At 35.2% G+C, this 60,948-nt stretch overlaps 8 protein-coding genes across 10 annotated transcripts in view; 2 read left to right on the forward strand and 6 right to left on the reverse strand.

The window, feature by feature from the left end:
* LOC132036716 (formin-like protein 3) overlaps window positions 1–1,037 on the reverse strand; it is a 7,393-nt gene extending 6,356 nt beyond the window's left edge. The window contains exon 1 of the mRNA XM_059427096.1: window positions 198–1,037. Coding sequence (XP_059283079.1) covers window positions 198–392 — 195 coding nt within the window. The 5' untranslated portion in view covers window positions 393–1,037. The remainder of the gene's footprint in view (window positions 1–197) is intronic.
* Window positions 1,038–13,704: 12,667 nt separating this feature from the next.
* LOC132036677 (beta-amylase-like) lies at window positions 13,705–17,694 on the reverse strand. Of its 3 annotated transcripts, none has more exons than XM_059427056.1 (8): window positions 17,480–17,694; window positions 16,214–16,279; window positions 15,716–16,114; window positions 15,453–15,617; window positions 14,918–15,181; window positions 14,609–14,818; window positions 14,189–14,428; window positions 13,705–14,085 (listed from the first exon to the last, which is right to left on the reverse strand). In XM_059427056.1, the coding sequence occupies exons 1-8, from the start codon at window positions 17,675–17,677 to the stop codon at window positions 13,894–13,896; spliced, it is 1,734 nt and encodes a 577-aa protein (XP_059283039.1). In that variant the 5' UTR covers window positions 17,678–17,694; the 3' UTR covers window positions 13,705–13,893. The 3 variants fall into 3 exon arrangements, with proteins under 3 accessions (XP_059283039.1, XP_059283038.1, XP_059283040.1); XM_059427055.1 differs by having other exon boundaries at window positions 14,609–14,814; window positions 14,914–15,181; XM_059427057.1 differs by having other exon boundaries at window positions 15,716–16,098; window positions 17,480–17,495.
* A 15,444-nt stretch (window positions 17,695–33,138) lies between these two features.
* Window positions 33,139–33,558, forward strand: LOC132038393 (pollen-specific leucine-rich repeat extensin-like protein 3). The gene has a single exon (XM_059429067.1). It carries the CDS (start codon window positions 33,139–33,141, stop codon window positions 33,556–33,558), a length of 420 nt encoding a protein of 139 aa, XP_059285050.1.
* A 4,750-nt stretch (window positions 33,559–38,308) lies between these two features.
* Window positions 38,309–43,309, forward strand: LOC132036072 (transcription factor ILR3-like). Its single transcript, XM_059426299.1, has 5 exons — window positions 38,309–38,508; window positions 39,701–39,763; window positions 42,299–42,376; window positions 42,461–42,623; window positions 42,793–43,309. Exons 1-5 carry the CDS (start codon window positions 38,348–38,350, stop codon window positions 43,060–43,062), a joined length of 735 nt encoding a protein of 244 aa, XP_059282282.1. The 5' UTR covers window positions 38,309–38,347; the 3' UTR covers window positions 43,063–43,309.
* Window positions 43,310–43,840: 531 nt separating this feature from the next.
* On the reverse strand, window positions 43,841–45,218 carry LOC132036797 (uclacyanin 1-like). The gene is made up of 2 exons (XM_059427185.1): window positions 44,949–45,218; window positions 43,841–44,654 (listed from the first exon to the last, which is right to left on the reverse strand). Exons 1-2 carry the CDS (start codon window positions 45,112–45,114, stop codon window positions 43,948–43,950), a joined length of 873 nt encoding a protein of 290 aa, XP_059283168.1. The 5' UTR covers window positions 45,115–45,218; the 3' UTR covers window positions 43,841–43,947.
* Window positions 45,219–48,848: 3,630 nt separating this feature from the next.
* LOC132036628 (uncharacterized) lies at window positions 48,849–51,495 on the reverse strand. The gene is made up of 3 exons (XM_059427006.1): window positions 50,474–51,495; window positions 49,432–49,962; window positions 48,849–49,340 (listed from the first exon to the last, which is right to left on the reverse strand). The coding sequence occupies exons 1-3, from the start codon at window positions 51,263–51,265 to the stop codon at window positions 49,227–49,229; spliced, it is 1,437 nt and encodes a 478-aa protein (XP_059282989.1). The 5' UTR covers window positions 51,266–51,495; the 3' UTR covers window positions 48,849–49,226.
* A 1,097-nt stretch (window positions 51,496–52,592) lies between these two features.
* LOC132036674 (uncharacterized) lies at window positions 52,593–57,554 on the reverse strand. The gene is made up of 4 exons (XM_059427052.1): window positions 56,617–57,554; window positions 55,352–55,882; window positions 55,003–55,225; window positions 52,593–53,055 (listed from the first exon to the last, which is right to left on the reverse strand). Exons 1-3 carry the CDS (start codon window positions 57,418–57,420, stop codon window positions 55,115–55,117), a joined length of 1,446 nt encoding a protein of 481 aa, XP_059283035.1. The 5' UTR covers window positions 57,421–57,554; the 3' UTR covers window positions 52,593–53,055; window positions 55,003–55,114.
* Window positions 57,555–58,413: 859 nt separating this feature from the next.
* Window positions 58,414–60,563, reverse strand: LOC132038394 (uncharacterized). The gene is made up of 3 exons (XM_059429068.1): window positions 60,207–60,563; window positions 58,761–59,291; window positions 58,414–58,524 (listed from the first exon to the last, which is right to left on the reverse strand). Exons 1-3 carry the CDS (start codon window positions 60,561–60,563, stop codon window positions 58,414–58,416), a joined length of 999 nt encoding a protein of 332 aa, XP_059285051.1.
* Between the last annotated feature and the right edge of the window lie 385 nt (window positions 60,564–60,948).

The following is a 60,948-nucleotide window of genomic DNA, read 5'->3' on the forward strand; positions in this document are numbered from 1 at the left end:
ATCAGGAAATAATACTTAGGTATCAGCAAACAAAAGCATAGGCAAGTCTATCAGAATCACAATAAATAACCATAGTTGACATATACATTAAACAACACTTATCTAAATACATATACTGCACACATTTTTATGAATGCACATTACATGAGTGCAAATATTAAATCTCCATATAAATATGAGAGAAGTGAAATCCATACCGTATCTTCGTCTATCACAGGAACATGCCAAAGACCTGAAACATCTAAATTGCTTCCGGGAAACTTTCGTTTCCCTTCTGAATCTCTTGCTGAGCAAACACAAAGCAAAGCAACAAAACCAAATGCATAGGCTACCCTTCTCATTATAATATTGATCATCCCATAGTCTGGCCTTCTTTTAATTATATTTGGCATGTATTCAAGAACCTCTTTCAGGTAAATCAAGAAACACTCAATGCAATCCAAGAAACAACCAGAAAACCTTGGCCTTTGTAGCTCTATTTATTTCAATCCAATTCATGGAATTCCAAACATCTAAAAGGGAGAATTGAAATATACACAAATGTTTATATATATACAAATATATCAAATGTATATGTCTCAACTAGATATATGATCTCTTTAGCCTTCCAGGCTATTCAACGAGAAATCAGATGGATTATGGCCCCTATTTAGCATCCAACATCAAGAACTCCTAATGAACAATACAAGATTCAATTTTTACACCTAAAATGAATATGTATGCACATAAAAATTGTATCTTTAGCCTTCAAAATGCCATGCAGAACAAGAACCCACCACCCTTTGGTTCCTTTGCAACAAATACTTAAAAAAAAAAAAAAAAAAAGGAAAAAAAAGAATTTAGCAAAGGTTCAAGAAGGAGATGAATTATATATATGATCAAGAATTCTATTTTTAAAGGGTTCCCTCAACTTTTTTTAGAAAAAGCTCTCAGATTTTTGACATTTTGGGTCAGATTCTATGTTGGGATTTTTGTTTGTTGGAATATTTCATGTTTTTTCGGAGGCAAAAAAGAGTTGTGCGTGTGGCAAAATTTTATATTTATAGAAACGTGCAGAGAACAAAGTTTAGATGAGCACCTGAGTTCTATTTTGGCCTTTTAAAAAAAAAAAAAAAAAAATTTATCCTGAACTTAAAGAAAAGTTTTATTCTCAATCATCTGTGTTCTTTTGGAGAAAAATAAAAGGCCTCTTAATTATTTCAAAATAATTTATTAATGTCTTAGCTGGAGTTTATAGATAGACAACTACTAAAAACATGAATTTAGATTATATATGCTGATATGACACGATTAAATAACTTGTGATCCTAAGTTAATTATCACTTTTACAAGTTACTAATTAGAGTACTTCCTCCGTCCCAATTTATACGAGGTTTGGCCTATTTAGAAGTCAAACAGCTCTTTCTTTTACTACAATTTCAAACATAGATTCTTCGAATATTTTATAATAAATTTATATATTTGAAAGCTACATAAAAAATACTATAAGCTACATAATTAATAATTCACAATATATGAAATGAGTTAGAGAAAATCGTACTCAAACAAAAATTTGTTTAACTCCCCAAATAGGTCAACCCTCGTATAAATTGAGACAGAGAAAGTAATATTTATCATAAAATTTACATATAATTATTTCAAAATTGACTATTTTTACAAATCATCAACTACTAAGTTGGCCAACAATATTTTATTTCTTTCCGGTCTCTACTATCAATGTTGATCTCTCCATTTTTCACAATAGAAACGGAGTATGATGAGAGTATTATATTAAAGTACCGTTAGTTCAATTTGTCATAAAATTTCCTATATATGGCAGATATTTGATGTCAGGATCTGAAACTTAAAAATCATGTTTTTCAACAACTAATACTTTCATTGTACATGTACTCAAAACAACTTTGTTTTATTAACCTGCTTATATATATAAATGTAGATGCTTTTGAAGTAATTTTTTTTTTTTTTTGTGTATTTACCAAACACAAAAAAATATGTAAGAAAATCACTTATTTTCCAGAAATGAAACTTGTTTTCCTTACTTTTACTAGTGGAGTCTTGTTCTTCATTTTAAGGACTTATTTTTCTATAAATATTATTTTTCAAAATTTTTGACCAATTAAACATTAAAAAAAAAAAATTAAAAACATTTTTTGGAAAATATTTTCCTACACACCAAACACACCCTAAGAAATATTCTTTTTGTCCTGTATTTTCTGTCCGGTTTCTGCTGTAGGATTGTTAAGTTTTAACCAAGGGTCTATAGCTTCTAATTTTCAAGGTTCAGAAAATTAACAAAGAACTTTCGAAACTAGGAGGATACAAAAACTATTATCAAATTAAAAAGAAAACAAAACGAAATTGTTTTCTTCTCCAAACACCACCTATGATTGATGTCATAGAAGAACTCTAAAGTTGCTGTAATAGACATGAGCAACATTATTCATACTTTTGCTTGCTTGATAAGTGCAAGTTATTTACTAAGTTCTTAACACATACTAATATAACTCCTGCAGTAACAGACACAGGCAACATTATTCATACTTCTGCTTGCTTGATAAGTGCAAGTTATTTACTAAGTTCTTAACACATATACTAGTATAATATAACTCCTGCTGCATCTGTTCGACACCATAAGCTAATGCTGGGCCGAGATCCTGTCTGTTTCTAGCAACTTTCATCCCCTACTGGTTCCTACAGACAGAGAACCAGGAATCAGGACATTCGTCTGCGTAATCTAATTCAGCAGAGTAACATGTAAGTGTTTGAACCAAAAAAAAAAAAAAGGTCTGATATAGAGTTCACTGATCATAATTGAAAGGCAGAAGATATAAGTACTAATGTGGCCAAGACAAGATAGACACTGGCCAATGTCATACTCCCTCTGTCCCAATTTATGTTACACTTTCCATTTTAGTCTGTCCCAAATAGAATGATACATGTTTACATTTGTAAATAATTTAAGTTAAAACTTCCCTTTTTTACCTTTAATGAAATGATTTACAACTATACAAATATTCATGGCTTGTTTCAGACCGCAAGTCCCAATTTCTTTTTTTCTTAAACTCCGTGTCTAGTCAAACTATATCACATAAATTGAAACGGAGGGAGTAGTACATATTCATCAGGGGCAAACCTGCTGCTGCATCGAGTCTCTGAACGACAAAAATAGTGAGGACCATTTCATGCTAAATATCCCTTAATAAAATGCCTTTTGGCTACCCCAAGCTCACGTTATAAAAACCTCCTGAGACGCTTCATTAATTTTGGGCGAGAAAGAAAAACTTTTTTTCAAACATTTCATGCTTGCAATCTGAAAATAGCAACCTTTTGTTCTAAACAGAGATAAACAACTTGAGCAAATAGAACCGCAAAGCACTCAAAATACATGAGGTAAATGGGAAATTCAAACTTAGGTACCACGTAGGATTTGAAAATGCAGATTCGTTACCTGCAGTAGATGTATATTCTGTGTTGACAGAAGCCACCTAGAAATTATAATGCTAACAGTTACTTTCCATACAGAATATCGGTGAAACAGTTGCGTATCTTTCCAAATACGACACAACAAAAAAATTGCAATTTTGTTCAGCTTAAAATTTCTTTACCTCAGTATGTTCATTTGTCTTGATAAATTCATTGCCACCCAAGAATTTGGCCTGGTAAGAAGAATACGAAACATGATCACGCTGGTCCTAACTCCTCAATTCACTAGTTTTTTTTTTTTTTTTTTTTTTTTTTTGGAGGGGGCTGGTGGGAAGGGGTGAGTTTTTATTGAGCTTAATTCTACTTCAGGGTCTCCTCCCCCTAAAAAATAGAACTAAAAGACTGCATCAGGCTTGAGATATGCTCACTTTTGATTGTTGTATCCGTCCCAGAGCACTCAAAAGGAACTGCTCGCATACAGCAGCTTCTTGGACTGAGGTTATGTTCTCCACTTGCGGTTCGTAATGCCTGCCCCGTCCAAGGGAAAAAGTCAGTATTCCTTATAAAAAAGGGAAATCTTCTTCTCATAGATTAAAAGAGCTACATTCAGAGCATAAAATTATCCCACCCTTCCTAATAGAATAGCCAAAAAACGATGCAGGATGGAAAAGAAAAGACAGGAACGAAGACAGTGAGTAACTCCTCACCTTATTTTCTCTCGTGCTTCACTTAGTCTTTGATTGAGCTTATTGAGCTTCTCCTCAAGAGCCTAATATGGAAATACATAAAAAAATTATATCAAGTTATGAGCTTGCAGTAATAGCAAATACTATAAGTTTCTAACTATTGACTGAAGGTGACTCCCTTTCTAAATATTACCCTATCTGTAGATATATCATTGGATTTTAAAGTATGCACACACAATCAACCAAAAGCTCTAAGATATTTGGTTCGTAGCCTCGAGAAAGTTAAATCCTCGAAACCATTTAAAAATTAACCATTCCCAAAAATGATGCAAGAATTTACTACCCTCACTTCCTTTCTCCCTGCAGGTTTTAGCTAAGTTATATTCTCGTTTTCGCTGACTTATCTGTAATGCATAGTTAGTGGTTGCCATAACTGGTTAACTGACAGACTGTCAGATAGGAACACAGCGACAAAAGATAGGAACACAACGACAAAAAAGAACAATAATGTGGAAGCATCACATCTTACCTCGACACTGGCTCGTCCAATCATCAGCGTCGTAAAATATCCAGCAAAAAGACAAAAATTATTCAAAATCACGTAGAAAAAAACCAAGCAAAAAAGAAAAGAAAGAGAGAAGTCATGTATCCACTCTGATGAACTAAAATACTAATACATATAAATGGAGTGCAAAAGGAGAGTGGTATACATAGCTATCTTTTCCACCATTTCTCCTTCATGTTTTGACTTTATGAGCCTCTGTGTCAAGTGCTGCAATGAATAAGGCATGTTAAGGTCAGATGAAACTCCAAAGAGTTGCCAGAAAAGGCTAACAATCAGTAAAAGATGTGTAAAAAATTAGTACCTCTTCATTTGGAATGGGTCTTCAACAATCAAATGGAGTGGGACAACAAGAACCAAAAAAAAAAAATTGAGAAAGTTAGTTACACGGAATTGGCAAAGTCTAATTCATGGATTTGGCATATGAAATAAACATACCGCCTGTTCAGTTCACCAGGCCGGTTCACAATACGGAGCAGGATATCCTCAACACTATACAACCAAAGAAAATCGTATTACTTTCTGTTATTCAAAACAACCAAAAGGAAAACTAGATTATTCAAAGAAAAAAGGTCATTCTGGAAGTTCCATTCATAAGATTTAATTATTAGGATATTCACCTGCCTCTGCTAGAATAGCTGGTCACTTGACCGGTTGGAGAAAACATTAAAAGACCAACATCTGTGTCACATAAAACAGCCAACTCATTTGCCTTCTTAACAATACCATCCTTGCGCTTTGAATAGGTCTGTTGGCGGGATGTTGAATTTTCAATTTTCTTCATCACAAGCTTATTGCGACCCATGACAGGATGAAAACTAGAACTGGAAGTTAGATACAAGTTTGTTCTTCAATGAACCGAGAAATATATAGAACAACAGAAAAGAAAATAAAGCAAAAAGGTCAAAGCATTTAATGCGTTGACATTCTAGTCAAACATGGTTATTGTAGGATATGTTTCCAGATTTGATTGGTCAAAGCTAATAGAAAATCTAAATTCGAATCAGCAATAGAAAGATTTTGTGAAGAAAACAGGTTTCAGTGGTAATCCTGTTATTTATGCCAAATCCTAAGTCAACAGTAAACTTTTTGGGGTGCAGCTACACACATCCACACAATTAATGAACAGAAATCTATGGGTTGAAGCCTGCTGAGTGGAAAATAGGTACTTTGGTTTGTTCTTTTTCCTCTACTATTTATTTTTTCAGGAAAATGAATGCATGAAATAACATTCTCGTAATTTCCGGTGTTCCTTGTTCTCAATACTTATTTTCTCCGTGCTGTGAATCTGGAAAAAGAATATTTATTCTTAAATCGTTAAAGCCAGCATGCACGACTTAAGAAACTAACAGTAAATACCATTCATTCGGCTGCATGCTAGACGATTAATCATTAGAACAGCCATGACAAATGCTACATGGAAAATTTAAAGCCTACCTTTTGGAAACTCCAAGCTCTTTCTTTCAGGTAATATATTAGATAAGTCCAATATATTACCTCTCATAGCATTTCTAGCCTATATATATAAGTTCAACATATAGGAGAATTCATATTTTGATATCTCAAGAGAAGTATACGGTGTATGCTACATATCATTCACTAGACAGAAGTAAAATAATACATCATTGAAACAAATTATCGCATCTCACTATAGAGTAAACCTATTTCTTTTTAGTAAGCCTATAGCCTTGCACCACACAGAAACTAAGATGTGCACTCAGGCTGATCCGGGATTTTAAATTTATGGGTTTTGAATTAACGACTATGTTCCGAATAGATTATTTATACATATTAAGTGAATTTTTCAATGCAAATACAGAGTTTGGGCCAAAGCTACTAAGTAAACATGATACTTAATATTCTACAACAACAAAATAGTTATGAGAAACAATTGGTCATCTCAATTAGCTGATTGACTTCATTTCTTCTCATCTATCAGCTTTACCCTTGACCTAACAATAGAATTTATGTTCACAGCTCACAGGAGAAAAATTAATATCCAGATATTTAGTTCTTTTTCTTTGTAACTGAGCAATCTCCGAGGGTCGGTGGCGCACAGTTAGAAACTCGTTCGATAACGGGCCCGCCACTCTACTCTTCTCCATATAAATACCAGGATTGTGTTTACAACAAGGTTCGAACCCATGAAGTGTGCCTAACTCACACATCATATGTCACGCATTTACCACTAGACCAAAGCCCCGGAGGCTATCCATATGTTTAGTTCTTCATATACCTATTCAAATTATAGCTCAAAACTTTATCGTGGCACCCTTTGATCCTGATACTGTAAAATCAACTCATACTGAATGGTGAAACCCAAAAATTCATCTCTTTTATCTAGTCATGAGTGAAAGGACAAGCATAGATTCATTGAGTCCATAGATTGACTGAGCTCTAGATTATTGAATGTGAACTAAGAAAGTCATCAAAAGCCAGCAAACCTGAACCTCCACAAACTAAGCACATAACTGCCTGAAGTTGCAAGCATCTGTCATATTTGCCCAAATAATGCTATGTTAAATCCCTTTTTAAAAGCAATTATCTTTTGAATTGCAGTAAAACAAATTTGTCTTCCCACTGTATCATATATATGGTTGTTTGGCACTGTACCAGCTCCACTACTTGTTGCCAAAACTAGCATTTTCTCAGGCACCCGTGCAGTGTTGTCAAGCCATTTGGCTGTAGGAGTATGTCTTTCCTTTCACTCTTTCCATGTGGCTGTAAATGTTTCTACATGGAAATTCCATGTTCTTGCCAATAGTTAAAACACTTGATCTACCTGAAACACTTTCCTGACTTCTATGGAAGTTATATTTGTCTCGCGCATTGTCTTTCTTTTTTCTAAATATAAAAAAGAAAAACTTAATTTTTTGTACCTTTCCCAAAAAAAAAAAAAACAAAACAAAACAAAAACAAAAACAAAAAAACTATGTCAGTATCTCAGCACAATTGCCTGGTAAAGTTTTCTTTTTGAAATAGTAAGGTAATTTTATAAAGCCATAACTAAGAATGTGCTGTTGTATATTACATAATTACTGAGGCCCCAAAAACCAAAAATAATTCTTACATATATCTTTCCCTTTTTATTTTTATTTTTTAGAACTGTCTCTCTTTTTCACATTGTTCTTAGTCTATGAATTAAATATTTAAATTTCTCTAGATTCTTCCTAAGATATCAAAGAGCTTAACCATTTTACATTCTCAACCACAGGTTTCTTGTTAGACACACATATCAAATTGATTGCAAAACCCTATCAAACATATTGACATACATACATAAATAAATACATACATACGTACATGCATACATACATAAATACACACATACATACAACCATACATACAATTGACAATTTGCCTTGCCTGGTTTCTACCATAAAAGTCTAAAAACTACATAGATGGATGCACAAGGAAAGAATATATCTAGATTATGAAGAAGAATACAGTGAACAAAACAAAATACTTTAATAGCTAGTATTTACTACCATGACCAAGTATATTTATCGGAAGCTTCACCTTCTGCAGCACATAAAAAGAGACCATTCTGAGTTTGACAAAAGGAGACTGTTTGCGGAGCTCATATATACCAAAACATGCATTTGTGGTAAGCAAAAATCGGTCATATACCAGAAGGAATGTTGAGAACCAAGACTTCTTCATTTTTAATTGGCCGTATATGAAAAGACAAGCATAGAGTTTCATAGAGTCCATAGGTTGAGTTATTGAACTTTTGATTAGTGAATGCGAAGTGACGTCATATAAGCCAGAAAACGTCAACCTTCAAAACCTCACTACTCAGCTACCTGATGAGGCAGGCACCTAAAAGAAATATTTGGATCTTTGTTCTTATATGGATATGTAAACCCCTTATCAAAAGCAACGATAATTTGCATTGGAATAACTCAAATTTGTCTTTCGCGCCGTAGCATATTTGTCGTCGTGTGGCTTGGAACCAGATCCATTATTGGCCACCAAAGCCAGCATCTTCTCAAGTATTTGTGCACTGCTGTCAAGCCAGTCGGCTGCATGTCTTTCCTTTCCATCTTTTCCCACGTGGCAATAAATGCTTCGACAGGGTAACATTTCTTGTTAGTAGTTTAACAGTTACTCTACCTGAACATTCTCAAACCCTAGGAAGGTTTATACGTCTGGCACGTTGTTTTTCTTTTTCAAATTTTAAAAGGGAATCGAAAACTCTTTAAGTAAATTACAATTTCCTGCTAAAGTCAATACATCTCTCCTTTTGTCTTGATTCTCGTTCCTATATTTGTATTACTCCACGCATTAAATTTCCCCGGATACTTCCAAGGCTTAAAAGAACTCTCATCGCCTTCCGTTATCATCAACAAGTTTCTTGTTTGTTCTTTTTTTTCCCTCTTTTTCGCATTCGCTCCACACATTAAATTGCCCCGGATACTTCCCAAGCCTTTAAAGAGCTCTCATCACTTTCCGTTATCATCAGCAAATTTCTTGTTTGTTCTTTTTCTATCTTTTTTGCATTCGTTTCACTCCACACATTAAATTTCCCCGGATACTTCCCAAGGCTTTAAAGAGCTCCCATCACTTACCGTTATCATCAACAAGTTTCCTTTTTGTTCTTTTTCACATTCATTTTACTCCACGCATTAAATTGCCCCGGATACTTCCCAAAGGCTTCAAAGAGCTCTCATCACTTTCCGTTATCATCAACAAGTTTCTTGTTTGTTCTTTTTCTCTCGTTTTCCCATCCGTTTTACTCCACACATTAAATTTCCCCAAATACTTCACAACATTCAATGTTCACTTCCCATTATCGACAAATAGTTTCTTGTTTGTTCTTTTTCTCTCTTTTTTGCATTCGTTTTACTCCACACATTAAATTTCCCCGGATACTTCCCAAGGCTTGAAAGAGCTCCCATCACTTACCGTTATCATTGACAAGTTTCCTGTTTGTTCTTTTTCACATTCATTTTACTCCACACATTAGATTGCCCCGGATACTTCCCAAGGCTTCAAAGAGCTCTTATCACTTTCCGTTATCATCAGCAATTTGTTTGTTCTTTTTCTCTCTCTTTTCGCATTCATTTCACTCCACACATTAAATTGCCCCGGATACATCCCAGTTCCCAAGGCTTCAAAAGAGCTCTCATCACTTTCCGTTATCATCAACAAGTTTCTTGTTTGTTCTTTCTCTCTTTTTCGCATTCGTTTTACTCCGCACATTAAATTTCCCCGGATACTTCCCAAGGCTTCCAAGAGCTCCCATCACTTTCTGTTATCATCAAAAAGTTTCCTGTTTGTTCTTTTTCGCATTCGTTTTACTCCACACATTAAATTGCCCTGATACTTCCCAAGGCTTCAAAGAGCTCTCATCACTTTCCGTTATCATCAACAAGTTTCTTGTTTGTTCTTTTTCGCATTCGTTTCACTCCACACATTAAATTGCCCCAAATACTTCCTAACATTCCATGTTCACTTCCCATTATCATCAAGAAGTTTCTTGTTTCTTCTTTTTCTCTCTTCTTCGCATTCGTTTTACTCCACACATTAAATTTCCCCAGATATTTCCCAAGGCTGCAAAGAGCTCCCATCACTTTCTGTTATCATCAACAATTTTCTTCTTTGCTTTGATTCTCTCTTTCCCGCAATCGTCTTACTCCACACATTAAATACCCCCAAATACTTCACAACGTTCAATGTTCTCTTCCCATTATCATCAAGAAGTTTCTTGTTTGTTTTGATTCTTCCTTTTTGTTTTTGCCCTCTGTTCTCCGCACTCGCCTTACTCCATGCATTAAATTGCCCCAATACTTTCCGATGTTTCGAAGAGCTCCAATCACTTTCTATTATCATCGACAAGTTTCTTATTTGTTTTGATTCTTTCTTTTTGTTGTTTTCTCTCTTTTCTGCACTCATCATACTCCACACACTAAATTTCCCCGGGGTACTTCTCAAGATTTCAAACTCACTTCCCATTATCATCAAAAAATTTCTTGTTAGAGATACACACACAAATTTGACCCTAAAACCCCAACAAACATAGGTCAAATGCATCCATTCCCCTGTCTGTTTGTTGTCCGTTTTCTGTAATTGCACCCATCATAGACGGATGTACAAGGAAAGCATAAGTTATGAACAAGAACGACTGAGTCTCAAAAGACCTACAAACTCTTGGAATTCATGCTGACCTAGTGAAAGATAAGGCACAACGGAAAAACAAAGATCTAAATACGTGATTATCAATTAGTTGGGAACATGTTCTAGACATTTTAGTACGTTTGCTTTAGGTCCTATGCTTTCTAAGAGTCTTTTAGCCCTATTAAAAGATTTTTATGCCAGTAGAAAATGAAGATAACTTCTTCTACTTTTCATTTTTACTTTTCATTTTGTATAATGTCGGCTTGAGATGAATTTAAATAGAGAAACTTGATCAGTAAGGGTTGATATAGCCGGCCGCATCTTGTTTTGGTTTGAGGTATAGTTATTATTATATGAGAATAAGAGTGAATAGGACCAAAAACATTTCGTGGCTAGTATTCACCAGTAGGAGCCACATCAAATGAAGGAAGTTCAATTGAATCCCTTTCGTCAGAAATTATACTAAGCAAATAGGGCAAAAATAAATATTATTTGTATATATGAAAAAAAAAAATGAAAATCCCCTTGACCTAAGAGAACCTTTTACATTATCACTACAATGATGATTTACATTGTAAATTCAAACCCGTTTGTGGACTTCCTACAATTTTTTTAATCTCCCTATTAAAAATCCTGGCTCCACCACTGATGCTATTCACCAACATGACTTGGCATACTAATCAAAAGCCTCACTCTTTGCAGCATAAAAAAAGAGACCCTGCTGAATTTTTATACCAAACACATGCATTTGAATTTTGAGATAAGCAAATAATAGAACTAATTGATTTCAACCTTAAGTTTCTTTTCTTGCATGGGGATGAAAGGAGAAACAAAATTCAAGCAAGAAATTAGTTATGAACTATGCAAATAGCAATAAAAAGGAGGGGACGTTACAAAAGCGTACCTGGAAGCTGAGTTGATCAAGAATGGCGATGAATGTAACGTAAAAAATGAGGAATTATATAATCGATGAAACTCATAAAGAGTAAAGAGGCAGAGTTTGTCTTTCTTCGTTAGTTGCACTGCACGTGTGCGAGAGCTTCTGAAAATGCGTGAGCTAATCTACTACCTAAATCTGGCTAACAGTGGAGTAATTAATCTTTTTACGTGGCATATAATCTCTGTGTTCCAATTTGCTTCTGAAAATGCGTGAGCTAATCTACTACCTAAATCTGGCTATCAGTGGAGCAATTAATCTTTTTACGTGGCATATAATCTCTGTGTTCCAATTTGCTTATCTCTGGCTAAAAGATAAGCAAACTTTTTTTTTTTTTTATGACATGGGAATTCACAGTCACTATCCTTCGGGTGCACACAGGCAGAACCTGTCGCGTGCAATAGCTCGCAAACCACACAGAGAGAGATAACCCGCACTAGGTGCGAGCCCGGTGCGACGAGCTCGACCCGAAAGCAAATCCCCCTACTGAAAAGGCGGTGGGCTTCAACCTCGAGACCTCCATTATGAAAGCCCCATGCTCAACCAACTGAGCCACCCTTGCGGGTTTTTCATTGGAGATCTCTAGAGTAAGTTATTTATCTTATTGTATTATTACTAATTAAGAATTTTCTTATATTAGCTAGAACAATCTTACAAATTGCAAATTTCTACATTCTATTCTTTACTATATTGAGAGAGCGCCTAATGCATTTTAAAAAACATAAAAAGGAAAAAGTATCATGTCAATTTTCTACTTAAATTCTTTGATTAAGAAAACTGAAAAAGCAAGATAATGCGCATACGATTGTGACTTGTGATTGCTTAATACTTACAAGGAATTAATGAGCATAACATCCCCTTAAACTTACAAGTCGGACCATCTTAAATCTTAATCCTTAAAATAGCATATCAACAAACAAGATGTGTTAGCATAATATCCTCGTCCATTCTTACTAAGAAATTTAAAAGTCTAACTAATGCAAAATACATATGAATTAGTTCCATGAATGCAGCCAGAGTTTTGGGTAGAGACAGGTTATATTTTAATAGGTTTATTTAAATTCTAATTGTGAAGGAATCGGCGTGTGCGCTGGAGATCGATCATTATGAGCTATACTTGGACGTAAGGGGTATCCATTCCCTTGACTCACGTTGACAAGATATTGACTCCATGATTAGTTGAACAAAAGTTGTTGAATTAGCCTATTTTTTGCGTGTACCAATTGAATAATTTGTATTTTAAATATATCCCGAATTTGTGCCATTGTCTTTTCCAAGACATGCTAGAGAAAAGTTTGGCTTCTAGGAGTGCTGTGTTGCAGGAATGCTCCCTTAGAGAAGCTGTTTTATGTTGGCATACCAAATATTATCTCTTAATTAGCATAAGAATGAATGGAATTATGTATTTACATTGGTGACAAAAGTATATCATCATTTTATTCTGAAAGTAGTATTTTTCTTTATCTCTTTTCGTCTCTTTTGTAACATTCAATTAGTCATTACACAGACCAGAACTAATTTTTGGTTTCCCATCCGGTGTCCGGTACTCGCATTGGGGTCCGACTAAATCTGGATTCGTGTCGATTTGTCCCACATTGAGGGGGCAAGACACCAAAGGTGACTCCGTACCCAAGGGGTTTCAAACCCGAGACCTAACTAATTACAAGTACACTTCATCTCAGGAGAAACACGATGGGGAAGAGCTAATTCAAACCCCTCCGGTAAAATAACAACCCCCACATCCCACGTTCAATCCCCTCCCCCCAACACCCACCCCCCCCCCCCCCCCGGCTTTTTTTTTACACTATTAGCAAGAACTTGTTTCACGCCAAAGCTAATTACAAGTATAGCTTTCTAGCATTTCCAACAACGTACCCAGTGAAATCCCACAACTTTTCATTGATGATTTCTTTTCAACATTACTACACCGATTTGGCAAGGCATAGTTGCATCCTTGTATTAATATAAGACAGACATTTAGATTCTCATACTAACATGTATGAGTTTTATTCTATCTGAGATTTAATGTGAAGTACATAAAGAGTATATTATAGACACAAAAGTCCCCTATATATCTTTACATTCAGATTTACATATAAATGCAGATGCATAATATGACTTCCCCGCAAGTCAAGAATGATGAGTCTTCTATGGCAAAGTAGGTGTCAGTTAGAGAGAAAGAACTTGTTAAGCAGCCTATCCCAGTATTCAGCCAATATACCGCCAACTCTTGCATCTGTCTGTTCATCCCATGGGAATGGTTCTGTTCGTTTGGTTGCTTCAAGATAATCATCCATTGAAATCTCCCCTTTTGATCTGCTCATTGGAGCTGGTTTTTCATATTCTGAACAGTAATCCTGTACAAGACACCAATCACAGGAATTAGATACTCGAGGCATTCTAACACCGACCCCCACCACCTCATCATTTTTCCCACGAAAAGTTAAAGAGGCTACTTACCAGATCGGCATGCATTTTCTTGACAAATGTTTTGAAAGTCTTGAAGTTCCTGCTCTGAAGGAGTTTTTCTGATAATCGAAGGTAAGTCAACCCAGCCATCTTTAGTTTTGGTGGACCGTTTTTGTTGATACCATTTGGCCTAGCATTTAGAAGGATTTGGTTGTAGGCATAGCCGTCATATCTTGAAAGTGCATTCTCACCTGCTACGTCAATGTTCTCTTTCCAGCCAACACTCAAAACCTGTACATAATCAGGTAAAGTCCTGGTCAATTACAGTCCTAGTTGGCGAAAAAAACGTTTAGTCTTTCCTATGCAAAATTTGGTCTCTGAGAAACTGTTATAAGGTCAAGTCATAGTTTCCAAGATCTACTCTGGATGCGAAAATTGCAAAAAAACATTCAGCTCTCTTTCTAATCTAACCTGCTGAACTAGCTCTTGTGCACCACACTTAGCATAAGCTGGATGTTCTGAATTCCTCATCTCAAGGCAAGTGAAATTAAAGGTACCATAGTGCCTCGATAACATCCTCGCTATCGGTCGATAGCCATCTCGATTATCCAAATTATAATATCCTGCTGTTAGCTCTGCAGCATGGCTGGCATCTTTGTACCACCAGTGAATTCCTGCTACCTACATGAGCAAAATTGACAGAAGGGAAAATTCTCTTAGCTAGTGCTGTCAAAAGGGATCAGCAAAGATTATAGAATTTCCAGGTGGATGAAGACTTGCTTTCGCTGATAGCTTCACTTTGCATCCCAGGAAAGCTTTGTTTGCTTCATCAAGGATCTGATCTCCGTGAAGCAATAGCTTGCTAGAGTACCAATTCAAGAAGAACTTCCCTTTCTCTGTAAGGTATGTACCACTTGGTCCAAAGAATCCTGTTTCGGCAGGTATATTATTATATGTTCCTGCATCATCTGGAAGATCCCACTCCGAGTGGCCTGCCTTTGTGGCTGCTTCCTTGAAATCTGTCCTCATATACTTGTCGTAACACTGCAACATTTAATTAGAAAAATGAATAAGAAGAAACAAATCTTGAGTCACAAAGTGGTTGATCTTTATTTAGCATAAGAATTTGGGATAATACATTTTGGACCGCTCAAAAGAATAATATACATATTATATATACAAAATATACATAGAATATACACAAAGTGTAGAGATTTTGTATGTTCTGGATAGCGCCTGTGATTAATTTCGGCCGACAGGTCAAAATTGAAAAGAGCCCTAAGGATTTCCTATAGCAGTTTGCACCAAGTCTGACCTGAAATTCTCCAATGCCAGGGAATTTCCATCCTTGAGACTGAGTATACGAGGGATATCTAAGCTCACCAGCAGGACCAAGTCCGACCTCTATGTCTACTATGCCTCCAGCTTCCAAGAAGTCAGACATGTTCTCTCTAAAGCTCCTCATGTAGTCACTGTAAATCTAAATGCATCAGGAATTTTAAGTAGAGCCTAAGCTCAAAAGCAATACGTCTATCGGGATCTGAGCGTGAGAGTTGGATCGATCCTTCTGATAATTACCTGGACAGCAGTTCGACCCTCAAACAGAGTTTGGTGATCGACAGCAAGTGAGAGGCATTCCTTGTTCCTTGTACCAGCCCGATTAGTATAGAAAATATCAGGGTTGTTTTCTCCGATTGCTAGTACCCATTTGGGTATAGGAATGAAAACATCATCTCCAATATTGCCACCACATTGGTGGAATGACATAATAGCTTGTATTTTTAGGCCACTCTTTTGAACAAGTTGGAACAAGCTCCTGTAGGCAGACCAATTATATTGCCTGGGGCCGTTGGCCTCTACAATTCCCCACCAGACATCCACCATGATCCCGTCAACTCCGGCTGCTCTCAGCTCCTTGAACTGCTTTTCACACTTATCTTGGTCTCGAAAAACATTGTCCACTGAAATAACATCTAACTGTTTGTCACCAGCAGAAAAGAAGAAACGGAAAATGTTAAAACTAGCATTTGCATCAGTGTTGTGGTTTCACGCTCTATGACAAGGTTTATGACTTACTGGAAGCATTACATAAACAGGCACATAGTTGGCTAAAGGGACACCGCTAGATGTTGGACTCGTTGCCTGCATAACAAAAGAAACCAAGAGATGTTTTTCAGTTGAATTCTTAGGAAAAGACAATGTAGATGCTGCAGCTTGGCATTCTATCTCCATTCTGTTTTGTGACTATATGCATAATTGTTTCTCTACCTCATTAGATTTCTCCCGAAAGTTGCATAATCTTAGACTCACAAAAGATTAGCCTAGTCGAAATATCAAACTTCTCACCATGGAATATCAAGGAATTACTATCAAACAGAATTTACTTATGGTAAAGATTAGATCAAGAAAAATATGACTATAGACCCCTTTTAACCAACTGTGAGATGGGCTGAGAACCATGAAGTCTCAGGTTCAATTCCTAGCTAAGGCAAATAGCAATATTACTCCTGGGTGATTTCTTCCAATCTGTCCAAGCATTTGTGGACAAAGTTACCGGGTACCTGTGCTGGTGAGAGGTAGCATGTGCCCCGTGGAATCAGTCCCCGGGCACCAACGTTAAAAAAAATAAACTATTGACTCCTTGACGATGACAGAAAACTTTCAACCTGCTGAGCCACCATCAACAAGCCTACAGTTACTATATTGATAAATCAACAACAACAACATACCCAGTGTAATCCCACAAGTGAGGTCTAGGGAGGGTGGAGTGTACGCAGCCTTACCCCTACATTGATAAATCCTACTCCTAAATTGCTAAAAGCTGCTACTTTATCCAACCACTGCCGAGGGTCTTACAGAAACAGCCTCTCTACCTCTCAAGGTGGGGGTAAGGTCAGACGCTAATCCAGAATTTCTAGAACATGGGTGCCCCACCGAAAAAAGAAGGCAAAAATGTATTAAGTGGGAATTGATCCCTAGTCATCTAGATAAATAACTCAATCTTCAACCAAGTGCATTATTTAGCCTTTTTGTAGCATGGATTCCAATGCGGTAAGGTCTGCGTACACTCTACCCTCCCCGAGCCCCCCACTTTGTGGGATTACACTGGGTATGTTATTGTTGTTGCTACTTTATCCAACCACGTAAGAGTATCATTTTCTTACAGAACTACCACAGACACATCATATACATTGGTAAACTACCAGAGCCAAAAATCATCCAAAATGCACTATCACCTCTAAATTTACAGTCTCTTCACAAAACAGGTAGACAAAAGACACAAAATTTAAGCTATTCAAATTCCTTTATAAGAGAACAGAACAGAGAGGAATACGTTTTGACCTTCACTGCTTCTGGCGCAACGGCTCGAGTAATTCCAGTCTTTCGATTACAAGAAAATGTGAGATTCTGCCGGAAAAGTTGTTTTCTTGCCAGCTTCAATTTCTTAATCATGACAATGGACAATTCTTGGTGTGGAAATCCCATTACCTCTGGCAAAACACTAATTGAAATTCCAATACTTGCCATGCTAATATTCATCTAATATCAACTAATTTCCCCCCTCTGTCTAGCTAAAAAATTTAACAATATTGAGCACAGATACTATGTGAATTTACGAAATGTTAAAAATATCTTAGGGTAAAGACATTCATCGAATATAAGCACACCCTTATGGAACAAATTTTTGTGGCCTGCAATGTTTTTATATGTGTGGATCCTAAAATTTGATTTTGACGAAATGGAATATTCTAGCTATTACCTGTACTTGAAAACAAGAATATCAGTTGTAGTTGTCGCATAGAGTTTCATGTATGTACGTACATACATCTTTGGCATCAATTAAGTGTTCTCTTTGGTTTGTGTCGTTTTCCTGGTTGCCCTTTTTCAGCTTTTGCATCAATTATGTTCACATCATCACATGAATGCAAAATGAACAAATTTCATGCCCTAAGGAGTGTGTATTTTGAAAAATAAATATATTTCTCCGATTAAATTGTTTACTTGAAAAAAGCAAATACAAAAGTGGATTTCCAATTTTACCGTGCCTAGAAATTGCCGTACTCTATTACCATATATTGACGACACGTGCTAGCATTATAAGCAAAACCATCATACAAGCAATGAAAACACATGTACTTATTGACTCAAACTCAAGCTATATACTTCTTCGCTGTAGAGAGAAAATACAAAGGTTTGTTTCCCTCTGAGTAGGCGTCTGGCCATGAAATCAAATATTTTTCACTTTTTTGAAATTTTGAAGTTGGAGTTGTTTTGGTTATAATTTTTATAAAAAATATTTGGTTGTTTGAATTTGGTGAAACTGAAAATAAGATTTTAGGTATTTTTCAAATTTCAAATATAACTTCAAGCTGTATTTGAAATTTTCATTGTCAATTTTCTGTAGTAAGAAAAGTAATAATATCCAGTCTAACCATAGGTGAGATAGGGGTCTTGTGTAATTCATTGCCTAGAGATATATCCATCTTTTTTATCATTCTTCAATATTTTCATATTATTAACATGGTTTTCTATTTTATTACTGGTAAAGAAATAGGTCAAATCAATTTGCAAAAAAATTATCTTTTGTTTGGACTAAAGTGTATTTAAATATTAATAGTATATTTTAATAAACCCATTTTACTGTCAATGAGCAATAAACAAAATACCCAATATCTAGACTATACTTTTGGCATAATAGATGTGAGGGATTCTCCTATATAACCAACTAATTTAAGGGAGGGGAAGCCCGGCTATTCGATTCCGGCCAGTTATTGGAGAAGATGTAATGAATGCAGTATTATAAAATTCCTTGAGAAAGGCAAACTGCTGAATGGAGTAAATTGTAGGCAAACTTACGTAAATATACCCTTTAGCCAACTAATTTACCAACGTGGCTGAAGTATACACTATACACTTATATATTGTGTATAAGTATGTATAGTGTATGTATATTACATGTATAGTATATGTATATCTGATATAAAATATACACTACCTATATATTGTGTACATATTTTGTAAAATAGATGATCAAATAGTATTTGACTGTAATTTTCCTAAATTATACTATCGTTACGTTGATTGCCAAGATCCCCAACCCAACTTATTTGAAGGAATTTGGGCCTATTGCACGTTGCTCTACAATGTAGAAGATTGTTGCCAAATTTTTCACAACGAGGTTGAAGATAGTAGTTGGCAATTCAGTGGCTCCTTCTCAATCTGTCTTTATAAAGGAAAAAAAAAAAATACCGGGATAATGTTATTATGGCCCATGAATTCATCAAATGATATAAAGAAATATCAGTATCTCCTAGATGCATGACCAAAGTCGACATTAGGAAAGCTTACGATTCTGTTGAATGAAGCTTTTTGAGGGTGTTGCTACTAAGAGTTTGGGATCCTAATTAAAATGGTGAATCAAATCATCGAGTGTGTCAGCACTGTAAGTTACACTCTATTAATTAATATGGTGGATTGACTCTAGATTTCATGCAAAGAAAAAAGGTTAAGGCAGGGCTATGTCACCCAAGCTATCTATTTACTAGTGAATGTATCCGCGCTTCGCGCGGTCATAAAAGATATCAATATTTTATTAAATATAATATAGATAAAAAGGTATTTATAATATACATCTATGTCTATATTATTTGTATAAATTTACTAAATCAAATATATAAATCACTTTTAATTTTCATACTTCAAGCAATATTATATATTAGAAGTTGTCCTTCAATGCATACAGGTGGCCTGACTTTTATTAATGGACTATATTTGTAAAGTTAATATGTATTTGTCAATCAATTATCTCCTTGATTTCTTGAAATGTTGAAGTTTGAAGGTCATTATCTAATAGTATTTATTTAATATATGGGTATCTAAGTTGGACTTTTTAATACTTTTCGAGAGTTATTTGATCCTTACATAAAAAATGTAAAATAAGAAAAAAAAATTACACTCACTTGATCGTTTTTATATAAATACTTAGACGTACAATTGATTCCCTAGAGGAACGCATTTGGTTAGCAGACTTCCAACTAAGTCACAAGTTACTGTTCTGAACCAAAAGAGATTATAGACTTACGACATTAGAAATTCATATAAAGATAAAACTAAAAAGAAATCATAGAGAGAACATATGAAAAAATAAATAAAGAAGAAAAATAATATAATACATACATCATTCTTATGACCTTAATCATTAAAAAGAAGGAAAAAATACGAAATCAATGCATAATTTTCCGAGCTCTTATCGACATCTACTACCACAAGCTGATTGCCATTCAAGAGTCTTCTTCATCTTCAAGCCAAACTAAAATATGAATATACTATTGTAGTAAATATAACAATATTACAATTTTAAATATGAAATGAAAGGATAACATTGGGTAGGGTCTCACGAACCGAAAAATATGAATTTACAATATCTGATGCTCGAGAAGAGTGACGTTCTTGACTAATGTGATCATTCTTTTTTGCAATAAAGTCTTACAATGTCTCTATTTATAGGACTACAATATGCAATACCAAATAATGTCATGAACATGACTATTAATTATTTAGATGTTACTATAATTATAAGTTGTAGGAGTAATGAAAACAAAGAGTATGAATGAATGGTTAATTGACGTATTGTATAGAAAGAAAAAAAAAAGTAGGGAAAATTATTATTTTTTAAAAAAGATAAATAGGATATTTGACCAAAGATATGTGTTGACGCCACTCTTCTTTTGCTTAACTTCTCTTCTTCCTTTGATGCGTTTTAATTTGTATTTTGTTTCTAAATGTTAATTATTGGCATTTATGTTTCATATGATAGACTTTTTCTCATTTCTTTCTAACAAAATTTTCAGAAATTTAAAATGGAAAGAAATTAAAGAAACAAAAATAAAAAAGATAATCAAATATCTCTTAAAACTCACATATACGCTCCCTTTGAAGACCCATAGAAATTGCCTCCGGTTACTTGTTATACACAATTTACTAAGTATCTTTTTTCTCAGTTTCGCCAAACTTTTATAAAGGGATAATCTGATCCATAAAGTGGCAAGAATTCAGTTTCTTCAAAATACCAAAGTAAAAAAGTATCACTGAAATCACCATCATTTGATAAAATACCGAAGAAATCATCATCTATTCAAATTTCTATACATGCAAACAAATTTAGTACCAAAACTTAGCATCTACAATATGTTGGAGGAGAAAAAAAAAATCAAACGGATATCACTTAAAATTCACCGTGACAACAAATAAGTAAATGATAAGTAAATATATAAAGAAAACTCAATAAAAGAGTCATCTTTCAAACTTCTCCTTTACATATGTAACATCTAAATTGAAATTCCATAACCTGCCAGAGAAGAAAAACATACTCATCATAGACCCAAATAATTTATTTATTTAACTCCTATGTTGTCTTATACTACGGATTCAGTATTCACAACATGCTCTAAAGGAAAAGAACTTATCTAACGGATATCAATCAAAATTTTCTAATATTACTAAGTACAAGAAAAGATATTACGTACATAAGTCCCTATATCTGCACACACTAACCATTTTTTCTCCCAAATGCATTGATCGATACTATGTGAGAAACAATGCCCAAACTTTGCATCACTAACCAACCGAACATGAGAAAATAAAAGAACAAATTTACTTATTTTTCAAAAACATAACTTTCAGAAAAACATTTTCCGTTGTGTCGAACACACCTTCCGTGAAAATTTGCACATGATGACTCTTTCTCCATTACTTATCTTTTTGTGCTCTCACAAAGATGTACTACTAAATATATATTAAAAGGGAATAAAGTGTTGGGAATAAAATAGACCCGCAAAATAATATTCACGGTATTAGTGATAAACGCGGAACACTAAGTTATGGTTAAATCAACAAGAATAAAATGCAAGAATAATGACACCAAGATTTTACGTGGAAACCCTTCGAATAAGGGAAAACCACGGCCAAGAGGAGTAAATTTGATATCACTATAGTAAGGAATTTTACACTGTGTAGTAACGAGTATAAATACTCCTAAGACCACTACACCCACAAAAGAAAAACACTCTTTTGATTTTCCCACCTTACTACAGTATCACTCACACTCTATTTTTCTTCACAGACTTTTTTCTTTCAGTCTATGGAATACCTCACTTTGCTCTCACTTTGGTGTATAGCAAATGATTTTGGTGTTTGGTGTGTCTTTCAAATGAACCATAAGCTGCCTATTTATAGGAATGAATTTCCTATGATGAGGTAAGCGCTTACATCACAACTATGATGAGGGTAAGCGCTTACATCACGTATGTGAACAAAAGAAAATTGGGGACAACTAGACTCCCACAAATCTCCCCCTCCCGGCCCCGTTCACCTCGAAGGAGGGTATACGGCTTCTAATTTGAGTGCGTGCCGACAAGTTCTTTGCACGGGTTCGAACTTGTCTCTCGATACCACCTCGTCGAACATATCTGCAGGATTTTCACTCGTGTGAATCTTCTTGACTCGGAAAATTCGTTCTCTTGCTCACGAATCCAATGATATCGACGTCGATGTGTTTGTTCTCGCATGGTACATGGAGTTCTTGCTCAAGTCTATTGCACTCGATGACACAATAGACAACATACTCCATTTCTTTGCAACCAAGTTCTTGAAGGAATCTCTTGAGCCATATCATTTCTTTGCCGGCTTCGTGCCGCAATATACTCCGCTTGATTGTAGACGATTTAACACACTTCGCAACTTCGACCGCCATGATATAGCTCCCCCGAAAAAGTAAACAAATATCCAAAGTGGATTTTCCGTCATCAGGTCACCCGCCATATCGAATCAGATAGCCCTTCAAAATTGGATTTGATCCTCCAAAACACAAGCATTCATCCGAGCTTCCTCTTAGATACCTCGAGTATCCACTTCGACTTCCCAATGCTCTTTCCCCGGATTTTCGAGAAATCTCGCTAACAACACCGATCGCATGAGCAATATCTCGGTCGAGTGCATACCATTGCATACATTAAACTTCCGACCAGAGGAATAAGGAATCTTGGCCATTCTCTCTTTTTCCTCTGTTGTTGTAGGACACATCTTTTTGCTCAATTTCAAATGACCAGGAAGAGGTGTGCTAACCCTCTTAGCATTCTTCATGTTGAAGCGCTCCAGTACACGTTCTATGTACTTTTTCTGTGACAAATAAAGCTTCTTTTCATCTCTTGAACGAGTAATATTCATGCCCAAAATCTGCTTAGCATGACCCAAGTCTTTCATGGCAAAAGACTTATTCAACTGTTTCTTCAACTCGTCAATCCTGGAAGCATTCTTGCCTACAATCAACATATCATCCACATATAGCAGAAGGATGATAAAGTCATCATCAGAAAATCTTTGTACAAACACACAAAGTGATGCGAAGAAGTCTTCTTGTAGCCTTGCTCCCCATCACGACTCAAACTTCTTGTACCACCGTCCGGGAGCTTGCTTCAATCCATATAGACTCTTCTTAAGTTTGCATACAAAATTTTCTTTACCTTTTGCCCCGAAGCCCTCGAAAGTTGTTCCATATAAATCTCCTCTTCTAAGTCACCGTGAAGAAAGGCGCTTCACATCCATCTCGCTCAATCTCCAAATCAAGACTAGCAACCAAACCAAGAACTGTCCGAATGAAGGACATTTTCACGACAGAGAAAATATTTCGTCAAAGTCAATACCTTTCCTTTGACCAAATCCCTTAACAACCAATCTAGCTTTGTATCCTGGCTTCAATTTTGTGTTCTTCGGCTTTAACTTTGAACACCCATTTGTTCTTCAAAGCTCTCATGCCCTTAGGCAATTTCACCAACTCATAAGTATGGTTCTCATGCGTAGATTTCATCTCATCTTGCATGGCTTCGATCCATTGATCCTTGTGCTCATCTTCCATGGCCTCCTCATAACATTCGTGTTCTCCCCCATCAAAGAGTAATACATACTCATTAGGTGAATAACGGGAAGAAGGAACATCTGTCTAGTAGACCTTCTAAGTGGAATATCCGGCTCATCCACGACTTCATAAGTAGAAGCATCTACTTCATCAATAGCAAAGATCGTTATCATCATCAACATCTGATCCGGAACATCATTCTGGGCATCACCATCGTCATCGAGCCCACCAACTTCATCAACATTTGTTTGAGGAACTTGATCAAGATTAACTAAGCCTTCAGAACCTGAAGATTTTTTCTTCTCCGCTTTGTTAATATCTTCAATGGTTTGATCCTCCACGAAGATAACATCACGAAGCTTCTCACGACCTTCTTCTCAATTGGATCATATAGCCCGTAACCAAACTCATCAAGGCCATAACCAATGAAGATGCACCGCCTTGTCTTAGCGTTAATTTTGACCTCTCATCTTTAGGCACATGTACAAAAGCTTTGCAACCAAACACTTTCAAGTGGTCATAGGAGACATCCTTCCCATACCAAACTCTGTTTGGAACATCACTTTGCAAAGCAACCGCAGGGGATAGATTAATAACATGTGCGGCGGTCAACAATGCCTCACCCCAAAAGGAATTCGGCAACTTTGCTTCGTAAAGCAAACATCTAACTCTTTCCATCAAGGTCCCGTTCATCCTCTCGCTAAACCATTAAGCCGAGGAGTCTTGGAGGAGTCTTCTCAAAACCGATACCCCGTTGCTTGCGTATTCGTCAAACGGTCCACAATATTCACCACCGTTATCTGGTACGAATACACTTCAGCCTTCTTTCCGCTTCTCTTTCAATCGAGGCCCGAAACTCGCTTAAAGACACCCAACACTTGGTCTTTAGTCTTTAAGACGTAGACCCAAAGTTTCTTTGAGCAATCATCAATAAAGGTAGCGAAGTAAAGTGCACCACCCAAAGTCCTTGTCTTCATTGGACCACATAAATCTGAATGCACCAACTCAAGCAACTCTGTCTTTCTTGAAGGAGGATGAGACTTGAAAGAAACTCTATTTTGTTTTCCAAAAGCAAAGTTGCTCACACTTTTCTAATTTAGCACTTTCGAAATTTGATAATAATTTCTTTTTGGCCAGAACATTTAGTCCTTTCTCGCTAATGTGGCTAAGTCTCTTATGCCATAACGTTGAAGAGCTATTGCTCTCAACTGCATTTACCATATCAACACAGTAGAGGCCGTAGTCCAAGATAGACCACGACGTTTTTCGCCACGAGCCACAATCATGGAACCTTTAGTAAGCTTCCACTTTCCAAGACTATTGTACCGACATATCCCTCATCATCCAAAACACCAACAGAGATCAAGTGCAAACGAACATCGGGTGCATGCTTTACATTGTTTAAAACTAGTTTAGTTCCAATACTAGTTTTCAAACAAATCGTTCCAACACCAACCACCCTAGATACAAGCCTCATTACCCATACTCAAAGTTCCAAAGTCACCCGAGTATAGGATGAGAAAAATTCTTCCGTGATGTCACACGAGATGCGCGCACCACTGTCCACAACCCAACACTCATCACAAGCAATATTTATCGATCCGCATCAAGGATAGTAACAAGATCTTCGTAGTGACAACCGCAACACGATTGCCATCTTCTTTGTTTTCCTCCTTATCTCTATTCTCCTTTTCAAAATCCGGCAGTAACTTCTTTGTGTGCCCTTTTTTCCCCGCAAAGGATAGCACTCAATATCTTTAAGTCTCGCTTCCGGATTTGCTTCTATGATGCTCTCTATTTTGAGAACCACGATTCTTGCCTCTCCCCAGTGTCGATACCAAGACATCGATGAGGAGGAACCTTGAGATTTTCTTCTCATCTCTTCATTTAAAAGATCGCTTCTTGGCAAGATCCATAGAGATCACACCATTCGGAGCAGAATTTGATAATGAAGTTCTAATAATTTCCCAAGAATCTGGTAGGGAACCAAGTAGAAATAAGCCTTGAATTTCTTCATCAAAATTAATACTCATAGCGGATAACTGGTTCATGATCCCCTGAAAAATATTCAGATGATCTGTCATTGCGAACCATCGTGGTATTTTAAACCAAAGATTTGCTTTATCAAAAACATCTTGTTGTTACCGCTTTTCCGAGCATACAAATTTTCAAGATGCTCCCATAGGTCCGATACGTGTGTCTCCCCGTAAATATGGTTCAACACATTATCGTCAACCCACCGTCTAATAAAGCCGCAAACCCGCCGATGCAACAAATTCCACTCTTCATCCGATTTATTATCGCTTTTTATTAGCAAAGACAGGTTCATGAAAATTCTTGACATAGAGCAAATCTTCCATTTTGCCCTTCCAAATGGCATAATTTACGCCACTCAAAGTAACCATTCTACTAGTGTTGGCTTCCATCGTTTATCACAAATACAAATACTATTTTATTCGAAGACCAAAGTAATTCTTTTTCGATGTGGAAGTTCGACCGTGCCGCAACTACGAGCATACTCGCACGTAACCTTGGCTCTGATACCACTTGTTGGGAATAAAATAGACCCGCAAAATAATATTCACGGTATTAGTGATAAACGCGGAACACTAAGTTATGGTTAAATCAACAAGAATAAAATGCAGCAATAATGACACCAAGATTTTACGTGGAAACCCTTCTGAATAAGGAAAAACCACGGCCAAGAGGAGCAGCTGATATCACTATAGTAAGGAATTTTACACTGTGTAGTAACGAGTATAAATACTCCTAAGACCACTACACCCACAAAAGAAAAACACTCTTTTGATTTTCCCACCTTACTACAAAGATCACTCACACTCTATTTTTCTTCACGTACTTTTTCTTTCGCCTATGGAATACCTCACTTTGCTCTCACTTTGGTGTATAGCAAATGATTTTGGTGTTTGGTGTGTCTTTCAAATGAACCATAAGTCGCTCATTTATAGGAATGAATTTCCTATGATGAGGTAAGCGCTTACATCACAACTATGATGAGGTAAGCGCTTACATCACGTATGTGAACAAAAGAAAATTGGGGACTGGACCCCACATAAAGAACATATGCAAAGTAAAATGTAAAGATCATATAATTCAGGCACAAACTTTAATTGCAAGATTTATTGGTGTCTTTGCAAAATTTTAACGTTATTAGATTTTCATAGGTATTGAATTATTACTTTAACACAATATTAATTTTGATTAACTTTCACTTATCATATTATAGTTAAAGCTTGCTAGTGGGAGAGAGGAAAAGATGAAAATATTACTATATGCATTAACTATCATGCACGTTGAAATTTGAGGGAGTTTTAGTCTCCTCAAATCCCACATTAAAGAATACAATTGAATGGTATATTGACATAATTAAGAGAGTTAAAGGAATAACTTTTTAGCTTTTTAAAATAGCAAATAAATGAAAAATAATGAAAGAAAAGGCAAAAAAAAGAGAAAAAAGATAAATAGGAATGGTGGTCATACAGAGGTGTCACATCACCTTGTCTATGCCTAGCTTTATATTATATATAGACTTTGGCTATTGAAGGAAAATACAATCCATCGAAAACACATAATTCTCCCAAGATTCATATATTTGTTTCACTAGTCCATAGTATAACCACATGTATAAAACACGAATTATACCATAAAGCTCACAATCTAAGTCATAACTCGTACCTGAATTACAGAGAAGAAGAATGCTTCAACGAAAAATGAGGAATCTTCCACAGAAGTTCTTCACAGAAAAGAAGATAGTATTATTTTTATGAGAGGTTTATCTTTTTAGCTGTCAAGAGAAGGAAAACAGAGAAGTTGGAAGATTGAAGTTCTTACGTTTAGGACTTCTTTTTATTTTCCTGTGACACAACAACTATTCAGGAAGTTTTTTCTCAATAGTTGTTCTCAATAGTTGTGTCCTTTATCCTTTTCTTTATTATTAATATATTGCACATATATATATTAATTTATTTGGTTATGGATCCGGATTGACCCACATTGGTAATCCAAATCCAATTCCCAACAGCTATAAAATATTTGAGCAGCACTGAAGCAGCTCAGCTTGAATCTTGACTAAGTGTTTTATTTTACAGATGATTTGCTAATGTATTGCGGGGCAGATAGTATGTCTATTAAGCTTATCATAATGAGCTGCCTTTGACCATTTCTCTACTACCTCATGGCTTAAGGCAAACATGAAAAAACGCTCATTATATATTATAGGGGTATCATCTCAATTTAGGGAGCAAATATTAAATGAGTTGCATTTAATACTGATACCTTGTAGTGTCACTTTTATATGATTATGGATAAAAGGTAAATTTAATAGGATTTTATTGGTTATCGATTAACCGATAATAAAACTTAAAAAATCGGTAACCTAACCAATAGATCAATTTAAAAAATTCAAAACAGTTTGAAAATCATTAAACTAATAACCCAACACCAATGGACTAATGACATTTTTACTAATTCGATGTATCCATTAAATCGAGATTTGCACACTTCTTGGTGAGCAGGTGATAGATAGTGTAGCATAGGATGACTTAAAAGTTTTAATTTTGATTATTTTTTAGAGATTTTATTTCTAGAGTCCAATGAACATGTGGTGTACATGGTTACTTTTGATTGAATGAGATTTTTGTCCAAAAAAGCAAATCGGAGCGAGATTATACATGGCGTCTCTAATACCAACTTATGACATTACAAATTAATACCTAGATAACATTGTTGCTATTTACTCTTTATTTGACGATAAACAAACAGAAAAAGTACTAAAGTAGTACTAATCGAGAAACAGGTGAGCTGGTGCCACGTTGCAACTGTGATGTGGCAAACTGCAGCAGGAGTCCCGTGACTCGAATCAGCTCGAAAACGGAAAATCACAAGGTGAAAACTAAAAGTCAAAAGAGAAGAAGGGGGAAAAAGAGAAATAGAGAAGATTGGGGGCCATAGTTGTTAATTTAGTCAATATCAAGGACGTTAATATGTCAAGAGGTGAATGAAGAAAAGAACCGAAAAGCACTGACATTGCCAACTTCATTTAAGGGTGACATGGCAGACAATACTGCCAGGCTCGCTTCCCCAAATATCCCACCTCAACAGCTCAACATTTTTTTCCCCTGATTCATCGAGGAAAATTGCATAACCATGCCAAAAAATTATGGTGATGGATATTTCTGTTTTATTTAAATGTTTTGGGTTTAAGTTATGCGAATGAATTTTTTTTTCTTTAACGAGTATTGTGCTACAAATGTGAATTAACCAGAATTGTAAAGCGAATATGAGAAATAAAATAAAAAAGAATGGGAACTTGATCATAAGTAAACAAGAAAAAAGTGAGTAAGGGAAGAAATCATTTGTCGCTCCATAATATTAACATTGGGTTAGGTACAAATTGCATTTCAATGGTAATGGTTAATATCATAAATCCACTGTGAATTGGCGTAGCTAGTAAGGGCCATGGGGATTCATCCGAACCCCCCTTCAGCGAAAAATTACATTATATATAAGGTAAAAATTAGTATTTTTATGTTTATATAGTAGATATTGAACCCCCTTGGCTTCTTCGTTTGTCTATTTCTTTATAAATTTGAACCACTTTGGTTAAAATCTTGGCTCCACTACAATAAAAAATTAACAAATAAAATGAAAACCCAATGAACAACTGAGGGTACAAAATGTTATAATTAATGAGAAACGCCATTTAAGAGATTGAATCCCAGTCATATATTGGTTTTTAATATTCCTCTATAAATTATCAAACAAATGTTAAAAGTTGAGATATCAAAAATTGTTCACTAGTTAGCTATAAATAAAATTTCATAATTATTCTTTTTCGAACTCATTTATTTCTAGTACTAGTACTAGTATAGGTCCAAGTTACTCATATTAGTTGGTCTCTTTTTGTAAGAACTAAAATATGGGAAATAACGGTCTACTTTTGGGGTATGGGCATTGCTAGACTTAAATAGGAGTAGAGCCTATGGAAGAGGCTGAGTTTTAAGGCTGTCCACAATGGGTGAGTTTTTTTAATAGTTGAGGGTTGAAAAGTGTGAAAAGCATCTTTAGCCAATTTGTAAATTTCGTTGAAAAGCTGTGAGAGCATGAGGAAGATATGGGATACATTTTCTATTAGGTTGATGTGAAGTTCCATCTTAATCTAATTAAGGTCATTTAAATTGTAAATAATACAAGAACTAAAGGGATATGTGCTCCCTAGCTAATTACAGGTGGTGAAACCATCTCTACAAAAGGTGAAATTGTAATTGTCACTTGTAAAAAGAAATATACAGGTCACTATCTTCAATCCAAATTAAGAAATATATAGTAATAGTGAATTAAACCATTTTTATCTCTATTCCAAATCAAATTAGAGATCCTCCCCCTTTCTCCTTAACAAGATATGCAACAAACAACTAGATACTACTCCCTCCGAATAAAAAAAAAAAGTGTCCACTTAGCTTTTTTTTCTTGAGTCAAAAAAAGTGTACACTTATCAAATCAAGAAAGAATTAACATTGTTTTTCCAGATTTTCCCCTATTAAATGTTATATGATCAAATCCCAATCCTTATTTAATTAGGGGCAGTTTAGTCAACTTAATTATTTTTGTCTAGAAGTTAGTATTTTCTTAAGGGGTGTGCAAATGGCTAAGTAGACTCTTTTTTTGATCTGGAGGGAGTACTATATATAAGGGAGAATCCCTTTTTTTGTACTCCTCACGTGAATTTATTATCCTTTTTTTATCCTTACTTGAAATTTTTATGACTTTATAAATTGTCGCACATTTTGATAAATTTTTAGAAAATTTAGGGCTTTTTTTGTGCCACTAAAAAGATGATGTCATGGAAAATGTTATAGAGGGCCTCACAAAGCATACTTATACATATTTGAGTTTTTTTTATGTAAAAATATTATTAAACTTGTTAAAGTGTATCATTGTTAAATACTTTTAAAATTTATCAAAAATGTAAATAGTGGCCCTCCCGTCTCAGCTGAAAAATGAATTCCGAAGTATAGTAGTTAATTAATCAAATTTTACATGCGCGCACTTTTAACATAATTATCTAATAAATTACTATATTAAAAGAGGAACTATGAGATATTATATATATATATATATATATATATATATATATATATATATATATATATATATATATATATATATATTCTAAAAATGTTTGAAAATATTGTATTTAAAGAAATATATTTGATCTCGATATAGTAATAATACTAGACAATTGCAAAAAGTATATTTTTACTTTTTTGCTATTAAAATATTTTGTAAAAAACAGGACAATATATTTTATATAATTTAGGAGTAATAATTTTTTTCATATTAAACTTAACTATTTTGTCCTAAATTATATAACATATTAGTCATCCAAAGATTTTGCAAAATGTTTTTTGGTAAAAAATAAGTTAGCCAATATGAGTTCAATTCAAAAAACTCAAATGAAATTAATTTAACATATGAAAAGCTCAATTTGAATTATCGGGGACTTAATCTCAAAAGTATAAAAAATTAGAAGAGCTTTCAATTATTGATTTTTTTCCTAAGAAAATTTAATATATAAACTAAGAATTTTTGTAGAATTTTTTGCCTTTAACATACGTTTTTATACTTTAATATTTTAGAAGTCTCTCGAAAATATCAAACTGATGTTACAAGAATAAAGAACTAAGAGCAGAAAATTTTTAAAAATATCTACAAATTGAATTTTTATTGTCGGTAAGCCCGGGACAAGTGACACTAGTATATGAATAGGATGAAATGTTCATTTATGACCACTTACAATTTAATAGTTATCATTTCAGATCTCTTTTGTGTTAATTTCAAATTTTTTACCTGTAAAAGTAAGAATTTCTTATATAAAAAATATAAAACTAAAAATGAATTTATAAAAGATTACAAGATCAATCGATAATAATGTGGTATTGCGTGAATGTATGTAAGAAAAGTCAGTCTGATCATAATCATAATTCAAGATAATTTTGTCCTTAAGCCTGTTAATGAAGACAAATTAATGTTTTCGAATTGACCAAACAAAGACCAACCCTACCTTTTTCCCATCGGTATCCGATTATTCTCATACCAACTAACTTCCACTTCATTGGGCTAACAAATAATTAAGCGAAAGGTCACAGCGAAAACAAAACTTTAGCAGAATCAACATTAAATATGATTTCTCCCCTAACTGGTATCACATGACATACGACCACCTTTTAATCTTATAATCAACGCAACGAGTGAAAGCAGAATCAAAATTTTAATCTTTATAGTTTTCATCATTAGATTTAGTGTAATTTTAAAATTATGGATTACAAATCTATGTTGCTCGAACTCTTCAAATATTATGTTGCACCCAAGTACGACCTTCTTAAAATGCACCATTTTCAGAGGATTTGACACTTATCAATGACCCTCTTAAAAGGGTCCGAACAAAGATAAGTCCAAATATTGTATTTATCGAAATTTTGATGATGTTTTTATGGGTGGATGAATCAACTGAAATGCATCTAGTATAATCACGAGAAGCGACATGTGCTTTGGCTAACATGGGGGACAGACATCCGGTAAACTCAGCCAAAAATATGAGATTTGAAGGGCCTGAGCGCACACAATCCTATCATATCTGAGTTCAAAATTACCCTTTGCACTTACAAATTTATAGTTTGCGATAAAAATACTAGATTCGAATGAATCGATATCAAGGTTATCCAGCTCAAAATTCCCATCTTCTCCTCCATCCTTGCCCATTTGCTGCATCCCAAGTGCTCATACAAACATGTATTCCACATCAGTCCCAACTCCCAAAAAACCATGACAAGAAAAGAAAAAGAAGATTAGTATAACAACATACAAAAAGTGAAAAAAGCCAAAGGAACAGCCTCTCTGTTTTCACCTGCCAACAGATACAAAAAAACAGAAACAAAAGAAAACTACTACTAACAGCCTAGCTAGCTCATATATACACAAATAAGAGTACCACTCAGTTACTACTCATCATTTTCTTAGCCAAAATTCTGAACCAACCCAGAAAGTGAAAGGCAAAAAAAGAAAAAAGATGTGCTATGTGGGGAAAGCAACGAAGATCTTCATCTTCATAGTCACAGTTCTAATTGTTACTGGTCTGATCTTGGGATTTGGATTACTTAGACATCGCAATCAGAAGAATAGTAACAAATGCTCCGATGATTCTTGTAACCAAAATCAGTATGAAAGCCCCATAGTTGCCAATTTCAGTAATAACCCAGTCTCACCATTACCAATTCCTAATTTACCCCCACCCCCACCACCACCCACACCTACAGATAATCCTAGCCCTGAAACGCCTGATTTAGCGCCACCGCCACCGCCACTGTCGCCGCCTTTGGTCTCATTGCCGCCGCCGCCACTGCCGCCACCAGCGGTTACATTAGCTCCGCCGCCTGCATTGAGTCCTCCAAGTCCCGTGACAGTGACGCCAGGTCCAGTTCATTCTTAGGTTTTTTTTTTTTCTGATCTTATGATCTTTTTGCCCTTAGGTGAATTTCAATTGACATTTTAGTGTTTGTATAGAAAAATTGGCATATCGCTAGCTGCTACTTGATTTTGGGAGCAGATTTTTTTCTTCAGTTAAAGTTTTGATGTAATTCCACTGCAATTTTAGTCTCGTGGATCTAATTGTTATGTGTCAGTTGTCACTCGTCGGTTAAAAAAAGAAATATTAATAGATTTAAATGAATTGTTCAACCTGTAGTCTTTTGGATTGGACACTCCAATTTAGTCTATAACATTAGTATCGGATCAAATTGCGATTATGATGTGGCAATTGTCAAGAAAGAAATGCTAATGAATTTTATAGGCTAAATGGCTCTGCCATCGATCAGACAAGTCTTTTGGATTGGGCTCTCCCTATCTATAACATGTCTGATTCTTGATTTTTCTACTGAGCCATGATTCAACTCTCACTATACCTGCATTGGGAAAGAAAAAAGAAAAGGAATAGAGGGACTTGAAGAACATTGAACATTTTTCTTACTATGATTATCATTTTTCTTATAAAAGAGAGAATTTGGGGGGATTCAGTCCCACAGGCTGACCAGGCCATGACAATTTTTATTGTGTTTTTATAAATTGAAATTGGGGTTAGCTTTGGTTCTTCTTCATTGGTTTGACTTGACAAAATGATAGTGGAAATTCCGTGGGAACTATATTTCTATACTCTAGTAATTTTGTGTGGATGTATCTTTTTTTGGACTAATAATAATAGTATAATATATATATAATTTAAAAGAAGAAGAAGAAAAAGAAGAAGTCAATCTGATTAATCGTCAAATTAATTAGAGGAGCAAAGGGATTGTAATGTATGAGATGGTTCATGCCTTCATGGATAATTGTACTCCAAGAAATTAAAAATAATAATAAAAGGGTGGAAGATGAGGATGTATTTCCCACAGAAATGTTGGACCGAAAAAGAAAAATGATTCAGAAAGAAATAAAACAAGGGGGAAAATCAAAATGGGATGCGTTGGTTGATGGTCCTTTAATTGGATTCAAGTACAAACAGTTGAAAGCAAAGTTGAGAATCCAATGAAACTGTCTTCTATTTGGTGGATCAATTTTTTCCTTGTCACAAGGCTCTTGCATTTCGAAGATTTTGTTTCATCACTATCCCCTGCTATTTTTACTTTGTAAAATTTGTGCACGTAATAATAAAAATTATTTACTTTCAACGTCTCATAATTATTAGTGCAAGATTATGCAAAATGAGACCCTATAACCTTCCACAAAATTGCGGATAAAGAAGGTTTACGTGCCACACATGACCCACAGAGGAAGTATTTTCCTAGGTATGCTTATAGGACCAGGACCAAACCAGTCATGTGTGTCCAAACTCCCCTTCCCCACCCCCCACTCCACCCCCCACCCCACAGACGTGATTCAACATTTAGACATTCGAATTATTGCAGGTTAAAACTTTTGTGTGAATTCTAAGCGCCCATTAGGTAGTTAACCACTAAGAATATGTCAAATTCTTTAATTATAGGCATTAGGCTCAATAAAACTGTAAAACCTCATGCATGTTCAAAATGATGTTGATATGCATAATTAGGGAGAAGACATATGTTTATGCCATTAACGTATTTATTTATGTAATGGACTCTTGTGATTGTGAACATGCATAAAAACTTTTCCAAAATATGAATCCGAACTTTCAAATAGGAACCCTTTATCTTGTGTTCGATGCTCAATCAGAACAAGTCGTAATTCGAGTATTTAAATAAAATTTACTAACAATTTTAAGAGGCTATCAATATATTCATCCTTCTATATAATAGCTCAAAAAAAAAAAAAAATAGCCCGGTGCATTAAACTCCCTCTATGTGCGGGCATATAATAGCTACAAATAGAACTTAAGTTCTATTTTACACATTGTTGAAACTTAAAGATAAATCAAATTTTACTACTATCTTAAGAACTAAGGAGGATTGAAGAATTATATGTTTATAAGAGATAGAATTTTGGTCCCAAATGATGGGTTATTCCTTCCAAAAAAATATGAGGTGAAGAAGAATGAGCATGGTGCTCATAAAAGTGTTCACGAAAAACTAAAAATTCAAACCAAACCAAAAATTAAAGTGAATTGACTAAATCAACATGTATTTGGTTTGTATTAGTTTTGGTTTTGTACTGAAAAAAATCAAACCAAGCCGAGATATACAAATATTTGCTGGGGGCAATTTCAGAGATTCCTTTTCAATTTGGTTTCGTAAAACTAATTTTCCTTATAGTTTACGATATTACATTTTCCTTGGTTATGTTAGTTTTTTATAACAATTGTTTAAACCTATTTATCATTAATGAAAATAATTATGAGCATGACCATTTAACCTTATAACATTACACTCTTTTTATTAATTAATTTTATGAGTGTTTTCTTTAATTACATTAACTAGTGTTGATGTTTGCTGAAACAGTGAATTATTCTTAGCAAGTATCAACTTGGTCTTCTTTCTTCTTCTTCTCTCTCTCTCTCTTTTTTTTTTTTTTTTTTTTTTTGCCATGGCAATTTCCTAATACTTTATCATTCACGCCGTTGGTCTTTTCTGATTGTCTTACGTCTCTCATTTTCTTTCTTTTTCTCTCTGTATCGGAAATTATTTGTTCAATTCCTTGAAAATAATGAACCCAATTAAAGGAAATCAAAGAGAAGCAAGACTATAATTATTTTATTAATGATAAATATGTTAAAAAAGAGCTACAAAAACGTTATATTGCAAACTACAAAGGAAGAAAGTGTTTTTTAGTTTCCCATCCAGGTGTCCTCACATATTGGACCGTATATGTCCCATTATTTTGCGTAGGGTCCCATTTCGGGGGGAAACGCTTCCTACCAAGGATTTTTTCATATCCAGGGCTCGAACTCGAGACTTTTGGTTAAGGGAGGAGCAAAGAAAGATAGTGTTACAAAGAAAGATAGTGTTATGAAGCTAAACCAGAAGAGAGTCTCTGTATCCCTAAATATTTTTATAAATAATTTATAACTTCTTATGGGTTTTCTTAAAAATTAGTTTAGACATATTCGTGATCCTTGCTTTATACATAATATTTTAATATGACTATATGAAGTATGGTCAATTACTTAATTAGCAAGTGTTGTTTAAATACTGCAATCTCATTGTTCTTTCATTTTCAGAAGCTAATATATTTATTAAATTCATGTATCTTTTCCGACTTTGACATATTTTTATTGACATTTCTTAAAAATAATTAAACATATCTTTGTATAGGTTTCATAATGAATTTTACACTTATATTGAAAAAGTATGGAATCATTTGTTTATTCTTATTAAAAATTAAACTTTGACAAAGATTGAACATATATATGAGCAGAATTTAGATTAATGAAAGCATATAATTATCATGAGTTGATATTTCATGTGTCAAGAAAAAAGAACTAAAATAAACTTATAAAATCAAACCAACTCAAATTGAAAAATAAAAAATAATTAATTTATTTTTGATTTCGATGAAAATCGAACCAAATCAAAACCCTGAAAAGGTCGAAATATGGGTCAATTGTCCTTCCAAAAAATTTAGTGACCCAATGGAAACGTTCTCTTAATTTATAGCTCATGATCGATAAAGGAAAGACTGCAATTTCACCCAAGTATCATTAAATTTTTTTATAACTAAGATTCTTAAACTTTTTTACTGAAATGTAACAAAAACTCAGGAAGAAATAAATGAGTCATATTGACAGTAGACATAATTTTATTTTTTTGGAAAAAAGTAGACATAATTTTATCTTTATTGATTTTGAGCAAAATAAAATAATTTTCTTGTTACAAGAAATTGTTAAGTTAATTTCTATGATACTCCATCCGTCCATATTTACTTACTTGTCCATGTTTGATTGACACACCTGTCAGGAAACAATAAATAAAATGATAATTTATTATATCACCCTGATAATATAAGTCATCTCACTCATTGGGAAATGAACTGAAAATAAGTAGTACTAAAAAAAGTGTAAAATAATAAATTATTTTTTGAGTTTTCAAACTAGACAATTAAAAGTGTAATATATTTTTTTGCATAGTAATCAAGTAAAAATGAAGAAAGAGTATGAAAAGCTTGGGTTAGTTTAACAGATGCTTGCTTAGTTTTAATTTTGAGGTTATTATACTAATTTAAAAATAAAAAATCACTCAACTTTATCTGTAATATATTTTCTTTTATTCGGATTATTGTGCCATATAAGATCATCTCCTCTTAACTTTATTCGCCCAACGTTTTATAAGTCAGAGCACCTATCTTTTATGAGCAGATTAATAATTCACATACTATATGTACCTAAATATTAAATGTAAGGTAGGTAGTTGCAGTTTAGGTTTATTATTAAGACGTTTGAGAAACTCCAAACATAAGCTTACAGTAGCAGTTCCACTCTAGTTGCAGCAAAAAATAGTAGGATAATCCAATGAAAAGGATGATTGATGAATGTGACACATGAATGATAGCTACTTGTTAAGTAAAAGCAGCACCATGCATGCCTCTTTTCGCTGTCCATCCAAAATAGCGTTTACTTTTTATGAGTTAGAAAAATCCATTGATGACGATATGCATTTTGTTATTCTCTCCCGTCCATATCCACGAAAAAGCCATTTCTTTTTATATATGATGTTGCTGTTTCAACTGCTACTACTATTAATTCTCTACTGGATTCTTTATACTTGTTGTTTATAGTGTAGTGTGCAGAGCAAGGAAGTGAAGAACAGAATTAGGAAATGGAGAGTGATTCGAGTGGCAATCCCAATTGGTTATTTGATTATGAGTTGATGACGGATATTACTTCTGCTGCCTCTGTTACTGTTGCTGATTTCCAGACTCCAGCGAGTATTGACTTCAGTTGGCCTGCTCAAACAATTTATGCTTCTTCTAATCTCATGTGGGTCTGCTCTTCAACATTTCCCTTCTTTTTTTTTCTTTTTTCAAGCACTTAGTTGAATGGGCTACCTACTTGTTTCTTTCATTTCGTTTATCTTCTTGCTGCTGTTACTGCCTTTTATTACTGCTGCCTTTTCATCTTTCCTTGAGCCGAGGGTATATCAGAAACATCCTCTCTACCTTTATTAGGTAGGAGTAGGGTTTGCGTACACTCTACCCTCCCAGACCCCACTTAGTGGGATTATACTGGGTATGTTGTTGTTGTTGTTAAGCACTTAGTTGAAAGATTATAAGTCTGTATTCTATTGTCAGTTGCCGTAGAATTACTCTCATGATCATTTCCTTTTCGAATTTAAAGAGCCTATAAAAAGGATTTTATGATTTTGCTCTAAATTAGAAATATTGCTGCATATATTACTGCATTACTAGCTCAAGGAAGAGGAACTTGGAGTAAAGAAAATGAGATTAGATGATACTTGCGTATACCTCTCTATGCTAATTTATTACTCCAAACATGTGTGCTTTGCAAATTATATCTTGTTGTAATTGAGATAAAGGAGGAAGGTTGTGGTCAGTTGACACCTAGTGTCAAAATACTCTAATTATGGGGTAGCAACTAGCTTCAAAGTGAATACAAGATTTGAAGTTTATGGGTCCTAGGGCAATCTCAAGTTAATATACAATAATAACTGAGTACGCAATCAAATAATTAGTAGATATTTAGTGGATATCTAATTTATATACAAGGTGTGGGCAAGAGCTACTTGGTTCACGTGAAACCGTAGCTCATAAGCTAGCTCCACACATGGGTTCAACAACGAATTGTCACTTCGGCTAGCTTTAGCTTGAAAAGTTGTTACTTTCGAACATGAGGAACTTGCCTATCACTTTGTGTTGAGTTATAGATTTTTTCTATAGATTACATTGCTTTAAGTTATAGAAAGACTTAAATTTTGATAATATATTGATTAGGATGACTTAAAGTTTGATAATATATTGATTAGGATTTTATACCATCAGCTAATCCACCATGGATATTGTAAGTAACAGAAAGATGTATGTCTAATCTTATGGGCACATACATGTTTAATGTCTCGAAAGGATGTCACGGAGTGGTGGGAGATCAGCATTCTATTGAAGCTGTTCTTTGTTTTTACCATCTCCATATTCTGATGTTCACCTATCTCGTTCAGTGCAGAAACAGATTACACATTTGAGGATTCAGAAGTCAGTAAGGAGGCAAGCTCACGAAAGCGGTAAGTGAATTATCCAATTCTCTTCTTTTTTAGCACGGTTTGTGAGGTTGGGTGAACTCTTGTTTATTACATTCTTCTTCTTTTAGAGATCTAGATCTGTTTATATCCTATGTTCCAAATGACAGGGCATGTGCCAATTACATGCATTTTGCAGTTTCTTATGCAGTCTGGATCTGTTTAAATCCTATGTGCTAGTAAGGAGAAAGTCTATTTGACTATGGTTGCTCCACTCTTAAATGTAGTCATTTTAGATTCTCTCTTTTTAAATATGTGTTATCTACAACCATATCATAAGCTAAGGCGAACTCTAGAATGGCCTTTCCTTCATTATTCCTACTACCATAACCATATCCCCCATATATTTGGTCAAAACTGTTGCTATCCTTACCTGCATGACCATTTAGATCTCCCCTAATAAAAATCTGTTGGTCGCCTGGAATATCTTGAACCAAGGTGTTCATATCTTCGAATTTTAGTTTTTGTTTCCACATCTAATCCTATTGAGGGAGTATAGGCACTAATGATATTGATTGTTTCATTTTTGCATTCAAGACTTAATGAGATAATCCTATCCTCAACTCGCTTTACCTCTACAACCTTGTCCTTAGCTCCTGGTTCTGCAATTCCAACTCATTCCTATTTTTATCATTCCCACAAAACTATAATTTCTTACCCCTGTTGCTTATCTCTTTAATCTTTTGCTTTGGCCTGTCCATTTAGTTTCCTGTGGATATGCAATATCAAATTTCCTCATTTTTAATTCCATCAATTTCTCCGTCAAAGAGCTTTTATTCTAGTTACCTACCCGAATTTGACTCTCTTGTACTAGCTTCTTTATCCTCATCCGTTCATGTGGGAATCCTTTCCTATTTTGCACAGCATCCGGGCACATGGAGAGACTAACTTCTTCATCCACACTCGTTCATGATGTGGGGACCTTTTCCTATTTTGCACTTCATCCGGGTGCTTATGTGGCATGATAACTTCTTTACTCATATCCATCCATGATGTGAGAACCTATCTCATACACCCTCACATTCTAGCGATGATGTGAAGGTTACCCTAGCCTATTTTACATCACATCCGGGTGTGGATGTAACAACACATGCCTAGGAAAGCATGTTCTAATGATATATGTATTGTGAGGATTCATGAATTGGCTAGTTTTATTCTAGCTGCCAGCCTACTGCAACCCTCCTCCTTTATATACGTTTGGGACCTGCAGTATGAGCAAGCTCACACAGATAGATTTAAAGGCTCTTCCTCCCAATCACTACTTAAAGTTTATGGTTGTATTTCACTGAGAGAAGTTTGTTGATTACTTGAGAAACCTATTTTCCTTGGGAGGTTCTTGGTTGTAGTCCAGTAAAACTTTATCAGCATAATGATAATTGATATATCAGACAAACACAGCTGTCTAGATTCTTTATTCTTCTTCCTTTTTTTCTTTTTGCACGAAAACTATTGTCTTCTTGTTGCTGAGAGTAGGAAATTTTATTGGTGATATCAGTATTGACTGTTAGAACAATAGGGTTTCTATGCAGTATCTTTCGTCCTGGTTCTCAACCTTTCCTCTTGCTAATCTCTCTACTGAACTCGGGCGTAATATCACATACTGTGCGAGATATCAAGAAAAATTTTACATTCAGTTTCAGCAAGCTTTTTCCTATTTTGTGGAGAATCCATTTAGAGTACCAATCTGGTGTGCATTGGTGTTTTTGTGTTTCAAGGCTGTAGAAGGTTTTACTATTATAATTGATAATTTCCATAAGGACTATCATTTCAAGTTTGAACTGTCTATGTAGAAATCTCTGTTTCATGCTTCATTGTCCAATTAATGTGATTGCTCATAGATAAACGTGAACGTTTGACAGAGCTTTATAGATATCATCAATCAATATGCATCTCCTTTCCAATAGTCAGTTATGAAATTTAGCTTCAATACATTGCATCCTATCTTTTGGGATACTGACATCATACCTTTTTTCAGCCATCTTGTTTTGTTGGCGCTTTTTAAGATGGACGCAGCTTATTAAGTTTCCAGAATAAAATTCCTTCCTTTATTTAGGGTAGTAAATGAATTATAGGCCGTGGGTGGCTAGCTTTTAGCAACTTTAGAATGACTGCACATGTGATTCTTGTCCTTCGATACCTATATAGACCATCAAAATGAGAAATTAATGAAATCGTAATGTTGACCTGAACATAATTATCTTAAATTCAAAGTTGTGTAGCACATAAATTTCTCATACGGTTCCGATTGGTCATGGCTGTGCTCTTGATAGCCGTCCTTGTTTATATCCTTGTCCAGTGTCACTAGTTCCAAGGAAAGTACCCTTCAAAAGGTTGACCATTAAAGTGAGTTGCTAATAGCCCTCTCCGACATCCCCAAGAAACAAGAAAATGAAATAGAAAAGGAAAGTTTCTATGTGTTGAAACCGGTTGTTTCAGATAGCATTTTCTATGCAAAGAAAATGCCATTAAACTGGTATCCTTCATTTCCTTGCTTGCATATCTACTTAACTATATGTACAGGTTAAAAAGTGAATGTTGCAGCTCTCCGAGATCTAAGGCATGCCGAGAGAAATTGCGGAGGGACAGACTGAATGAGAGGCATGATCTCTCCCTCTGGACCTCTTTCTCGTGATATTTTCGCTTGCTTTATGGTTTCTCACATTCAATTTTGACATCATCTAGGTTCCTTGAATTGAGCTCTGTCCTTGATCCTGGAAGGCCACCAAAGACTGAGAAAGTTGCAATTCTGAGTGATGCTCAAAGGATTCTGATTGATCTGCGAACTGAAACTCAGAAGCTAAAAGAGTCAAATGAAGAGCTGCAAGAGAAGATAAAAGAACTTAAGGTTTTGTTTTAATTCTAGTGGTACTGAATGTCAGTTGTACTCTCTACTTTCATCCATGCTAGTTTTCAGTTGTCTTGATTCTAGTAATAAAAATGAGGCCGGTGAACGGGATTCTTGTCTTTAGCTCTCTGTTCAGGCCCTTATAAAAGAAAAACTTATGTCTATTCAGGCAGAGAAGAATGAGCTCCGTGATGAAAAGCTAAGGCTAAAGGAAGAGAAGGAGAATTTGGAGCAGCAGGTTAAAAGCTTAGCTTCAAAACCAGGTTTTCTCTCCCATCCTTCTGCCATGGGAGCTGCATTTACTGCACAAGGACAAGTCGCTGCAGGCAACAAATTGATGCCTTTCATTGGTTATCCCAGTGTTGCGATGTGGCAATTCATGCAACCTGCTGTTGTTGACACATCTCAAGATCATGTGCTCCGTCCTCCAGTTGCTTAAGCTGGATTTACCAGGTGACTTGCTACTGGAGCTTTATTCTTTTTGTTGCTCCTGTGCGTGTTAAAGGTGACAGACAACTGAGACAATTTGCTGGTTGTATTTATGTGTCTAACTTTAATGTATGGGTCAGTCCTGGCGGTTTGCTAAATCGTGTATATGGCGGGTATATACTCACCCGAAAAACAGTTATGTATTATAATTCCCTAGATGGGATTCCTTCTGAAATAAATAAACATGGTTTTATGCACATTATAAGCTGTTTTAGCTAAGCATGCCTCTGCACTCTGTAATATATTCTCTTCTGGATTGACTCTGAAGACTTTGCTTGTTTTGCTTGAGAGGCCATTTTGGTTACTTTCCGCACTCACTACCAGAATTCATTTCCTTGCTGTAGGATTTACTATTTTGTATTTTCTTGATACCCTGGTGCTTGTACTAGATTATACTTTGTTTGCTCTATTCTGCTTATTAGGAAAGAGGCCAACCTATGTTTGATCTAAGTGGTTCCGATAATTCACATCTATGACTTCTAAACTTGGTGAAGCACAGATTTTCAGACTATTTGCACTTATAGACAATATATTAAGGAAATTTGACAGTTTATTTCTTTAAACCTTTTGTTAGACATCAGCATAGATTGACTCCACATTTATTGCCTCTGGCTGATTCTACTTAATCAAGAAAGTATCCATAGCTGAAAGAATTCTATGGCAATGCTTTAGGTAGAAAATCTCAATGTTGAAGTCCATTATATATCGTCAATAAATGCACATTCATAAGATGAATGTTGAACAAACAATCAGGACTGAGGAAAATCAGTTACAAATAGAATTGAATCAACACAAAACGAAAAATGACAACATCCTCAAAATATTGTTTGAAGGCTTAAAGGAGGAACATCTGCATAACAACAAAGCCAAATCCCACAGTAGAACCAGCAATGACACTGATTTTATCAGCTGATGACGGGGCGGATGGCGTAGGTGCAGGAGCATCAGAAGGGGGTAATCCCACAGACTCAACAGAAGGTGGCAATCCCGGGGCCTCATCAGTCGGGGATGTTGGAACGCCAGTAGGAGGCATTGCAGGGCTTTGAGCAAGGGAGGACTTGGAAGGTGACAGTGCAGGGGAAATTTTATGTGCGTGTTTTGGTGAGGGTGCTGGTGAAGACTTGGGAGATAGTGATGAAGTGGGAGGGGAAGCAACTGGGGTGGTGGAAGGTGCTGATGCTGGTGGAATTGTGGGCTTTGATGGCGGTGAAGTTGTGGGGCTCGATGGTGGTGGAGTTTTGGGAGTTGGTGGTGGACTTGAGGGAGTTGATGGTGGTGGAGCTTTGGGGGTTGTTTTTGGTGGAGTAGCCGGTTTGGCTGGTGGGGGTGGAAAAGTCTTGGGAAGCGTGTTAATTTCGAGTTTCATTCCTCCTACGGTACAATGTCCACCAGTTCCACATATGAAGTATCTCTTGCCTACAGATGCTAGAGTGATGGTTGTCATGCCTCCAGTATAAATTGCAATAGGAGATGTTATCTCGCAGGAGTCGAAAGCAGCCTTTGTGACTTCAAGAACAGAATGGCTTGGAGCATATGTAAAAACTGTCAAGAAAACACACCAAAAAAGGCATTAGTTCAAACATCAAACGAAAAAAAAATATCAGACTCCATAGGGGAAGATAGAAGCCATCAATTTGCCAAGTCAAGATCAGCAGAAACATCTGTCTTAGATCAAAATGCCAGTTTTGAGTTTAAGAGTCAGACTTTAAGACTCGACAAAGGCTTCTCATTCTTTTGTGCCAACTCAACAGTATGAGAAACATTGTTCTTATGAAAGAGAGGGTCATTATAATCCATTTTACAAGTGCTAAAAGGATAGTTTTCTAGTTGGCTTACTTAGATTATCTCCGACGAAGAAGGTTTTTGATGCAGCCCATGCTTGAAGGTCACTAGTTGGGTCCCATCCACCATTAGGACCTCCCACTGTGTAATCTGTAGCCATGGCTAAACCAAGCAGCATGGCTATGGCAGCCAAGCTCATCAATATTCTTAGCATTGCCATTTTTTCAACCAGCAGGGAATTAGCTAATTTGGCTGTATTAACTGCTGCCAAATAAGCTAATTTTGTATTACTATCTTAGAGTTGTATCTTGGCTCTTGCAAGATCTAGCTATTTAATGCAACTCTACTATAGACCAAAGACAAAACAACGTTGAATAAGGAGAAGGTATTATTTTAATGTCAAGAGGCACTGACAGCTTGTTCCTTTAAAAAAGGCCTCTTTCAGTTTTAATTTTTCTTTTTATTTTTGGGTTTTGCTTGAATGCTACTCCGAGGTAGTCAAATATTAACACAAGAACATGCTAAATGGTGGAGCATTACAACAATTCATTCAGCAAAAGAATCAGAAATTTATTTCCGGTTTCCATCGAAGGGTTTAAGTTCTATGCACTAAAAGGTAATTGCAAGTAAATTCATTTTAAATAAGCATGATAGGTTACCAGTAATAGATAACATGTTAAATCACATTGATGGTATAAAAATTCTGATGCTATCCGTATGTAACTTAAACTCTTCTTCGAATTATATCTGCATATTTTTTCAGGATAACCCCGTATAAATGTAGTGTGCTTTAAGTTTGTTGCATTCTCTGAAAAAGTGCACAAAGTTTCCTTTCGTTTTATCTGTTATTTTTCCCTAAAAGCTCAAAGAAGCAACTCTCAATAAAAATTTAGAACAATCCTTCCACTGCTGTTACAAAATTTATTTTATTTTTTTAATATGCTTTTATTTGACTTTTGTCCCACCCTGCGTGAAAAATTAAGAAAAATTAATGAAAATTAAGGAAATTATTCCAATTGTTTTAACTATTGAGTTTATATGGTCGTTTTCTATGGTTGATATTTGTCTGTTGACATAGAAACAACGAGACATGGAGACCATGCCTAAAGAGAAGACTTATTCCTAATTCTGGAGGAGGCGATAATCATACAACTTATAAGCCACCACTATGACAATCTCATTTCATAAGGAAATGATTAAAAACATCAACAAGAGAATAATTTTGGAGCCTGTCATATAACCGGATGCACGTTCCACGGTTCCACCTCCATACTTGTGCTATTTATAAATCACACTAGTTAATGGAGATACTCAAAATTTTAAATTCATATACAATTCCCCTTTCTCTCTCTCTCAAACGTGATAGCTGGATGTTGATCAGGCCAAGTCAATTCACAATGGTCAACTAGCTAATCAAATCTTAAAAGAATTATACTTAGAGAAAGAACAAGTTGTAGTTTTTTATGAGGAGAACAATTAGAAAGCAAATAAATCTCGGTTAATTTTGTAGTGTAAGCCTACTTTGCACAACGTCATTTAAGGCAAAATAATTTTTGTTAATTTTTTTGCATCTGTACTAGTTAAGGATCTTCGTTGTTGTTATGCTTGTTTAGACATCTATTAACTTTCATATTTGATATCAGAAAGCATGTTGGTCGCCAATTTTGTACAAAAGAAACATACCAAACAATCCTTTTTGAAAAATGATAAGACATGCAATCCATCTTCTTCTGTAATAGTAAGCTTAGGACTTGATAGAAAAAACTTTTACAGGCTAGCAAGTATGCAACTTCATATTTGTCAAAATTGATGTGACACAATCCGAATATGCTTTTTTAGATGAAGATCCACTCCATGAGATGCCTGAATTTCATGCATTGTATCAGTCTCTCAATTTTTCCTTGTCAATAACCTACTCAACTTACAGATAAAAACTTTGGAAGTTTGTTATAAAAACTTTGGAAGTTTGTTTCCTTTCAAATTATCTGAAGTTAGATTTTGGCAAGCTAAACTTCAGACTTGCACATATGAAATTGTTAAAGTGACTACGTTTGCAATAGTTTAGAAATTTTGGCTATGCCTTAAATGGTGTCCTGAAATCACCTATCTGCGTTCTTCCCCCTAGCTAGTGTCAATCTCATTTGGATGGATGTTTTTCTACTTTTCCTTGGAAACTTTTCCCAAATATATATTTGGAAGTACCAATTCGCACTCCGAAGTTATGTAGAGCTAAGTTTGATGAAGGATGGTTAGCTTCTTAAGCCGTAACAATACCCACCATCTATCTTTATATTCTTTGTAGGGATCTACCTTGGCAGTTATACAATCAAAGAGGTATACAGCATGATTTTTTTTTTTCTGTTTCCAAAGCAGCTAGAAACAGATGTATAGAAGCAAGTTCGCGTATTATGAATTTACCCGATAGGCACCATTTTGGGAACATCCGGTGCCAAAGTTACTGAACGGGTAAGTAATTGATCCCCGGAGTTATGTAATGTATTTATCTGTTGGGTTACGAGCAGACATTTTCCAGGGGTTTCTAATATCATGCTCTCTCTTTCCTCCTCCTGATATAACTAAACATCTTCTTTAGAAAAAGTTCCATAGATAGTCTAGAAGAAAATATCATCAACTTTCGTCAAGGATCTCAATCACCATTGCCAGCAAATTAACCGAATCTACTACCTCCAAAGGATGTGGTGCAGCGGATGGGGCTGCTCCTCCCTCAATCAGAAGTCTCGGGTTCGAGCCCTGGGTATGAAAAAATCCTTGGTAGGGAGCGCTTCCCCTGAATGGGCCCTACGCGGCGCGAATACGGATATAGTCGGGCTCCAATCTGGGTACCAGACACCTGGTGAGAACCAAAAAGAAAAAACTGAATCTGCTGCAACTATGTGCTACTTTTCTTGATTAAGAATCGCGATCGAAATGTGTGCTTACAAATACTAACTAATAGTAACATTTCTATAACGTTAATGCAACCTACCATAGGGTGTAATATAAACTTTACATGTTCAAATGTTTATGTTATTTGCGAACTGCTAAGTAGAAATTTGCAGCTGCACCTTGTCAAAGACTAAATGGAGATATCCTGTATATATTTGTAACTCAGCAGCAACTAGCAAGGCTGTCGTGCTTTAGCTTCACGATGCTCTGAAGGTTTTGATTAACTGCTGGTAGTATTCTACTTGCTTGTCGTTGTCGGATACAGATGGAGTAATTTTCTCCATAGCCTGTTTGAAATGCGACTCCTTCATAGTCCACGATGGGTCACGAGGACTTGTATCTGCTGCTATCAATTTATCTACAAGTGCAGCAATTGCAGCTTCATTCATCAGTGCTGATAGGTCAACTCCACTTACACTTTTACAAGCATCATCTCTTCCAATTCTCATCAAGTCGACACTAGTATCTATAGGTTTCTTACTGGCAAGAGCTTTTAAAATTAGTCCATGCTCATCCGGACTAGGTAGAGGGACATGTAGCGGTTTCCCTAACCTTACAGGTCGAGAGGGGAAATCTCATTCATTAAAAAAGTGAACCTGGTAAATATTGTTTTCAGACCTAAAATGTTACTCCCTCTGTCCCAATTTATGTGATCCTTTTCACTTTCGAGATTCAGACTATGTAAACTTTGACCAATTTATTAAAATGGTTTTTTTTTAATCATATTGACATGAGGTGAAGATGCGATCAAGGCAATGGAGTTTCTACTCCTCGCAGGTCTAAGCAATATAGCTTATGAAATTTTTTTAGTACTTTGTTTAGTTTTTACCGATGTACCAAAAAAAATAAAAATAGCAAAGGGTCATAGCTCAAGAAAGTCCATAATAAGTCTCAGATTGTTGCTTCATTTACGGCAAAATGGGCGTAATGGCATGCAAGAGAAAAGGTCAAAATTCCTTAAGACATCAAGAAAGAAAATCTTGAACAAGTTTCAGACAAAATTGTGACTTATTTTTTCGGGTTGACTCACAAGTCTCAAAGTTTTTTCTGTATGTTGCTAATTTGTTAATGTGTCTAGTTTCCGGCGGTATACATCTAATCCAAGTACAAACGTACAGAACTGATTTTTCAAACCAAAAAGCTTCCCCCATATGTCTGGCTCTGAATCCTCTTTGCTCATTGAACTTAGTTCTCACGAAACAAATGACTCTGCCATGAAAATACTGTTGGCATTTTCCTAGGCTTGGTGTTAGACTTCCTTATGCACAAATTCTTTTTTCTTCCAGGAGCAATGAATCATCAAAATGGAGATTGCGCGATCGGATCAGGCAAGACCATCAAATGGTGGTAGCTATGCTTGTGGAATGTCTCTAATAATATATTGTACTAATGCTGCAAGTAAATTAGTTCATCTTCCTTGCATTCTCTTATCGCTATTTCCATGACATTGCCCCATGTAGAAGTTAACACATCACAGCAATGCCTTCTTGGAGCTAGCAACTGGATATGACATTAGACCAAAAGATTCAAAAATTAGATACTAGACAACTTTATAATTAACAGAATTTAGAGATTAAGAATCTCAAGATACCTGTTGCTTGTCAAGGACTAACTTGCTTGATAACACTCTGATTTCTTCTAGTCTTCTAGGCGAAGACATGTCGAATTTGCATTCCTCAGATGTCTTTCTCTTGTAAATAGCCTTAGTTCTATTGGTTTCAGAAGAAATTCTGTCCAGGAAATAAACAAGCTGCCTTCGGCATGGATCAGATTCATATTTCCTCGAATCAAAGTCGTATAATGCACCTGTATGACTCCTTTTCCAGGGAGCGTAGCTCTCTTCAACACGCTCAACATTTGGTAAAGGCACGTGCTTGTCGAACACTTGAACAGCATATCCCCAAGACACTGACACTGTCCAAGAAAACCAACGATCGTAGCATACTGTTTGCTGCAAAATACGATGCGGATCGAAGTTTGCAGCATTGTACAAGTGTTCCAGAGCCTTCACTGTTGTCATATTTGGGAATATAGGATCAATTGCCTCCATATGATGCATAGATACCAAAGGTCTATTAGGATGTGCAGCCAATAGTCCAAACACATTTCCATGAAAATCCATCTAGTATTTCAATTTTGCCAGAAACAGAACAAGAGAGTCAGAAATGAAAAATTCACAATAGCCCAAAGGAAGTTTACAAGAAATTCAAAAGGTAAATGAAAACTTAAAATACATCGACAGCCCCTTAAATTTGCCAATAAATTTTATTTAGACACTTGAACTACGACATGTTCTGGTTGAGCACCTGAACATATGATAAAGTTCCTATTACACGCTTCCAACTCAAATTTTGAAAAAATCTTTTGCGCGTGTTTTTAAGCGATTACGAAGATAAGTTAATCACTTAAAATACGTCACCTCCTTTAATTATACCTCATTAAGCCGTAATCGGCACTTGCGAAAACGTGTAGAATTTTTTTCAAATATGAGCTGAAACTCGAAAGTGTCTAAAAGGAACACTTTATCATGCATTCAGGTGCTAAATTAAAACAGACCGTAGTTCGAGTGTCTAAATGAAATTTATTTACAAGTTTAAGGGTTGCCGATATATTCAGCCAAGTGAAAAAGGTACCTGATGAAACCCGGGCTCGCGTGTTAAGCCAACACCAAGCTCTGCTAAACAGGCATGAACTCTACCATCACTTCCATATAAATGAGGGTATCTTTCTATGCATGAATCAAAGAATCTAGCCAAAACATTAGCCAAAGGATAACTTATAGCAAAACCAGCTCCACCAAAAGCCATTTCATAGGAGAAAAACTTGTTCTGCGTAAAGCTTTCTGAATTTGTCCCAATGTAGTACCAAAGGCCATGATCATATTTAGAAAGCGTCTTCACCAAATTTTCAGGGAAGAAAATTGTGTCATCATCACCAAACACAAACCACCTGACATTAGAATGATTTAGTGCCACAGTCTCCGAGACGACACGTGCCACACGAATAGCTGAAGGGGTCCCACCTTTATAAGTATATCTGAAATTAGAAGTATCCCCAGATATGCAAATTGGAGGCAAAGACTCATCCTTTGTGCCATTGGATGAAGAAGGTGGCATCTTTTCAAGAAACACACAACCCCTCATCATATTAGGCTTCCACCAGAGCTTAACATATTCTTTTCTTTTGGACCAAGATAGCTCATTTGATGCAATCCCAAAAACAATATGATCAAGATTGGTTTGGGATGTTAAATTATCATCCTGTAATGAAACTGAGGTATGGAAATGGTTTGTGTTATTGGGAGCAAGATAAATGGAACAAACAAGATAAATCATGCAACCAAAACAAGTTAGTACTATAATTAGATTTTTTATACTAATATTCGAGGAATATTGTGTCTTGCTGGGAACCTGAAAAAAATGCATATTTGAGAATGTATGAACGAAAATGGAATAAGGGGTTTACAGGAATTCAGTGTTATTGGTAGAGCTAGCTACAACAACCCCTTTTAGAGAAATTTGACAACTTTTTAATTAAATTTGCCTTAGAAAATCGGTTACATCTTCACATTGGGATTAAGAAAACTTATGAAAATGAAAGGTAGACTTTTGGAAAAGTAGGTTACTTTTTGAATATGTAACGCCATCTTTCTTTATTAATCTTAGGGGGGACTCCATTCAAAGGTCTTCATGTGGTGGAACTGAGTCAATAATGTTGACGTGAAATGGAGAAAACAGAAAGAGTTTTCTCACTTTCAAAGTAAAGAAATTAACAAAGTCAATGCATAGGAAAATGAAACTTCAGAAGAGCTGCATGACAGGCGTTAACTTAGGATGGTGAAATTAGAGCAAAACGCAAAAAGATCATGACCGAAAAATAAAAACACGAAAAGAGAGTTCGGCAAGTTTAGGGGATTTAACATAGGAAAAAATTCTGCATTCAATATTTGCACCAAATTTAATTTGATTTAGTTTTGAATTTGTTGGGTTTGTTATCGATTTTTATTTCATTAATTATTGCAATATAGTTTAAAGTGATATTTTCTAATTTAAAGGTTGATTTCTATATTCTTTTTTTTTTTTTTTTTTTTTTTTACAATGACATGTACGGCATTGCATTAAGTAGATTATTTTTTGAGAAAAGAAAGTAAAGAGGTAATTTTTTCTCACATTTTTGTTTATAACATATGCAAAACCCATACTATTAATTAACTAAAATTACTTGTTAACTAAATTGAATACAAAAAAGAACAACAAATGTCATACTACATTTTTTTAGTTTTGGGGTAGAGAATATATGCGGTGAATTTTTTCGCCGTTAGTCAACCTGTTCAATTTTATATGACACTCCTTCCTTTTCACTTTTTTTTTTTTTGAAAATGTAAACTCCTTCCTTTTCACTTTATTCCAAAATAATTACCTTTTTCTATTTAAAAGCTTTTTTTATTTTAAACTTATCCCTTAATGAGATGTCATTATAATCATAAAAATGCATAGTATGTTAAAACTACAACTTCTAACTGTACTTTCGATATGCGAGATTTAAAATGTTCGTTTGACTAGAGTATATAATGGGGTAGAATAGAATGGAAGTTTATGGTAAGACTTACGATCCTGTATCCTACATCTGTTCTATTCTCAGAAGACCAGAGTGCTTTGAACTGTGTCATAGATCAAGTCAACAAGCTTATTCAATGTGCCATTCACAATTAAGACTGCTTCATCTATTTTTCAATTACCTGATTGTGAAGAATAGACCTACAGTCAAGAATTCAATATAGCTATACATCCCCAGTAATTTCTTATTGAATTTTACATTCTGATACATAATACCAATACCACGTAAACAAGAAATGTTTTCAAAACCACACTTTGATGAGGATTAAGTTACATTTTCTGTGAATCAATATGTCTTTTGTGCCACCTTACATCCATAGGATCATACACACTTTCCTGAGGTCAGCCTCAGCGTTATCAATGGCTGAAGTTATAGTTATACAACTCATCTTTCTCCAGTTACAAATGTCTAAAATCAGAACAACTTCAATCAGTGGTATGTCAGAACACCTTTTTGCCATTAGATCCGTGGAATCAACAAGCCACCAAGGTTTCTTAAGGGTGATTCGTACTCATTCCAGAAGAGATGCAACATACATGACACCCTCCTACTAGGGTCCCTTAAAATTAGAAGAGATACGAGTAACAATCGCAAAATTCTGCAATGACAAGGAGAAGAAAGTGAGAGTTGAAAATAAGGGCATCTTCATCTGAGCCAAGACTTGGAGAATAGTTTCTGATTTCAGAAACAGAATGCCAACATAATCATTTACGCACTATTTCTAACCATCGGGTAGATTCACCCTAGGTTATTCCAGTACGCGTAAGTGGACATGGATAAGTAGTAGTAAAGGCGCCAAAATACAGATACGATAATTCCATTTCAAAGAAAAATGGAAATATAATGGCTGCACAAATGCAACTTGCCAAAACTTTTTCAAGTGGTCATAAAATATGCTATTATTATTGGCTTATCGGCTTGCCGTTTTCCAACCCAAGACAATTTTAGTATAAATGGGATAAAGAACCATGTACCTCCTTGATGTTATTATGTTAGTTACCCCCATTGAGATATTCCAGACACCTAATTGTACTTCCAACAAGGTTGGAAACCTTGCCAGGCCTATTTTGATACCTGTTAACTTAAGAATTTCCTTCTACAGTTCGGGACTTTTTATACACAATATGTACCTTTTTGTTTATGATTTTGTTGTTGTTAATTTTTTACAGACTTAATTATACTTCATCTGCACAATGTCAGTTAGTTGATTCTTTGTCCGAATTGTGAAATTTATAGATTTTGTAATTAGTAAACAACATAAATACCCAGTGAAATCCCACAAAGTATGTTCTGGGGAGGGTAGAGTGTACATAGACCTTACCCCTACCTTGGGAGGTAGGAGGTTGTTTCCGGTAGACCCTCGGCACAAGGACAGATTTTGCAATTAGTAATTTAACAAAAGCGAAACCAAACAGCACAAAATTTCATAGCAAGTTTGAATAGATGTCATGTATATGTTTATGCTTCTCTAAAACACATTGAACTTCCGAGTTCCATGTATCCTTCTTCTGCCTACAATTATCATTTTACATAGAGAAGTTTATTTTAATAAATTTGGAGAGTCTCTTCACCATGAAGTAGAAATTCGAGATGCATTGACACTTATCAGACAGTAGTAATGTCATGTCATGATTCCATAAACGATGATATGAATTATTAACCTGAGATTTCAATGCCAGCCATCATAACATCTATAAGTTCTCTCCACCACATTTTTTGTGAAATATGTCCAAATGGAGCGCAATGGATGTAGAAGATTCACATAGTTAACATAGCCGACCACAACCGGTTTTGAAATTAAGGAGTTGTTGTCGTTGTACATAATTAACATTTAATCTATTAGACATTCCTTAGGATTGCTACTGCCTTGAGTTCTTCGTCCAAGGAGGGTATGACCAAGAATACAAGCAAAGTAATAAATTTTTTATTACCATTTTATGTATTCACCATTATGCTATATACATGTTAAGCGGTATGGATTTAAAAGTCACATGAAGCTATGACATCATGGTTCACCCTTAAGTATCTAGTGATCGTCTCACATATATAGGTATTACGATATTCTTCATTTCCTCATATTCCTTTCTACTAAATTTGAACTACTCATGAACAGAACTGATCTCACTTAGGATAGGCGCAGAGATACGGGAGGTACAATTAGTTCAAAGGTTCCATAAGCTATAAACCAAATTACAGCACAAAATGATTATGCCGACTTCAAGAAGGTTGTTAGGACAAGAAGCAGAACATTCTACGACCAAATATCCCAGTGATAGGCAAAGCCATTTTGGTTTATAAACAGACTTACGTCTCTAAATTGAAAGAAAGAAAATGATTAACAGTCATAAACAAATGACAGAAATAGGCACAGCAACAACTAACAAGTCATCAGAAAAGGCAAAACACATTGCTTAATGAGAGGTAGGACCTTATGTGATTTGGAAATCGGAAATAGCATTGGGAGAAATAGTCTTCTTTAATCAAAGTAAGGCAATAACGGGTGGAAAGGCAAGGTGTATAATGTCTTTGCAACAAGAAAGTGTACCTTATATTTAGAAATGAAGAGAGAGTCCCTGGCAAGAGACTGCATTATCCCCGCTCATCCGTCCGACCTTGGATTGACAGGTCATTTTTCTAGAGCAATTTTGAGGATCTTTCTAAGTCTTCATTGAGATCAACTCATCAAACCCACATTGTCTAATACCAATTACCATCGTCTCACTGATTGGTGATGAAATATCACAGCATGGTCGGCGAGGTGCTTTTAACTGATTCAGGAAACTTAGAGTTCAGCAGAGGAAGCGCAAGATAGTAATACACCACAAAGAAAGGAACAGCAACAATAACAAAATAATAGAAACAAAGTTCAGGGTCTACAAGCAAAACTAGGGTACCTGTTCAGCATCAAAGGCTAACTTTTGCGAGAAGACTCTTATCTTTACCAATTTTTTTGTAGGATTACTTCTTACGCAGTTGCCGATATCGTGTCTTACATATTCAGTCCATATTCCATCTCTACTAGAAAGAACATTTTGCAAGAATAAGACCACAGGTCTTTTGCATGGATCACCGGGGAAGACTCTAGTGTTGAACATATATTTTGCAGCGACGTTTTTACCCCTTTTCCATGGTCTAAATGTTGGCTGCAGCGAGAGGAGATCTGGAAGAAGTTCATTCCCTCCAAACACCTGAACGGCATAACCCCATGCAACTGAAACTGTCAGAGAGTTGGACTTGTCGTAGCACACTGTTTGTTGCAAAATCCTAGCAGGGTCAGCATAGACAGCTTTGAAAAGATGGTCCACGGCTTGTATCCTAGTCATGCCAGGAAAAAGTGGCTCCACGGCGTCCAAGTGATGAAGTGATAACAGAGGTGATAATGGATGTGCGGAAAGGATACCAAATAGATCTCCTCGAACATCAACCTATTAATGAAAGCAAATTCGACTTAACATACAAAACTAACTTCAAGAACATCCTAGGTGGCTTACATAATCTCATGTGCAATCTCAAAAAGCTATCCATTTAACTTCCATAAGCAAAGAAACAAACTTTGAGGCTACACGAGGCTAGACTCATACGTTCGCGAAAGGTAGCATGCCAAAAACATATAGATCAGTATTTTTATCGAAGCCTCACTTCAACTTCCATTGCTATTAAATTTGACGACTTTGTAAGGACGGTTCACAATTTCTTTGCTAAAGGCATTTTTCAGCCCTAAGTTGAATTCAAATTTAATTGAAGAAAAAAAAAAAAAAGAGAACAATTTTTCCACTTTGAAAATATGCTAAACAGAGTGTCCATTAGTTTCAATGTGCTGTAATCAAATCAACCAAAAGGTATCAAAAGTTCAAACATTTATCCGTGCTACCATGATAACACATACATCAACTTAACAAAAAGGACTCATTCACAAATCATTTAGCTGATTCACATAGTACTAACACACTTTACCATTTACCTCATGTTTTACCAAATTAGGAAAACATACATCTAATAAATGAATCTTAAGATCATCCAATAAGGTCATCTCAGTGAAACCAGCCATAAAACTCCATTATACTCCATGTTAAAGTTCATATTAAAAGATCTTTTACATAAACACAAACCCCAGAAACAAAAATGACAAATAAAGTTCTTTTATTATCAAAAGAGTCACCTGATGAAATCCAGGTTCACGAGTCAAGCGTACTCCAAGCTCAGCAACACAAGCAAAAACCCTGGAATCACTTCCATACAAATGAGGATACCTCATCAAACAATCATCCAAAACCCTACTTAAAACCTTAGCCAATGGAGCACTTAGCACAAACCCACCCCCTCCAAACGCCATATCAAACGAATACTTCTCATTTTGCTCATAACTCTCAGAATTATACCCAACATAATACCACTTCTCATAATCATATTTCTCCAAAACACTAACCAAATTCTCTACAACAAAAATAGTATCATCATCACCAAAAATAAACCAACGGGTATTACTAAAATTCACATTCTTAACTAAATCAAACGTATCTTTAACAATACGAGCTATACGAATAGCTGACCTACGACCAGAAGGAAAAGAATAAGGAAACTTAGAAGTATTTGATGAAACGAGAATTGGCGGAGATAAAATGTGAGTTCTTGAAATTGGGTTATCTAAGAAAATAACAGTGTTTGTGATATTGGGTTTGTACCAGATGTTAATATAAGGGAGACGTTGAGAGAAAGAAGAAGAAGAACCAGCTATTGAAAAGAAGAGGTGGGAAAGTGAAAGATTAGTGGGAATTGAAGGGGTTTTGGTGAAATTTGGATTTGGATTGAAGGATGTTTTAGGGGTGTGGATATGGTGAAGAAGGAAGATTAAGTAGAAGATTACAAGTGTGGAGAAAAGTAAGAGGAGATCTTTGAAACGGTTTTGAGTATGGAGGAATCTTGGAACCATTGGCATTTCTGCAATGTTTGATGAACTGAACATGAAAGTAGAGATAGTGATTGAACTGTATGGAACTGAACTGTGTTGTGTAGATCTCAGATTTTTGTTTTGTGTTGGTGTTTATGTTCCTGGGTTTGAACGATGGTGTTTCTCGTACATATGTTGTCTTGGTGAGAACTGAAAAGTGAAGTAAACCAAAATGATGTCATAGTGAAACTCATCTATATTTTTTTTTTGTTTCTTTTTGGCAAACAAAATACACATGGTTCCTCAAAATTTGCAGTATTAAATTTCATTTAGATATTTAAATTACAGTACTGTTTAAACTGATTATTGTACACATAATAAGGTGTTCTTATTAGATGTTTTTAAATTTAAATTTTAAAAGAAAAGATTATGCATATTTTCAAGCGTGTATTATATAAATAAGTTAATCATATAAAATGTATGACATCCTTTAACATACACATCAGGCTTAATAAGTAGCGATAGTGATTGAACTTAGCTAGATAATTTCATCTCTACAGAACTTATGTCGGATAAAGCAAAAATTCTCTAAACTTATCCTTGCAATTTTTTTTTTTAATTCATTGATTGTGCTTGGGATCGAATTTAGAATCTCTTGTTTCATAGACCAACGCCTTATCATGCATAAATTTACTTTAGCCTATAAATTTTCATTAAATGAGAAGCGCAAAATTAATGACTAACGATTTGAGAGACAAAAATTAAATGCCAGTGAGCTGAAGGCTAATCCGCACAAAAAAATGTTCAACTGAACAACCCAACAGTATTTAGGCCCAACGCAGCATGTCTTGACTAGAGGCCCAGAATTTTATCAATTTTTATCTAATGAACATAACATCCTTTTAAGAAAAAGACAATTAAGGTCAAGAGCAAACTACTCTATAACGATTCTAGAAGTTCAGAATAAATCAGAACATTGGGGTCAGTCTAAATTACAACGGTCTCAAAAGTTCGTATGCTTCGACAATCAAATATTTCTCCACAAAAAGAACAGTTTATAAATAAATTCTAGGGAGACATTGCAATTAACTCATCAATTCCACATGGTCTGATTTGAATATCCATAGATTTCTCGGACGATAGTGATATGTCACAACACTGACGACGTGGTGCCCTAACCTGAAACATTTCAAGGAAAAAAAAAACTTTATTATTTACTGGCACTACTAGAAAAATCAAAATTATATTCATCGCAACTGTCTCTTGGACTTTCGGTTGGAGAAATCAAAATATCTCAAAAACTTTCTATCGGAAATCCATCGAAATTGTACTCGTTGCAACTGATTCCGAGAGTAAAACACAGGAAGAAGCAAAATAACAATTATAGTATAAACATTACCAAAATAGATGAGTACCTGTCTAGTATCAGTATCCAACTTACGAGAGAACACTCTAATCTCTTCCAAATTCTTGAGTTTATTATCATCTCTTTTGCAAGTTTTGCCCAATTTATGCCTCGTATAGTTAGTCCAAACTTTATCTCCATTAGAATCAACACTTTTCAAAAAGGCAAACATTTTCTTGCAAGGACTTTTCGATTCCACCTTTGTCCTGAACATAAAATGTTGTCTTTTCTTATCTTTATCATATGACTGAAATGTCCTTAAAACTGTTATAAGCTCGGGAACTTTAATGTTGCCCTCGTACACTTGTATTGCGTAACCCCAAGCAACTGAAACAGATAATGAATTTTTTCGATCATAGCAAATATATTGTTGTGATATTCTTGCAGGATCAACATTAGCAGCTTTGAAGAAATGTTGCAGAGCTTGAATTTTGGTCATGTTGGGGAATATTGATTGTACTCCTTCTATATGATGAAGTGATAGCAATGGTGATAATGGATGCGATGAAAGTAATCCAAATAGATTTCCCCATACATCATCCTGGCCAGAGGAAAAAAATAGGATGAAGAAATTACAAATAATTAGTAGAAATGCTTGGATAGTGAAATAGGAAGCAAGACCAAAGTTGAAATTTTGTTAAACTAATACGATTTAATGTTTTCAAACAAGTCAAATCACAATTTGACATGATTAAAAATCTTTAATATTGTTCGTGCATCATTTGCAGATTCTAATACTAGTAAATAAAAATGTTTATTTGAATAGTGAATGGGAAACAAAATAGATGTAGATTTTGGTCTCACAACCGTAAATGCGTATAATTAGCTATTTCTGGGAGGAATTCGATCTCAGAAAACCACCTAAATCTGGAAGCCTGATCCTACTAATACTGACTTAAGCTGTAACTATTTGTCCTTTTTCAGGTGCTTAGGATTTAGCCGAGAAACTTTTCACATTTAAGTGCCAAGGTGATTATTATTGACGAAGAAATAACAATAATATATAACTCAATATCCCAAATTAGTTGGAATTAGTTTTATGAATCATTCACAATTATATTCTGCTTTATTTTCGAGATATTATTAACGAAACAAGATTTCCCGAATTTGAATATCACTATCTCCTGAACTCGAAAAAGTTTCCAAAAATAGGATTATCGAAAGGAAGGGGAAGAACGAACAAAGTATTAAATTCTAGACGCATTCAGAATTTTGAATTTATGGATTCTAAATTTTAGAAAATGCAGTTTGTTGGGTTACAATAAGTTATTTATACATATTTAGTGAAATTCGTACAGGATTTTGACCAAAATTGATGAGTTTATCAAATACGTAAAAGTAATTAGAACTCTAACTCTATCCCCAGCATATATCATCAAATCAAAGTTGAAAAGTAGTAATTTAACAGTAAATAGCAAATAGTAAAAAAGAGTAATGACATTAAATTATCACTTACTTGGTGAAAACCAGGTTCATGTGTTAAACTCACTCCAAGCTCAGCCAAACAAGAGAAAATCCTAGCATCACTACTATAGAGACTTGGGTACCTCATCAAACAAGAATCCAAAACCCTAGCTAAAACCAAAGCCAATGGACGACTTATTGCATATCCGCCACCACCAAATGCCATATCAAAAGAAAAATAATTATTCTGAACATAGCTCTCTGAATTAGACCCTATATAATACCATTCATTGTCATCATACTTTTCTAATGTCTTCACCAAATTATCCACGAAAAAAACCGTATCATCATCCCCAAAAATGTACCATCGCACGTTAGGGTTGTTACGCGTGACAACTTGTTTGATCATGTATGTTAGGCCAAGGGCGTAAATTGCACCCGCGCCATGGGTATACGGGAAACGAGACATGTCGTCATAAATAAGAAACGGCGGAAGATCAATATTTTTTGGAGAATTATAATTTTCCGATGGAGGGTGGTCTAGAAAGACATAAGTTTTCGTAATATTAGGTTTGTACCATAGACGGAGGAATTCTTTTCGTTTTGAAAAAGTTCTAGAGGAAGAAGCAATTGAGAAAACAAGGTGGTGAACGGTGGTTGGAGAATTTTTCGTGGTGGTGGTAGTGGTGGCGATGGCAGAGGAGAAAGAGGTTAATTGGTGGGGGATGGAGGAATGGTAATTGAGAGCAATAAAAAGGATTGAGAGAAAAATGAGTAGTAAGAAAATGTCTTTG

This window comes from Lycium ferocissimum, chromosome 11, assembly GCF_029784015.1.
Source record: "Lycium ferocissimum isolate CSIRO_LF1 chromosome 11, AGI_CSIRO_Lferr_CH_V1, whole genome shotgun sequence".
Classification (NCBI taxonomy): Eukaryota; Viridiplantae; Streptophyta; class Magnoliopsida; order Solanales; family Solanaceae; genus Lycium; species Lycium ferocissimum.

Coding starts and splice junctions, on each gene's coding strand:
- LOC132036677 (XM_059427056.1), bottom strand. CDS start 17,677: ATGAATATTAGCATGGCAAGTATTGGAATTTCAATTAGTGTTTTGCCA. Junction 16,115..16,213: donor CTGTTTATGTAATGCTTCCA/GTAAGTCATAAA, acceptor GGTGACAAACAG/TTAGATGTTATTTCAGTGGA. Junction 14,429..14,608: donor CACAAGAGCTAGTTCAGCAG/GTTAGATTAGAA, acceptor GATTATGTACAG/GTTTTGAGTGTTGGCTGGAA.
- LOC132038393 (XM_059429067.1), top strand. CDS start 33,139: ATGTGCTATGTGGGGAAAGCAACGAAGATCTTCATCTTCATAGTCACA.
- LOC132036072 (XM_059426299.1), top strand. CDS start 38,348: ATGGAGAGTGATTCGAGTGGCAATCCCAATTGGTTATTTGATTATGAG. Junction 39,764..42,298: donor GAGGCAAGCTCACGAAAGCG/GTAAGTGAATTA, acceptor CTATATGTACAG/GTTAAAAAGTGAATGTTGCA. Junction 42,377..42,460: donor AGGGACAGACTGAATGAGAG/GCATGATCTCTC, acceptor GACATCATCTAG/GTTCCTTGAATTGAGCTCTG.
- LOC132036797 (XM_059427185.1), bottom strand. CDS start 45,114: ATGGCAATGCTAAGAATATTGATGAGCTTGGCTGCCATAGCCATGCTG. Junction 44,655..44,948: donor CTTCGTCGGAGATAATCTAA/GTAAGCCAACTA, acceptor TTTTCTTGACAG/TTTTTACATATGCTCCAAGC.
- LOC132036628 (XM_059427006.1), bottom strand. CDS start 51,265: ATGCATTTTTTTCAGGTTCCCAGCAAGACACAATATTCCTCGAATATT. Junction 49,963..50,473: donor GCGAGCCCGGGTTTCATCAG/GTACCTTTTTCA, acceptor TTGAAATACTAG/ATGGATTTTCATGGAAATGT. Junction 49,341..49,431: donor TAGTCCTTGACAAGCAACAG/GTATCTTGAGAT, acceptor TGTCATATCCAG/TTGCTAGCTCCAAGAAGGCA.
- LOC132036674 (XM_059427052.1), bottom strand. CDS start 57,420: ATGTTCAGTTCATCAAACATTGCAGAAATGCCAATGGTTCCAAGATTC. Junction 55,883..56,616: donor GTGAACCTGGATTTCATCAG/GTGACTCTTTTG, acceptor TTTCATTAATAG/GTTGATGTTCGAGGAGATCT. Junction 55,226..55,351: donor TAGCCTTTGATGCTGAACAG/GTACCCTAGTTT, acceptor TTCCTGAATCAG/TTAAAAGCACCTCGCCGACC.
- LOC132038394 (XM_059429068.1), bottom strand. CDS start 60,563: ATGATCAAACAAGTTGTCACGCGTAACAACCCTAACGTGCGATGGTAC. Junction 59,292..60,206: donor ATGAACCTGGTTTTCACCAA/GTAAGTGATAAT, acceptor TCCTCTGGCCAG/GATGATGTATGGGGAAATCT. Junction 58,525..58,760: donor TGGATACTGATACTAGACAG/GTACTCATCTAT, acceptor GAAATGTTTCAG/GTTAGGGCACCACGTCGTCA.